Genomic DNA, 70386 nt, shown 5'->3' on the forward strand with positions numbered 1-70386 from the left:
ATCCAATGATTCTGTCTCAGGAACTCGTTAGTTTTAAACATAAATATCATTTCTAGAATACTGATTGTCCAATTCTATTTTCTAACATAATCTACATTGTAATTATTATATTGAGCCTAGACCATTATCTGCACGGGTTGATAGAATTAATATATTGTAATATAATTTTTTGACGGATCTTGTTCCAGATTATCTGTTTATTAATATGGGTTGCTTGGCAACTAAGCTTGAAATTTGATGCACCTCGCCCACACTCAATGCATTGTTCTCAATGCAGCGCTGAAATGTCTTCGTCAATATTGCAATACCATATGTGATGATTTTAAAAGCAGGTGGTGAGACACCATGAATTAATGTGTTTATTTATAGAATTCTTACTTTAAGAAGATACCATCAGAATAGTGTTTTGACTTTTCTTATTCAATATATAAGGCTATGTGCTATCAGCCACTGGACAGCACCCCTTTCATGGCATGTTGCAACCCCAGGTATCAGACAATGGCAAAATCAACCAACAAGAGAGATTGTAGAGAGGCACATCAAAATAAATATAACAGGAAAGGAAATTGTGGTCCAGCACCCCAGGGTTTATCCCTTTATAAAGAACAAAAACAAACTTGGGAGTAGCTCCAGACTCTCTCCCAATGGGTGCTGAAGCATATGGGGTCCGGTGCAAAGATCCACTAAGTACAAAAGGTCACAGGTCGCCAGCTGACACCAAGGAATAGAGAGGAAGCACCCATTGTAAAATGTATCAAAATTTATTCAAGTCCATAGACCATAAAATCAAAACAAGGGGTACATAGACAGGCATAGAATGGAAACACAGGCTAGACGCTTAACTCGTTTCGCACAAGGAAGTGCTTAATCATTCACGTAAAATCATCCACCAGGACATTAGAATGGTTGCAGGATTGATATGGACAGGATTAGCTATAACATAAAGAAATGTTACTTTATTGAGAGGATAGTAGATAAGCGGAATAGCCTCCCAGCAAAAGTGGTAAGGTTAACACAGTAAGGAAATGGAAACATGCATGGGATAAGCATATGGCTATCCTCTGGTTAAGATGAGACCAAGGACTGATTAAGGTTTGACTCTTTAAAACAAGAATAAAAAAGCAGCAAATGCTTCTTCGATCGATGTTTCGATCAACAGTGCCGTGAATCATAACCATACCTGGGAACTCTCCAGGTTTGACCGGAGATTGCCCGGTGAAGCACCGCTTGACATGTGTCGCTCCCCGCACATTTTCCCTTTAAATGGGAGTGTTTCCCGCTGACGTCAGCGGGCAGTCCTGGCCGCGTCCCGCAAGGGAGGGCTCCGGGTAGCCAGAGTCCAGAATTTCCCAGGTATGGTAATAACAGCACAGAAACTGCTTTATCCAATGCCAAAGTGTTTACATTATTTAGTGGTACAGTAGATTGTGATTCTTTTTATTTGTTATTGCCCTTTCAAGAATTATCATAGAAGCTACAAATGAAAATTTAAAATTATTAAAAGAGGGTTTTTTCATAAAATAATTTATGAGTAGAAACCATGCTACATAACAAATTATAAAACTTAAAATTGCCCTTTCAAGAATTATCATAGAAGCTAAAACTACTACAAATTCAAATGTAAATTTTTATAAAATAATTTAAGATAAGTAGAAACCATGCTAAATAACAAATTATAGAAAATGTTAAAATTAGGCAAATGCCCCCCAGGGAGGGATTATGTAATATGTATGTTCTGAATGCATATATATATATATATAAATATATATATATATATATATATATATATATATTTTTTTTTATTTTTTTTATGAATCTGTAAGTGGATGTGAGCATGTATTTGTAAGTGCTTTATACAATGCCTAAGTGTTAACATCTTACTCAGCGGGAGAGTGGATTGTGTAGCCATGTGATTCTTTTTAGTTGTTATTGCCCTTTCAAGGATTATCATAGAAGTCAAAACCTACAAACGTTCTGCAAAACATCTAAATTTCACAGGTATTGGAAGTTCATGGCTATGGAAATTTCAGATAACCCATAAGAAAAGAAGTAGAATATTATGTGGATTATTTTCTGCCTTTGTAGCCATCACACACACACACACACACACACACACACACACACGCTTCATAGTTAATGGCACAGATTAATGGTGCAGCTGAGAGCTATTCAAATGGATTCTCTTGCTTTATAATGCTCCTCATATTGTGCTTGTAGCTCTTACTTCTTCTTTTAGTAATGCTGTTATTTCTGTGGATAGAAATAACAAATTGTAAAATGCCCAAATGAAATTTTTGCATGAAGAAATAGCTTGGCCATGGACATTTTTCCTATTTACAGCCCTACATTAGTGCTCGGTGACTAATTTACTTTACAGAGGCTAATCGGCAATCCTATACATTTTTAAGTTAGACATTTTTGCAAAAGGTTAACTTTAAAAAAAAAAAATATTCCTGCCTTCTCCACCTAATATAGCATATGTCTCTTCCATTTTCCTCCCACCCAAATGTCCTGATTTTCTGGCACTGCCCCACTCCTGGTGCTTTTTCCCTCTTCCAAGTCCTATTCCTGGTGCTTTTGTTCTGATGATTGTACTAACCTTGGGGTTCAGGTATATTTCATTTGCGGTAAGAACTTTTCAGTTCAAGAAAAGCTTGTGTATATTTGTTAAAAACAAACAGAATGCTATGCATAATAAAATGTTAGTTATGATAGTAAATAGACGGATATAGAAAGCCAAAGCAAAATAGATTTGGCGATGTATGGCTGTGTGAACCTGGGTGGTACCCACAACAGAATGCTAAACAAATGCTTATCAAAGTTATAGCAATTATGGGTTGTGATCAGTAGCGCATATCAAGGTGGTGCAGTAGACATTGCGTATCTGGATTTCAGTAAGGCTTTTGACACTGTCCCACATAGAAGACTTATAAATAAACTGCAATCTCTGGGTTTAGATCCCAATGTTGTTGAATGGATTAGGGAGTGGCTGAGTGACAGACAACAGAGGGTTGTAGTGAATGGCGTATATTCAGAACAAGGTCTTGTTACCAGTGGGATACCTCAGGGATCTGTACTTGGACCCATTCTCTTTAATATTTTCATTAGTGATATTGCAGATGGTGTTGATGGAAAGGTATGTTTATTTGCTGACGACACAAAAATTTGCAACAGGGTTGATGTTCCTGGAGGAAGAAGCCAAATGGCAAACGATCTAGGTAAACTGGAAAAACGGTTAGAGCTGTGGCAACTGGCACTTAATGTGTATAAATGCAAACTAATGCACCTGGGGCATAAAAACCCAAGGGCAGAGTATAGACTATTTGGTACTGTCCTAATCTTAACGTGTGAGGAAAGGGATTTAGGGGTAATTATTTCTGAGGATTTAAAGGTAAGTAGACAATGCAGTAGAGCAGCGGGTAATGCTAGCAGAATGCTTGGTTGTATAGCGAGAGGTATTAGCAGTAGAAAGAGGGAAGTGCTCATGCCGCTGTACAGATCACTGGTGAGACCTCACTTGGAGTATCGTGTCCAGTACTGGAGACCGTATCTCCAGAAGGATATAGAAATGTTGGAGAAAGTGCAGAGAAGGGCTACTAAAATGGTTTATGGATTATAAAATAAACCTTACCAGGACAGGTTAAAGGATCTTAACCTATATAGCCTGGAAAAAAGACGGGACAGGGGGGATATGATAGAAACATTTAAATACTTAAAGGGAATCAACAAGGTAAAGGAAGATAGTTTATTTAAAAGGAGAAATACTACCACAACAAGAGGACACAAGCATAAACTAGAGGGGCAAAGGTTTAATGGTAACATCAGAAATTATTACTTTACAGAAAGGGTAGTGGACGCATGGAATAGCCTCCCAGCAGAAGTGGTAGATGTTAATAAGTCATTTAAGCAAGCATGGGATAGGCATAAGGCCAAGCTAGATATAGGATAAGGGCAAGTACTAAAGGAAAGTACTCAGAGGTTGGGCAGACAGGATGGGCCTACTGGTTCTTATCTGCCATCACTTTCTATGTTTCTATGTTTCTATCACTGCTAAAAGGCAAAGGGTGACTCTGATAACCACTGCTAAGAATAACAGCAGTAGTAAATCCAGTATACAAGTGGAAAAAAACAAGCAATATCCAGTAACAAAAGTTTAGTATGGAAACAGCAGTCTTCTCACATGAATAGCAGCTACATCAGTTTTGATAAGCCACACTTTATCTGTAGGGAAAATACATTGAACTCATTTGAATTCATGTAAACTTGTAATTGACGAGGCAGCATGTGAACAAAGGTCTCCAATGTTTCAGGTAAATTCATTTCTATTATGTGCCCTCAGCATCTTTGTTCCATGCTTTTCAGTAAACCAACTGTAGATTTCCTGGAGCTTGATGTGTTGTGGAATTTTATGAGACCATATACTTCTACTGGGTTGACTTGAATCAGTGAATCGATGCACTGTCCCATCAAATAGAAGAGCACCCAGGGTAAAAGTTGGATGGAGATGTACCGTAATAGTCGTCTGTTTATTCAGAAATTGTTATCAATGAAGTGTAGTCGGGCAGCCAACAATATAAGGAAAGTTAGGGCCAAGTAAGTCATTCAAGTAACAGATGACGCAAAGGAATGGCCGCATACAGCCAAGAAGCTTGTGTTCTGAATGGGCCACATTTATATAATAATTTGTGTCTACCATGATCAAAAATGACATTTATCCCTTGCAAATACCGTAGCATTTTTAATACTGTAGCGGTTTTAAAAATAACTAAAAATGATTTTCTGTATAACTCGTCTGATGATTCTAGAAATCTGATGTTATCGTAATTGATTTTCTTTTATGTAAGGACATGGAGAATTGATTATATTTGCAAAATCTGAGAAAAAAAAGACATTGACAATTATTAGAAATTATTAAAAGAGGCTTTTTATAAAATAATTTGTGAGGACTTGGTTGTATATTAGGCATGCAGGAATCCGGGAAACCATGCACATAACAAATTATACAATTTATCACTTTTATAACCTTTTTCCTAGAAGGTTAAAAAAACTCTTTAGCTTCAATAAATGAAATGATCATTAAAAAGCTGCATTTTTGTGTTTACCCACATTTTTCTTTGTCTTATATCAAAATCAGTTTCGATGATCTGAAACATCTAAATATGACAAATAATCAGAAAATAGAAGAAATTGAGAAGGTGCAAATACTTTTTCATAGCGCTGTACATTGAGGCAATACGAGTTCTTTAGCATGAAGATATTTTTTATTATTGCCTATATAATACTAGGTTATGATTTTTTGGCTGACTGCAAATTGCTACTGGTTAGGTTAAATTCTGGAAAACGCCATCATTTAACCATAAAAAGTTCTTCGGAAACTTTGGTAAACCAGGTTAAATTCCAACGAATTGCAATGAACACTTCATCCTAACGGAATGTATTAGAACTCTACGCATCACAGTATAATTCATTACACGGTACAATGGGAGTTATGTACAAAAGCGATCTTATCCTCATAACAACCATCACTTGCAACATTCTTTTAGTTGCTATGGGGATAAGACCACTTTTGATTATATACATAATCCAAAAGGGGCTATGGTAGAGTGAACGACGCACTATATCATATAGTGTCTATATTCAATTATGCAAGAAAATAAACCTCCAAGGAGTGAAGGACTCGGGTCAGTGAGCTGCTTCTGTAGTAACACCGGTAGGAGAGGGTAGTTCGAGGCTGGAAGTGAAAGTGAAGCTAATTCTCAGCCCGCGGCTTGCTCTTATGCGGGAAGCCAGCATTTTAATATTTTATTAGTAGGTGTGTCTGAGGGAGGGGGAGATAGATCGGGTGCACCCTAGAAAGAGGAGGAGATTGAGGAAACCGGAGCCTTAGTGCCCCGATCGTGTGTGCGAGCTCCGAGCAGCCTAACCCTGCTGTGAACTGCCTGCCGTACACGTACAGAGAGATCGCTCTTCATACATCGCTCATCATCTCAAAGGAAGGAAACATGGCGTACGTGGGCAACGGCACTGGAAACGAAGCTGCCGATGAGGTACATGTTGCATGTACATATATTATATATATATGTATATATATATATATATATATATACACATGGGGGGGTCATGCTCATATCGTAGCAGGGAGCTGTCAAACCAAGCCATGCACCGTGCAGGGAGCTGGGGGCGGTGTGATACACAGAGGATGCATATGCTGTCAGTGTCTTATGGGGGCGAAGACGCTGAACACCGTTTCGATTTTTTTTTTTTTTTGGTGGATTCATGGCGGCTAAGGGGTTACGGTGGGGACTTGACGGTGTTGGGTTTCAGTGGATAGTGGATAGGGGAGCGGGGAAGACGGCTGGTTAAGGCTCCTCCATAAGAGCACCTGACCTTTCCTTCCACACCTCTGTGCCTTAGGCAGAGGCAGTAGTAAAGCAGTGCACTCGCCGCTCCTATACATAGGAAGTTGTCTGGGTAACAGGTGGGGAAATAGAAACAAAAGTTCATGGTGTGGGTTATTCAAGTGCATGGAAAATAATGTGTCCTCCCACCACTGATTAGTCACCCTGGGGCATTGTACAGCGCTACGGAATATGGTGGCGCTCTATCAAACAATACATTTAAAAAAAATCATTTACTAGAAGCCCTCTCAGGTCTTACAAGGAAGGTGTGTACTGATGTCCTGGTATTACAATAAGCTTATGATGTCATGCGTTATATATTCACAGAGTAGTGACGGGCACATGATTGTAAACCTCCCTTGGGGTTAATGTGTAATCTTGCAAGTGACAAGTTGGATCTATAATAAAAAGTGTCTTTATCTCACACACTGATACATTTTATTTTACAAACATAGGAAAACTCAACTCATCTTGCAAAAGCAATCACAGTACCTTTACTAACACAAGGGACAACTTTGTAGGTATTAGTAATTATATATGGTTATAATTATAATATATAATTATTATATAATTATTATAATATATAATAATTATATAATTTATATATATATATATATATATATATATATAATTATAATGAATTTCAGGGATAGACGGAATGGATAGGCGACACGTTTTGCTCATGTGAGCGATCGGACTGATATATCAACAGTATAATTGATCCTAAATTGCATAAGACCATTAAAGAACTCGGATCTGGTCAGGGGTCTTGGGGCAATTGTAGAAGCCAAATCCACCCATACGACAGCAGTATAAATAGACTTGTATGCAAAATACCCTTGTAAATATGTTTGGGGTTAGGTGACTGGTTAAAAAAAAAAAAAAAAAAAGGAGGTGAATCACTTTGTTTATTTAACTTAAATTCAAATGTTCGCCTTCGCTATGTATAGTACATGGCACTAACATGGCTCAGGTGTTCTGTCACTTGGGAAGCTGACAAAAGCTCTTGAGAACGTTCCAGAAATGTTATTTCAAGCGGCATTAAAAAAAACAACGTAAGAGACAATTTCTGAATCCGGTAATATGGTCGTGATCGCGCTGTGGTCAGAACCTGTACTACAGAATCTTGTTGTCAGGGTGACAGGAGGCTCATTACGAGAACAGCAGGACCTGCTGGAAGCCATCAATGATGCCAATCTGCTGCTGCTCGTTGTCCTGATCTGCGACCACTTCCTCAAGCTTTAACGTTTTATACAAAAAAAAACCAAGGCGGACACCACCCCTTAATTCTTACACACCGAAAATATATATTTTTTAATGTTATGCGTGTAGGTAAAGGTGACATGCCCTTATAAAGCAGGGGAAAAAAAGGTAAATCAGACATGTTCTGCTGCATTTCCGTTTTATGGCAATCCAAGTGATAATGGCCTTGCTTTTACTATCTTTATTGATGTGTGAAGCTGTCTGTGCTTGAACTAGCAGAAAACATAAAATACGTTCATTAGTGTAATACAAATGTATTTAAGTATATTAATATCAGCATATACCATTTAACATGTTCCATAGTACAGTTTTTTTTTTTTTTTTAACTCTTCAAGAGTGCAAACGTTTAACACTCTGATGTAAGCATATAGTGAAATGCGTCGGCATGCTCTTGGAGGGTCTCGATCATGGAAGGACCCTAATATTACAATGCTGCAAGGATTGAGGTCTGGAAGCTGGGTCACAGGAACATTTAAACAAGGAGAACGCTCCAAAACAGTACCAGATCCCAAAAATCCAGTGCCCTACATATGCCTATTTTAGAGAGTGATGTTTATTCTCCTACAATAGAGACCTAAATGTTATAAATTAAACAAATAAGAAGAGGAGACTATCATAAATTATGAAAACATAGCCTTTTCTTGGTTCTGCGCTGCACTTTTCTTGTTTTGACACATTTTCAGTTTATGAATTGAAACAGTGCTTAAGCAGAATGGTTCTGGAAAGCATTTAATGTTGAAATGGTTTACGCTCTGTCCTTTTAACCATGCTTTTGCCTGTTGGACTGTGTTTTTCAAACACGTAAGTTTACGAGGTTTATAGAGACAATATATATATGTGCTTGTATGTATGTATGTATGTGTGTGACATATACGGTAATTATTATTATATCCCAGCTCTGCCGAGTGTTTCTTTGTGAGATAGATCGCAGAGCTGCATTTGATGTTAGTCTTCATCATGAGTGATGCCTCTAGAGGAGAATTCGGAGCATGCTGTAGACCTGGTGTTTTTGCCTGCATTAAATGTAATATTTGGACATTTCCATTTAGGGGTGTACTCCATTTAGGGGTGTACTCTCTTTTGTTGCCAAGGTTTAGACATTAATGGCTGTGTGTTGAGTTATTTTGAGGGGAAAACCAAATGTACACTGTTATTCAGGTTGTACACTCACTACTTTACATTATAGCAGAGTTTCATTTCTTCAGTGCTGTCGGTGTACTCACTTTTGTGTGTGTGTGTATATATGTATGTGTATGTGTGTCTATGGTTGCATGTACATAAAGTGACTTGCACTTGAGTCACTTTATGTACATGCAACCATAGTTCCTCCATATGCTCTGATTAGTTTCCTAAAGACCTCTGTTGTCTAAATTATGAAATATTGGATGTGTTTTTATATATTTCTTTGTACAATAAAATTATATACTTTTTAGAATATAAGGGCTTGTGCAGAACTCTTTTCTTATATGGTATAATATATATATATATATATATATATATATATATATATATATATATATATGTGTATGTGTATTTTAGTATTTAAAATGCATCACTGACCTTGTTTTCTGATAAGTGCCTTCTTTACATTATTTGGAGCAGAAGGATTGACCTCCCCATCGGTGCCCTGTATTGCCTCCCCTAGTGGCTGGGTTCTGGATTAATTTGCTAGTTTGGATTGCCGTGGTGGGTCAAAGGGAAGCGGCCGAGCAGCTCTGCAAATACATGACACAGGAAATAAGAGCGTTAATGTAAACATAATGCGAGTATACAGAAATATTTAAATTACATGTTGCGAGGAGCAGATGAGTGTGTAACCATTTTAATAATTGGCACCACATAAGGTTATTCTGATAGCTGGATATAGTGCACAGTTTAAAGTGATTAGGTATAAATAGTATGAACGCGTTTCCTTTTTAATTTATAGGGTAAACGTGTCTCCATAACCGTTAAATACAAAATGTTCAGTATTGTAACGCTTGAGTGTTACATTGAGAAGTCCTGTTAATCCTCATCCTGCAGTGCATCAAAAAAGTCTGGCATTTTTAGGATCTCTCTTACTAACTAATCAAACTGTGTCATTTGGTTGAATAATGGCACCGCTTTCACGGCTTTGCACCAGATTGCAAGCTTCACCCTTTACCTCTAATATATATATCCATGAGCACTGCAAACCTCATTACGTTTATTCCTATGTCAATGCTGCTCTCTTGGACTCAGCAGCACACCTACATTTTAACCCTTTGAGTGCTATGGGATCCTGAACCAATTTTTATAAATAGCTGTCCATGAGTGGTGATCTGGCTACTGCACCTCTTACCCGGGTTTTGTCTAAAGGCTGTCTTGTACAGCGGGCAATTTCTTTCAAGGGATCCATGTATAAAGTGGATATAGAGGCAAAAAGTGATCATTGTTGACCTTATTTGCTTTCACCTACCCAGAATTCATTGTGGCTGTGGCAGCACCATTGGATTTGTGGTGACAAAACAAGCCTTCTGGCTTGTCTGGTAGATGTGGATGAGCATTTAATAATGCTTCTACTCCTATATCTATCTAATTTTTTTTTTAATTATTTATTTCAGCATTTATGATATAATTTGGTAAAAGGTTATTCATATTATTTTGCTTGCTGCTGATTTACAGTTTCAGTGTTTGTGAACATGCTGACCTTGCATTTGTAAATGATTCTTGTATGTTCTTCTCATTTAAAACAAATATTGCCCCTGGCTAAAAGTACTTGAGATTGAGAACTTTAATAGGAACATTCACAGTTTCTTCAAACCCTATTATTTCAACTAGATGCTTGTTAAATACGTGCTAACATGTATTTGCTTGAAGTGATTTATAGTGGATTCACCTGCGTTTAGCATCATGACATTTATTGTATTAAAACTACCTATTGCTTGTGCTTCCGGTCCTGGGCAGACTTAACTTTGTGTAACTTGTAAAGCTAATCAACAACTACATGGAGTAGTTAATTTCAAGTTAGCATGATGGTTCTCACTGGTAAATACAAGGGAATTGTATTTTTGGGATGTTAAATGCATACCTCTCAACAGCCCCACATAGCTGCCCCCTGATTGGGTCAAAACAATCAACCTGATCTACCATGATGTAGCTCCTCAGGTACTGTGGGCCACGCTTCTGAGCATGTCCTCCTTGCCACACACCCCAACACAGATGTTTTGGACATCTGAAATGTTGGAGGGTCTTTGGCTCCATCTCTCTGTAGACAAGACTTGACAAATCCAAGGAGCCAGGTAGCCATGGCATCTTGAATTTTAGATCTGGCTCCTAACATTTTGTGATGATTTCTATGGGTACCCCTCTTTCAGGTTCCTCAAACACCATAAATCTGTCTGTTTCCATGTTCTAACCTTCTACACAAACATGTCCAGCAATGTCTATATAAATAAGATGAGCTAATGTTTTCACTGCACCACTATATATCCATAAATATAATGTAATCTGCACGTTCAAAGAGTGTCTTGCTATGGCAGCTTCTTATACACTTTTTTTTCTTTTAATATTAAAAAGGGCCAGGACAGAAGAAACATACAATAGGTCTCTGATATTAACTAACAAAGTATAACCTGGGGGTATTCCATCAAAATTAAAATTAGAAAAATGAACTGTGAATGCAACAAGTAACGGCTTGCTTGCCTGTGAGATGCACAGCGATTCCTCATGGCCACAAAGGAATTAGTCATTTCCAGCTATGATGAGGGTTAACTTTAACAGTTTTTAATGTGTGTAAAGATGTATCAATAGCATCGGTAGATTTTCAGGTAAAAAGTAGGATTTCTACTTACAAACATTTTCTATTTTTATTTTATTGCATTTATTTCACAATAAAGTCATGTGCCATTTTCCAAGTCTGTTTTTATTGGTAAATCGTATGGCGCTATTTTAAATATATAATATTTGCAGGAAGTTATGGTTTCATAAGTGGTCATGTGTGGTGTGTTTTTTTTTTTTTTTTTTTTTTTTTTTAGTGTGAATTCATTATAATTATGTAGGCATAGCTGAAATACACAGAGGGGTTTTAAGTTTACCCCATTGCCAAAAAGCTGCATTTAATTTCATGATCTACTAATTTGATGGTCATTCTTCTGTTTAACATCAATGCAAGTGTTACGCCATGCTCTTTCATATAGGATCAACTACAGTACAACCCGCAGATAAAATCCATTGTGAATTGTTTGAAATGCCCTGCCTCAGTACAGCTTAAAGTCCTAATATTAATCAGGGCTTAAGAAGCACATGACCATAATCATAGATAATGTGCTGCTAGCCTAAAGCCTCAAATTCCTTCATAAAGTTATGCTGTTGACATGCTTAAAATCATGTGCTGAATGTATGCTGATCAATATTATTGATAAGCATATCACCAATGTATACAAGCATCAAATCAATCAATTAGATAGTGGGGGAAGAAAAGAACAAGATCCTGATTTAAAAAAAAAACAAAAAAAAACTAATGGCTTCAATTTAAAGGTAGCTTAGCAGAAGAAAGCCAAGTATTGTCTCAATTTTATGTACAAATATTAAATATTTTCACTTATTTTTGTTTTTCTTCCTAAATCAAAAAAATATACACTTCTCCTATTACTGAAAAGCAAATGCTGCACATGTGAACCCGACTAGGTTAGTTATTGAGGGGGGGAAAAAAAAGCAATGTTTTCTAATGCAAGAGCACTGTTCTCTGCGAGAAGGTGACTGGTCATAATTACTTTTGTCATTCTGTACCACTGACTGATCAGCTAGGAGTCTCTGTAAAAGGTTACATTTTATTCCAGAACACCTCTGTGGAATTTCCTGTCTGGAAATACTAGTCAATTTTCTCAAGGGTGGCCGTTCTGCCAAAATCTGGTTTTATATGTTTTAATGGAAAAAGGGAAAAATTTGCGTTTAAAAGTGTTAAGTAGCCTCGTTTCATAGTAGAAAGTTTCTAGTTGAGATCTCTTGATCTGGTTTCAAAGAAAGCAATTCATTGCAGGCCTAGTAATTAAATATTGCTGTTGTCACACATTAATGATGGGTCAGAGAAAGGGGCTTGTGACCTCAAACATTAAAAGCAATTTTTTTTTAGCCCCGCCCCCTCTCCCCGGCTTTCAGATTTGCCGGAGGCATGCGTATCCTTTTGGCATCTATAGGACTTTTAATCCAATTTGTTGGCTATTAAACATTGCTAATACATCGTGACAGCAAAATCATATTATTTAGTTTCACATACATGAACACAGTTATTCAATGGATGGCATTCATCTACCATTATGGCCCTTCTTTGTTGAAACACTAAACGGTTGTAAGGAGAATATCTAAACTGTAAATTCTGCTCATTCAATAAACAAATAAAAATGTAGTAACTTTTACCTCGTTGCATTCGGATATTAATCTATTAATAAAATGTTCAAATATTCATTCCATATATGGCATTTAACAGATCAGGTTTTATTATTTCTAGCGTTTTTATATACATTTCTAGCAGGGAGACCTGGATAGGCACATGGCATATTGCCATGATTGAATCATAACAATAAGCACGACTGATTGCATTTGTTGAAATTTTTTTAACTAGAGTGGGGTCCTTTTTTAAATTAGATTTTGTCCATGTTTCATAATTTTTTTTTCCCGAGACTTTGAATTGCACTGACGTGTTCCCTGCCCTTGGGACAACCCTGACATACTTTGTACTCTTTGGTTGAATTATTTTATTATTTTATCTGTAAGCAACTCTGCAAATTTCCTCCTTCCATAAAGATATGTTTCATTAATGTTTAATTGTTAAAAAGTTTCTTTTAACTAAAAATTTCCTCATGGCATTTGATAAACAATATTTTATAGAACTGGTTAAATAATTTAAAACTGTTCCTAAACTGATATGTATGTTCCTGGAATTACTTTAGTAAGTTGCAGTTCATATCTCCATAACTCGGGACAATAACTCTTATCGGTCTCACCCTACTGAGTTATAAACCAATCAAAGCATCTGATAAAAAGTGAGCTAATTATGTTGCTAAAGACATCCTACAGTGATCGCTGCACGCAAATATTTGACTTTACACCCTCAACTTCGAGATTGAAAGGCATATCTTTATGCCGAAAATAAAAATAATAAACCAATTACTGATAGAGATTGGGTAAATGGTCACCTTGACATGTAACAGATCAGTGCCCTAATGTCCTCCATAAGGCGGATGCAGGGCTGCCTGCCTCCTCCTCCTCCTATGGTGGAAATCATCTAATTGAGTGCTGAGAAACCAATTGGAGCAACTGTTGTTGCTTCTTATTGGCAGGTCCTCATTCTCTAGCCAAGCAGGGCAGATTCCCTCGCACCTGATTGGCGGCTTTACCCCTCGTGCCCTATTCCATTCCTGTGTCATATGATGATACAGAAATACTTTAAATTTCCCTTTTTAGGCACCCAAACAAGGAGACACTTTTGCTGTAACTCTGGGTGCACCTTGTATATGACCCTTGTTACGTTTACAGACTACCCTTTTCTCCACTGCTACTATGATTTTGACCCAGGCTATCTTTGACTTCGAGTTGTCTTGAACCCGCACAGGCAGTGAAGTTTTGGTGCTAGCGGAGTACTCAGAGGTTCAACTGAATGGGAAAGGGGACTCTCATAGGTGAATACCTTACCATTAGCAACAGATTGGAGACCTTGACTGTGTACACCTTGAGGCTTAACCTACAAACTTTACATCAATGCATTAGTGAATGATTTCCTATTGAAATCCTCTTGGTAAAGTCAGATTTTTATATTTTCTGTGGAGCCCAAATTTAACCTGCATAACACTGTAACCTATGCCGATTGGGGCAAGGTAACTAAGCTTCCTAATAGTTTTAGGAAATCACCACTGGTTTCAACAATGCCTCCGCTGTTGTGAGGGACCAGGGCACTTGTGGGCACCTTGGGGAACTTTGAAGTCTATGTGGGTTGACTGAACAAACACCATATTAACATTCATTTGCTTGGCTATTTGATTACAATCTAAAACAATTACTTAATGTGAAAGTTTCCAGTTTGAAATCAAACATTAAAACCTTCCTAAGGAATGCTCCATGCATGTAGCAGCTAATGTACAATCCTGATAGGTAGTGATTGATGTTTCCACCTGATGATGAACATGCTGTAACACAAGATCCCTTGTTGTTCCATTCTAAAACGTGTTAGGGTAGAACTTTGAAAGTAGTCTTATTACCATTACAACTGGTGGAAAGTTCCTGGTGACTGGACCATACCACTGGCTGCATTGAAAATAAGACCTCTTTTCAAACCAAATGAATGTTAATATGGTGTTTGTTCAGTCAACCCACATAGACTTCAAAGTTCCCCAAGGTGCCCTGGTCCCTCACAACAGCGGAGGCATTGCTGAAACCATTGGTGATTTCCTGAAACTATTAGAATTGCTTTTTATAACAACCCCATTTACATAACATAGCATTTTATAACATAACACAATATATTCCTTAACTTGCCATAAGTTAATGGAACCTAAACTTGTTTCTACTGTATATGGCAGCATAAGCGCTAGGAGCCTGTGAAAGGCTGCTCATTATGGAAAAAAAAAGACATACTAGGTTGCAAGTAGTCTGTCAATCTTAAATGTTGAAATATACGGTACATTTGAAAACGGTGCTGTATACATTTTTGCATCTTGACTGGATTTTACTAGTTCCCTAAAGTAACCAGCATGGAAAGAAGTTTAGATTTCAATCTAGTCCCTAGAACAATATAGTAGTTGTAACTAAAGATCTACATCCTCTTAATCATCTTGTATTAGCAAGCAATGGGTTTCTGTGTTCTGCGTTTTATGGGAATAGGACACAGGATGTTGCGTCAGATGCTTAGTTTAGATTAACATTCTTTTGCATATTCTGAGGATTTGTGCAGAATGAGGATATATATGAAAAAAAGAATAATATGAAATGCTATAATGAAATATTTCTTACAATTCGAGGTTGTGAGGTAGGGTTAATCATGATTTTGTGAGAGACTACATCAGAACGTTATTTCAGAATGCCTTTTCGGAGTGGAAATTCCCATGGAGGGACACGTTATTTCCATTCGAGGATGGGCTGTGTGTTGTTGCATATAGGTATCCAAGTCTTGTTTCCTCTTGTAAGACGCCAAGATGTGACTGATTGCCAAACTTATTTGTATGCCAGCTGCATTAAAATTTATGGGAGCCAAATTATTTGCAATAATATCTATTGAGGAAGACATTGTGCCCAGCCCAGAACAAGAACAATAATGGAATTATAAGAAAAAAAACTATAAATGTCCTTTTTATCTGCAGACCTGCATTCAGTTGTTTCTGTCAGTCGGGGTATTTTGGGTGACTTTCGTTGCTCAAACACCACACTAGACTGAGTGACTTTTCATAACGCATTTGGGATTATCTAAAGTTTTCCAGCTTTTGAGGAAAAGTTAACCTGTTCCATTTATCTTCCTTTTTACTTCTCAATATTCGGAAAAGTGATAAAAAATTTCTCAGGTCTAAGGGTACGGTCTAAGGGTACTTTGCAGTTCATACCGACTCATTGGGTAGAAAAGTATATTGATTTTTGTTTTTTGCTTTGTAGCACAGGTAGCCCGAAGGAAATAATTCAGTATCCAAACAGTGTTTCTACATCACTACGCAATAACATGATTTCCATTCTCCACTGATCATGGCCAAGTCTCGGAGGAATGTTCTGGGCTGTGTTGAACATGCTGTGTTAGGTTAGAATGCTAGGGCAAACACAAATGTTTCAGTGCTGGAAATGTGCCTACAGCTCTTAAATACCGATCCAAAATAAACTGAACTGCACCACTGAGGAGTTATGCGGTAATGAAACACCAGTCACTATGGTTAAAATATATAATTACCATATGATGTTTTTAACTAAGGCACTGCATAGAGCATCTTTTCAAATGTGGTCTCATTAAATTTTGTCTAAAAATAGTTAGGGGTTTGATCATCCCAATCTTGCATATGGGTTCTTGACTTTCAGTGCAGATGTAAATGACATCTGGGAATATTTCTTTTGATTATTCTCGCCATATTACAGGATGTGTGTATATAACAGTTTTAGAGTAATATTTTAGGCTTGTGTCTAACTAGATGCCGTGCTGTATGCTCATTTGTGGACTCCTTTGTGTACATTGTATACTGTCATGGCATAAAGTGACTACACCATCACAGGTTGGAGTGGTCCATTATCTGCCTGGTTATAGTACCTGGCTTTGGACCTCACCTGTCTGAGAGGATGATTGAGGCCTAGTTGTAATGAGCTGTAGATCTGTTATGGTGACACTAAGCCTTCCATGGGGCATGCATGGATGTGATCCAGGTTTTTTACATTACATGTGTTATTGGGGGGGCCTGGCCCTCCTCCAAAGCTGCATCGACCGTGGTCCCCATGATGGAGGCCCAGGCCCTGTTGAGTAATTATTCAGTCGTGCTTCTGTAAATGTTAAGAGTATGCCATATGATTGATGAAAGTGTTAGGCAAAACAGAAGAAATTATTTTGTAGAATGTGTAATTTTTCTGCTGTTTCTTCAAATCCATATGTAAAATTGCAGACTAGCTTTAATATGACTTGAGTGTTTGTCCCATTCAAATTATGCTGTTATGATTTACTAATGAAAGCATCAGTCATATCATATTTTCCGTTCAGATCTTTGAAAGTATGTTCTTTGGTAATAAACTAAGACGTATAGACTAAAGAGAATATAGAATGATTACCCTTTGACAATCTGGTTTGCTCTTTGTAACGTTTTCTACCGCTCAGACACTTGTAAATATGAATATTGTGTTTTTTATTTATTACAGGAAAATTTTGAAGATGCTTTTGAAAATATCCCAGTGTGAGTATAACTTGACATCCTTACGCTTTATATTGTGTAAACGTGTTTTTATTTTTTTCAGCTTTTTAATCTGTTTCAAATATCTTTTAGTTATTTTTTTTTTACTTAACCTTAGTTGGTTTTCACATGCAGAAGGATAATTCAGTTTATAATCTAATGGATCACAGTTGCTGCAGTAAATCCATGCAGGTGCCATGTGTCCTAGCAGCATATCTATTCTTATTGTTTGAGACACAGAAGAGTGTATTCACCAATACCAGACTTCAACATGAGCCAAGCTAGTAAAACCTCACTTTAAACTCACGGGAAGGGAGGAATGTTTGGCAAGTATGGATATCAACTCGGCTGTAAAATGCTTGGAGTACAGTTATGGTTAACGTTACTGTCACCCTTCAATATTTTGTATGTCATGTAAAAAATCTTCAGAAGTAATTGGAAATACACATACTTTGTATTACGAGAAGCTAAACTGGGGGAAAACTCACTTTAAACTCCTGGAAAGGGATGTATGCTTGGCAAGTATTGATATAAGCTCAGTTGTGCTATTAAACTGTTGCCTCTGGCCTGCACTGCTAAACAGCTCTACTCGTATTTCAATTGTCCATAAAATATTTCCCAGAACCTTTGTCTTTCCACTAGGTAAGTTTTATCAAAGATCAGTTATGCCTTCTTATGGAGTGGGTCCTCCTTGGCTTTCGACCATAAAGCTCTTGTTGGTTTAGCGTGTAACATATGGCATGTGTTGTTGCAGGTCAGCCTGTGTGTGGATGTCTTCCGTTTTGTTTCTTCCATAGAGCACCAAGCTTAGACTTCACTGATCAATTTTCTTTTGCTGTTATGCTCCAAGAGGTTCTTTAGAGTTTAATAAGCAAACTTTTTTTTTCTTCCCAAATTAATTTTAATTCTTCAAGAGTGTGCCAATAATCATGCCATGACAATGTTTACATTTTTATACTTTTTTTTTTTAATTTTTATTTTCCTTTCATTTCCCTTTAGTTGGTTTATACTGTGCTGTTTTATATCAATTGTATGAATGCATATAGAACAAAGCTGTTTCATTACACACTTTTTTTTGTAAAATACAAAATATGAGGGTCCAATAATGCCTTGAGTTTGCCTTAAGGATAGATTATACAATGGTAACACAGCACAATAAAACCTTTTTTAGCTACAGAAACATATTCTATATATGAACTGTAGGCCTCCAGTTTCCAAGCACTGGGATTAACCAAAATTTGTAGATTTTTATTTACTGTATTGGCCTGATTATAGGCTGTACTCCCCCCCCCCACACACTTTAAAAACTGAGGGCCTATTATCGGGGTTTAGCGCAGGGATTTTTTATTTTTTTTCTGTATCATTTAGCCCTGCTGCAAGCTCCTCTCTGGCAGCTAGTGGATGTCCGCACGATACAGACATATCCCTGCTGCTGCCGACACTTCCGCCGGGGCTTCTATGAAGGAGCACCGGCGTTGCATGACCTTCCGGTGCTCCACCATTGAAGCCCCGCGGAAGTATCGGACAGCAGTAGCGGAGGCTGTCTGAGTGCATCGCGCAGACGTTCACCGCCTGCCAGAGAGGAGGATTCCCTGCAGCGCTGCAGGAAACCTGTATCCTCCTCTGGTAGCCGGTGAACGTCTGTGCGATGCATGCAGAAAACTTCCGCTGCTTCCGGCACTTCTGCCCGTGGCAGAGAGAGGTTGTCTACGCGTATCGCGGGGGGCATATGTGTAAGTAAGGTGCATTATGAGCAGGTGCTCTGCAAGTAAAATGGATTGAATTGTATTACGTAAAAATTCAAAGCATGTCATTTTTTTCACTCCTTACCGACTGTTACATTGTTTCCCTCATCTGCTGCTTTGTATAAAGCTGGGAGCATAGCGTATGGTAGGACATGCATGAGCCACATACAGCTATTTTCTTATCCAGGGATAGACAAAATGACCGTGTAAAGACACCAGTGTCTGTGGCAAGGTTTGTGATGGTCCATTCAACATCATTAAACCTACTTCCACAGACCCCATTAAATGTCGACCATGACCAATGTTCACAACATCCATAATAGGTACTGGTGAAATAGTTGTAATTTAAGGGTGTTGTTCCATGTAGATATTTCCTTGACATCACAGAAGGGGCTCTTGTAAGAACGCTCATCCCTATCACACAGAACACCCCACGTAATCACCCTCACTGGCTATCACTGTACAAATGTTAATATATAAAGCTTTGTTTAACATGCAGGTAAATTAACTGGCAGGTGGGAGTTGCTGTAGTCAGTCAGACTGCTGTGATATAATACATATGGGAGGGCTTTGGGGGAATGACAGGGCTCTGTTTCTAGGCAACTGTAGTATTTGAATAAACTTTTAAACAATTTTTAATTAGAAAAACAAAATACCACCTATCTTACGTAACTATCATATGTAAACATACACCCACAGTCAAAAATGAGACGGCTATGTGGCAGAAATGCAGGTAATGGTTATTCAAATGGAGAAATGTATGGATGTATCCAAATGAATGGGAGCATACAGGGAGTTTAAAATGCCAATCCACACATACAGAATCTACGTTTCAGACATCTAAGGGTCATGTGTATATAAAATCTATATATATATCATACTGAGAAAAACAAAGGCATGATAATAAATATTCTTTTTAGGTCTTTCATATTCATGCCTTTGCTTTTCTCAGCATTGTATGTATATATATATATATATATATATATATATATATATATATTATATGATATTTCTGTCCTATAGCCTTCACCTTTTTGGCTGTGGGTGTATATTTATGTGAGTTTTCAACTAGTTAACAGCCTGTTTGCAGAACTTATCTGGGGATGTTTTAAGACCCCCCCCCATGTGGACCAGCTCCTTTAAGTCAGTATGTAATTTAAAAAGAAATGAACTTTGTACATTGCTAATTCCTCTACAGAGACCACCACTTATTTTAGCTCTTGCTAATCTCAGTCCTGTGAATACTCTAGTGGCTGTAAATTTGGGCATTGATCTGTATTAATTCACCTAACTATTTATAACCACGTGATTCACTGTACAACTGGCATTTACGTCAAAAAGAAAATCTTAAAATAGAAATTCTCAAAATTACATTTATACTTTTCAGAGAATTATTTCCAAATACTTCCGGTTTACCTTGAAAATGACATGTACATCTTAGTTTAAGATTACGCTGCATTTAATTTCTCATTTTTCTTGTCACATTGTGTGGCCAATTGTGTTCTGCTCTCTAGTGGCAAAATGTTGAAAGTACAATTGAGGAAAGGTTACCACATTGCAGTCCAGCTTTGACGAAATTCAGTTGAGGTTCATATCTTAATCTATTTTATAGTCCTCGGAAATTGTTGCAGACTAAATTGTAAAGATAAAATTATGAAATAATGTGTTTTGGCAACAATGAGGTATTCACCGATAACCACATTGGCACGTCGACGGTGTTTCAACATTGACCAGAATAGGCAAAGTTTGAATGTCACGATACAAGAACTGTATATTGAGAGGGATTTCACGATGTTAACCTATTTCATTACAATCAATAAGCTCTCAGATCTCCAGTTAACACATAATCTTATTAACACACTTGTATCGGCTTCGTTACGTTTTGAAAATGGAGCCTATTTAATGAATTTTCTGTACTTTTTATATTTTATCTTGTAAAATATTTCCGCCTTTTGTTAAAGTAGCTGGTCCACCCATGGTATCATCGGTATGATGCTGAAATTGGGGACATCTCTAAAATTGTGTAACTATAGCTGCAGTGGTCTTTCATGTAAACACAGTAAGTGTTGCGCATCTGAACCATTTTTAGTGGGCATGTACTGTACTGTGTAGCAGTATTAACATTATTGTATATAGTGCCATCATATTCCATAGTGATCTATAATCGGTAGACGGGACATAAGTAGTATATAGCATAACAATTTGACTTACAAAAACAGGTGAGGAGGGCCCTGCTCAAATGAGCTTACAATCTATACGGAGTTAGGGTGTGTTACACAAGAGGTAAAAGTGCCAGTTGGGGATGGACCAGCCACACATTCAAGAGGATAGGGGTAGCCCTTGAGAAACCTTGCAAGAGTACGTGAGAGCCAGAAATCTGAGGAGAGGACAGAAGGGGATGATTGCATGAGTGGAGGGACTGATTAGGAGGGTATTTAGAGATGAGTAGTGAGATGTAAGTAGGAGAACTGCCATGAAGGGCTTTTACAACGGATCCTGAAGTGCATAGGCAGCCGGTGGAGAGACTGACAGAGGGGAGAGGTGTTAGTAAATCGATGGGAGAGGAAGCTAAGTCGGGCAGCAGGATTCATGGTGGATTGTAGAGGGGCAAGATGGGCAGGAGGGAGGGAAGCTAAGTCGGGGTTACAGATAATGAGGGCATGGACAAGAGCCCTGCCGGCATCTTGTGTTAGGAAGGGACAGATGCAGTCAATGTTTTTAAGATGGAGATAGCAGGGGAGAGAAGGTAGAGCTGTGTGTCATCAGCATACAGGTGCATAATCTAGTGTCCGGATTGCTTGGCTTCTAATATTCACTGTAGTCTCTAATATTAAGAAACACACATAGAGGGCAATATTATGGATGGAGAGAAAAGGTGGGGAAGTGCAGTAGGGTTAGTTTTAGGGCTAGGAGTAAGTGGGTCTCTGGCCTGGAGAGTGAGAGAGGTTTGGACCTATGAATAACTTTTTATATAGTGTATAGAAATATAAAATATAGGGTATGGGACACATGGTAGATCTGCTTTAAATCTTCATGTTTTGCGAGGAAATCTGGTTAGAAGTTAGAATACTGACGAATATAGGTAACAAATCCATTGAATAATTAGAAGATACTTTTATTTAGGGAAAAGGAGCATCAGTGTTTTTCTTATTAGTATATGACAGCATTGCCTACTCTAGTACATGTGACTGACATTCTGATGAATAATGGTTAAAATAAAAAATTATTAAAACCATTTCGTACCACAATTAGCCAATTGCTATAATAGTCTTTGAGATCGACTATTCAGTGTGTTATATGCAAAGAAGCTAAGAATGAGGCTTGCAGAAAAATTCTCTGGTATGATTATGACTATGTACTATATTGCATAATTGCCTCCATAATACTGCTCACGTTGTACCAAACAGAAAGTCTGGTGGCAATAAAGATAAAATGTATTAACCACCAATTAAGAAATGTACTGTCTGCACAGGAGGGGGGTTTCATGCGTGGCTCACTAAAAAAAGAGCATAGGACAGGGTGCTAGGGCAAAGAGCCACGACTTGGAAATGTGGGACATTTGGCGGGGATGATTAGATGAATGAGCCTTGCGTTACAGACTAGTATTCAAAGGGTTAATGAGTGCGTTGCTGCAAGGAGAAGAATGGCAGCGCTCGAACTGTAACCCAAGCCGTCTGCTCTAATATTGGAATCATTATGATGCTCATTAATGCGTACCTCGGGAAGGGATTCCATTTTAATGGCACCCTCAGTCTTTTCATTGTGTGATTGTTAATACGCAGGACCGTTCTTTCCATAATAGCCATTGGTCAGCATCTCTGCATGTGTTCCAAAGTGAAACCTTCTCTCCACTGCATTGCTGTGTTTTCATTGTGTTGAGATGCAATACAGTGTGTGTGTCAGCTTGCAGTGTAATTGATGGGATTTTCACTGCATCCCAGATTAGTTACAAATCTCCCAGCATCCTCCTGAAGCAGAGACTAGAAACCCATCTAGAGGACCAGCATCGACCTGCTGCTAATGTAGTTGACATTTCCTTTAAATGGGGAGCCCCTGCCAAGCCAGCTGTCACCCTGCGAACTTTGCGTCTTGCTCTTCTTTCTTGATGATTAATTAATAGCAGCCTGATGGGTCACCAGACAAAACGGTACCCTGATGCAATATACCGTCTGTAAATATACAAATCCCGTTGTCTCTGACTCCCTGTTAGCCTTTCGCAAAGTGAGAAGGTGAGCAGACAGGATTCGTCTGCGTTGTGGAAAAACATTTCTCGTCTAAAGAAGTCATCTGCCTTTCCATCCTGTGAGTATACCGCATCATCCTCGATTCCTTACCTAGCCTGCTGCTAAAAGTCAGCACTGTATACATTGATAGAAGCCAAGATCTGCAACCTCTCCATTTACCTTTCAAGCCCCTGACATAGCTCAATGCAGGGTTAAAATTCTTGTTTCAGCGTTTCTCTGCATTATTATGTAAGTTTAGCTTATTTTATCTATTTTTAAGAATTTTTTTTTGTAAATTTGTATTTTTTTTTTTTTTTTAGCTAATACCTGTTCTACATTTCTCTCCCATGTCGCATATATATTCTGGTTTATTGTGAGCACTGGGGTCTGCATTATAAAAGAAGCCCTGTCCGATATTGACTTGCGTACTGTGTCGTACTTCTAATACAGAGATGCAGGAAGCTTTATCCTTTTCCTTGCTGCAGGCACTTTTATAAAGAATAGGTAATCCGAATGAGCTGCAGTGCCACAGTATCCATCACATCTGCTAGCAATCGCTCACCAGGGACCTTGATTATCCTACAAGCATCAACGTGCATAGGCTTGCTTGCTGGGGGAAGGGTTGATGAATTTGCCTTCAATGTCGGGCGCTAAAAATATAAACCGAAGAGATGCAGCATTTAACGGTGTGAGCCACCTGCTTAGTTTTAGATGATGTGGGAGTAAAAATTTCATGTCGATCAACATCGGACTATATGGGATTTTCTGTACATTTTAACATGCTTTCCTTTCTGTATGTGGAAAAAGATTCTAAATGTGAATGTCCTTGTAATGTCTGCAACATAGCTTGTGACGCAGTGCTTGTAAGAGAAAAACGTAGTGTACATCCGTGTCCAGAACAAGCATCTGCCTCTTAAGCATGAGCTGCCCTTAGCACAATAGGAGATGCCGCATGAATATTCAATGCAGATTGCATAGATATTATTATTTCCACTCTCCCTCGTACATTTACTAAATAGGTGACTTTATAGGTAATGGTATAATGAGGATATTTGATGCACTTTTTCCATTGTGGATGGCCTCTTATACACAAAGAGATTAGATCTGTTATGTCATTGAATGTAAGGGATGCTTTTCTCCCTTTTGTTATCTGCTGTTTGCATCAGGGAGTTTGACATTAATCTGCTTTACTTTGAGTGCTGCATATGTTTTGCATCTGTGTTTTCATTACATCAAGAAAAACAAGACGGGGTTCACGTCTTCCCTGGCGTTTCACTTATGCATTGAGGTGTTATAGAGGAAAAAATAGTATTCTTGCCAAAAATCTTAAATTCTTTACACAAATGTGTGTGGTCGTTTGTTCCATTATTCCATGGTATTAAAATTGATGTAAAGGAAAGGAGTAGGCTGTCTTCTGTGTTGGGTCTGCTCTCCATGCTTTTATTTTGTGTGTGTGTTTGTGTGTTTTTGGTGGAAAACTGAATTTGTACACTTGCTCCACTTCAGGTTTCCCAAACATGTTCTCTCCTAATCAGTACTCTTATATAATGCCATCAAAACCTCCATATCTGTTCCTTCTTTTTCACATACCTTTCAATTTAATCTTCTAGTCCTCTATATTGAATATTATCTGCCACTGATATCTTCCACCCTACTCCATTTTTCCTCTTTATCTCAATTTCTTCTCAGTTCTCCCCTACCCCTTCACATTTGCTGTTCTTCCCCTGCCTCCTCTTCTTACGTATGGGTTACACAGGAGGTGGTGGTCAAGAACACAACTGGTCAAGGGCAGTGGGGGTTAGGCTGGGCAACACTGTCAGTACTAACTGTAGTTGAGTTATAAAATCTCTTCTCCATTTCGGGCAGAGGTTATGACAGACTCCTGAGAAACTGGGGTTCAAATAATTTGTATACACCGCTGCTGATTAAGCCTTTGTATGTGTTCTCCTAGGCCAGTTTACTATATAAGTAAACCAAACAATGGCTCAGTTTTAAATCACCCAGCCGGGCACTCTGACTAATGAAAGTCTATCGAGGAATGAGCTTCATCAACATTGCTGTAAAGCTTCGGTTCAGTGTGGTGTTTTTGAGCAGGAAAAGTTACTCAAAATACAACTGACTGTGAACAATGAAAGTCTCTGATAAAGGAAGTTTATTGGAGAAAAATGAAATAAAAACAAGTTTTTATTGTTAACCCTCATTACCGTATGCAGCACTTTTCATCCGAAAAATGCAGAAATGGTTAACTGATATTACCAAGAAGAAAACTTCCAATGTAATTTTATAATAACATGTGTATTTACATAAAACTAAGTCTAACCTTAATATTCGTTGGCTGATTAAACTTGTGTCTATTTTAGCTCTGCCTGTGTAGCCTTGTATTGAAAGGGACCCTTATTAACTTTAGATGAACATGTTTATGTAAATCTAGAAAAACCCTTAATTCTCATTCCAGATTTACATAGTGTATGTGTGTATATAACATTGAAATTGCTCTACATAACACATCTGACTTTACTGTTCATTATTTCTGTTTGAAACAGATGCTGGATTAATTGCTGGTAACTGGAGTGTCCTGTATTTGCCCAAGCAGCTAATGCACTTTTCACTCTTAAACCGCAAATCATGAAGTGCTAATCTGCTGAAACTTTCATTAATAAAGGAGAATTTACTCTGTCCAGCAGTTCAAATTAGAGACTTAGTTCATTAACCTTCATATGAGTTCAATTGCTATTTTTGTTTTAAAGAACACCCCAGTGCTTCAGGCAGTCCCTTATACAAAGAATGCACAATTAAGTACTTTCTACAAAAAAATCTATTACTTACGTGGCAGATCCCCAACCTTCTGTTGGGCAGCTTGCTTCGCTGATTGGTTGTTTGAATATATATGGAGTATTCTTCGGAATAAACCTGATGCATTCACAAGGGGGCACTGGTTAATGATGGCTGGAGAATCCCTTTAAATATGTTCCCCTTAGTTGGAAGCCTTAAACCCTCTTTAAAAAAGGAATATTCTCTGGTTATTGATATTGTATTGTATTGTATAATCTCAGAAATATCAGGTGATATGGTTGGAGGTGTGCAATTTGCATCATTCATAACTTTAGCTGGGAAAACTGAATTGACTCAAGTTGTTCTTTGATGCAACTAAACCTTTATCACAAATAATAAAATGACTGATGTGCTACAGTTTTTATTTGCTTAACAGATGAGATGATTTTATGGAAGAACCATGGTAGTGTAGGATGCCCTAGTGCTGGACCAAAGCCCATACGTGAATCTTACAGATAGGAGTGTAGTGGAATAGCAAAACTATAGCTTTTCATTTCTGGATACCATTTCTATGGTCCTTTTTAATTGCATGCTTATACTCCATGTAGTCTTTTAAACGCTTATTGACATCATCATAGAATATATATATATTTTTTTTTAAATGTATTTTAGGGCGTCCAAAATGAATCTCAGGAATTCTTTGGAGGAATGTACCATGGCCCTAAATCTATTCCTAAACAACAAGTTTTCTGAAGCACTGGAGTTACTCCGTCCATGGTAAGGATTTCACACACCACTTGTGCCTTTTATTAAATAATGTAATATATATATATATATATATATATATATATATATATATAATCTATCTATATATATATCGGCACCACTTTCAAAATGTGACTGTATTTGGGGGGACCGGTGATCTGAAGAACATAAGAAGATGTGGTGTGAGGAGAGGAAACGAAGGAAATTGAGTTTCCTTTCTTCATTTTAAAGTATGCAGTTTATCCAGATGATTCCTTACTTGCATACTATGTTGTGGGGGTAATTATTTGTACTGTTTGATTTTTGTTTTTCTTCAATGTTAAATTGGCTAATGTAATTCCGTCTTTATCTAGGGCTAAGGACAGTATGTATCATGCACTCGGATACAGTACCATCTTAGTTATGCAGGCAGCAATGACATTTGAGCCACAGGATATCCAAATGGGAATTGGCACAATGAAGGAGGCATTACAGACATGTCAAAGGTGAGTGCCAATTATGATCTATTTTGGCTCATACTGTTTAGTTAATTTAGCTGATACATCCAACCAACTACAAAGGGAGTAGATGTGAACAAAAACAATGTGCAATTGCGATGTGGTTTGAGTCTACACCATTGGATAAAATGATTAGTTGGGAAAAAGTACCTACTTACTATTTACTAATATACTTCTGTCTGCAGATCAAATCTAAAAGTAGTTTTCTGTCCAATGGGATGACATTATGTTTACTTCCTATGAGATTTGTCTTAACCTAATAAAACATTTTAAATGCCATTTTCAGTCAATGTGCATGTTTGTTTTCAAGTTAGATGAAGATTTAATTAATTTTGTTTTGCAGATTTAGGAAAAGAAACACGGTCGTTGAATCTCTATCCAATCTTGTGTCCAAGCAGTCAGGAGAGCACCTTTCGGAAGGTAATGAGATTAATTGTGAAGGCATGATTCACAGGCGAAATAGAAGGTTATCTATTTCCATTGTAACCCTCTATTAGGGGGTTTTGTCCCAAAATTACTCATTACCATACCTGTGAACTCCTCTCGGTTTGACCCGGAGATTGCTGGGTGAGCGCTGCTGTCTTTAACAAACATGCAGAAATGCCTCAATACACCAGTTTGTTATACGTTTTTAGACATTTGAAGAGTGTTGCTTGTATTGGAACATGAAAATATTAACTAGGTATCCCACAGGCTAAAAGTTTTTGAAATATCCAGTATTATAATCGTGCAGATTAGTATAAAATCAAATCACAAAACTTCTAGGAAACTTCTTGATAATCTGAAAGTCAAATCTGGTTTAATTTCCCAGGTATATATTTTAATCAGAACAGTAATCCATTTAATCCTCAATTTAAATTCTTCACTTGATCCGCGGCCTCCAGCATGCTGTAGAGAATCAAGATATATATTGTAGCAGATGTTTTGTCCTGCTTGGATTTTATGTCTTCTTGGATTTGCACCTAACCATGTCCTTTTTTTTTTTCTCTCTTCTTTGTGTCCTTTTAGAGGAGATGCATGCTGAAATCTGTTATGCCGAGTGTCTATTACAGAAGGCTGCCCTGACATTTGTACAGGTAACAAACCTTTTAAAATACGCTCTTTGTGAACAAACCGTTCGGAGGCGCGGTTCTACTGAGATGATTGAAATGTGCGTCTGTCTACTCAATTAATACTGACCTAGAATCCTCTTTGCCCCCTTCCATCATTAAACAGCAGCACCTCTTGAGTCCAGAACATCAGAAGTTCAAATAATACAAAATAACAGCAATACGCCCTTTGTAGATATTATTTAGTCATTAAATTGCCACTGCAATACTGCATGCTTTTTTAATAATTATTTATTTTTTTAGTGGGTGCTAGCGCGCACCATTTTTGTTACTGTATTAGCGTTTTTGCTTTTGATATGCAGATATCATTGTAATTACACAAAGTGCAGCACAAAATCTTAAAAGAAACCTGGTGGTCCTATATATCAGCTGTCTACTTAACATAGAAGAGGAGCAGTGGAACTTTATTGCCATAATCCTATCACTGTCAGTACTGTAGTATAGAATGCAGGAATGATATCATTCACTTAGTGTTATGCCGTATACAGTGCTGTAAAAAAGTATTTGCCCCTTCCTGAATTTTTTTGTGTTTTTGCATATTTGTCCCACTTAAATGTTTCAGATCATCCAACAAATTTGAAAATTAGACAAAGATAACCTGTGTAAAAAATAAAAATAAATAAATAAATAAATGCAATTTGTAAATGATTTCACATATAGAAGAAAAAAGCTATCTTACCCTACCTGGCCATATGTGAGAAAGTAATTATGATTAATACTACCCCTTAGCTACTAAATCAACCAGTTAACAAAATGAATTAATAATTGCATTCAATTTCAATAGACAAACCCAGGCATGATTACTGCCAGCCCTGTTGAATCCAAACATCAATTTGAATAGAAATTGTCTTGCAAGGTGACGTAGGCTAAACAGTCTCAAAAAGCAGCAAGTGATTCTGCAATCGAAAGAAATTCAAGGACGATGAGAGAGACATTGACATCTATCAGTCAGGAGAGGGTTACAAAGTAGTTTCTAAGGCTCTGAGACTCCAGCGAACCACAAAGAGGCGTTCTCTACAAATAGAAAACAGTACAGTAGTGGACCTTCCCAGAAGTGGCTGCGCCACCAAGATTCCTCCAAGAGCACATTGCCGACTTATTAAGGAGGTCACAAAAGAACCCTGACTAACATGTAAGAACTGCAGGCCTCACTTGTTGCAAGGCAAAAAACACTCCTGACCAAAAAGAACACATTCTGATCTATAAGGTCACACCAACAGTCAGACATGGTGGGGTAGTGTAATGGTCTGGGGCTGCTTCGCTGCATCAGAACCGGGAAGACTTGCCGTAATTGATGGAACCATGAATTCTACCAGAGAGCTCAAGTGCAGTTGGGTTATGCAGCAGGGCAATAATCCGAAACACACAAGCAAGTCTACCTCTGGGGGGGTTTTCATACCCTAACTACTGGAGCTATTTTAGTATTGGTTTAAACCTTTTTCCCATTTTTTGTGAATAGTATACCCATGTAAGTGATATATTGTGTTTTTAAAGAGAGAGAGCTTTATTTTGATACTATATTTACATGTTTAGTCAAACATTTAGTAAGTAATTTTGTAAAAACTAGAGAAAAATAGAAGAAAAAATCTAATCACATGTCAATCCTCTGTAAGTTATTTTGAACAAGGAAACCAAACAAATACCCCAATAAAACTATATTTTCTGTAAATCGGACAACCCAAGGTGTGTCGCAAGGAGTTTGTGGAGACTCGTCATGCAGCTGTCATGTCATGTGGCCGCGGTCACTGCCACATTAGTCGTAGCAATAGTTTCCTGGGATTTTTTCTCCACCAAACCATCTACGTTGTAAAGGGTTTTTAGAGAAAACCAGCCAAAATTGCTCGACTGTTTCTCTGGATTACGGAAATATCCCACGTGCATAGTTTTTGGAGGTTTTGTTTTCTGGACTTTTGTTATGCAGCTGTTTGGCTACCAATCACTGCAAAACCCTACCTGTAGCATTAATTTCATTCACTTTGTTTCACCAACATTTCTTTGTTGCTTATGATTTTTTGCACGGGTTAAATGTTATGGCAGAGCAATTCAGGCAAATTTTTTCAGATGCATCTACAGATTAAGGAATTACCCCATATGCTTTTTTTTTCTTTTAAATTTGCACGGAAAAAACCCTCCTAATACCTTTTTGTAACAGACTGCATCATTTTCTGAGCCTTTTGTTTGGCAACAGTGGGTGGGATTTAGCAAGGAAAATGCCTACCAGTTAGATATGGGACATTTTCATCTTGCAGATTTGGAGTGGACTCAAATTTTGAGTCACCTTCAGGGGGGATGTTGGGGATTATCGTTGAAATGCAGGACTCTTAGCAAGTCCAAATATCTGGTACTGGTCATATGTGAAAAAGGAAGGTTGATAAAACCGGGTCTGTGCTCCAACAGTAGTGTATGGTGTTCTTACAATACTCATCACTAGGGTCAAGGCCCCAAACTTTCCAATTTCAAACATCTGTTCCCTTGGTCAGCGGTCAGACACGGCTAAAAAAAAAAAAAAAAAAAAAAAGAATGGGGGGAAAAACATTTAAAAATTGGCTTACTAGAATCAATATCACGTGATTTCAGGGGTCGCAATAAAAAGTGGGATTTCAGGCTCCAACATATTGGGGGGTTCACAACAATGATTTCACAACATAATTTTGTTGGAACCTGGGCATCACCCTCATCTGATATAATACTAGACAAGTCTTCTTAGAAGCGTTCCATTTAAACACCACCAAATACCGGGGAGACGGTTTACACAGAGATCCGTGGGGATTTTAAAGCAAGACACTTAGTGCTGCAAGTTGCTCTAGATGTCAATTGCTTTTTTTTTTATTTGCTACTTTTCAAAGATAGCGTTATTACAGAGTTCATAATCTCCAATATGTCAGTATTATCCAAAGCTTAACGGACACACAGGCTCAAATTGGTGTATGGCTTTCAGTGAAAGGCCTACAGAATGAGGTCAGGGAACAGTCCTTAGGCTCCCTGGGAATCTGAGCGAATATGGTCTATGACAGTATTCAGGCTGGCATAATGTTATGAAACTGCCTACTTTCACAACTTAAAAAATATATTATACAAAATCTCTCATGCAATATAATTTGTGTGAATAAAAATTATATTAATAAATGCTATATGCTGTCTCTCATGATGGAGTATATCTGAGTTTTCTCATTCCAAAACGTAGCAGCAATGTACTGGGACACTACCTGTATATATGGTATATTTTTTTATGAATATAAAAAAAACAACCATATGCACTTACCTGCTTTACAGTTTAGCGTACAATATATGACCAAAAGCATGTGGATACCCCTCCTAATTATTGAGTTTGGGTATTCCAACCACATCAATGACTAACAGGAGAGGGTGCGCTAAGAAAGCACTTTGAGTCCCACTGGGAGAAAGGTGCTATATTAATACTAGTTCTGTTATTTTAAAACCTTGTGGAAAGACTTCAAGGAAGAGTGGACGCTGTTATAGCCGCAAAGGGTGGTGGGCAACCTCGGTTTTGGAATAGGATGTCCACAAGCTCATATAGGTGTGATGGTCAGCTGTCAATATTTATGGTCATATAGTGTATAATGAGTTAAGTAATTATACAGCCATATATAGGGGTACATTAAATATATATACATCAGGATAGATGCTTCATACAGTTTACCATCTGGTTAATGTAAATGCATAAATGATTTCCTTCTCCAACAAAATGGGTTCTGTCAGCATCCGTACTCGCTGTCGGATCCTTTCTTCCGGCAGAACCTCAGACGCTGTCAAAGCCCGTACTGTCGGAAGAAGAAAGCGGACAGCATTAAGCAATTTTCAGTTTGGAAAATCTAGTTTTTACTGAAATGCTCAAGATATCAATTGAGCATACGTTTACTTTTCATATAAGTATGGCTTGCTTAACTGTTTTCTTAAATTTAAAAATGGTTTGCTGTTTAATTGAAAAATAACCCCATCTGTCTATTTTACTTCATTGTTTCTAGTTTCCAAATTTGTTGATTACACACAGCTGATCTTTCATGCCAGGAGGACACCAAATGACGTCACACAGAGCATTAGTGATATATATATGTAAGATGGAGCTATGGCAGGCAGGCTTAATGCAACATAGGGGAGGGCAGTTTCTCAGATGTTGTATGTAAAATGAATTAAAGACATGGAAGCCAAGGATGGAGGGTCATTTGTTTCTGAGCTAGTTTTGGATGACTGAACAATTTTTGGTTACATTTCAAACCTGAAGCATCTCGCTGAGCTCATTTTGTGTTAATGAATTCTTTACACAAGTCAGATTTGTTTACATCAAAGCAATATGATGACAAACTTAAGATGTCTGTGCTCTAGCTGGGATATTTAAAAGTCATGGCCACAAGGACTAGAGCAGCACTGTAGTTTGGGCAAACAGGTATTGTATTTTCTTGTTGGTGAAACAGAACAGTTTACGGAGTTGATTTAAGGGGTTAAATTAGTATTAAAAATAAAAAGTATAACACAGGCTCAAATTGGCCCTTCTAGGAGAATAAACATGCTAGGATGGTTAAGGGATTTCAGTTTCTGGTCTAGATAAAAAAAAAAAATATCATGCAGGCAGTGGTACTTTCACCTGAGAGATCATAATGCACAGCCCTTTAGTCATTCAGTGTGGAACCATTGCCCTCCACTAGCATCATTCTGCTTTTCCCAATAGATTGCCTTTATAGTAACATTTCAGGATTGTTTTGGAGTAGGGGGGATTTTCTTCAAAATGTAGGCACCCCCCCCTCATTTCTCTTTTATTCACGTGAAAACAAAATCTGGGCAACTTTTACAGATAACCCTGAGAATTGCAACACACTCTTAGTTAGACATATACAGTATGTTCAGAATTCACTTTTCCCACATTGAATTTTAATTAGATTTCGTCACAACTTATTATAGAAAGGTGCGTTTTTAAGTAGGTCTATTGAATGAACTGTACTAAAATCAGCAGACCAAGTACAGGTACCCTGCGTTTCTTATAGAGAAGGAGACACGTCATTTAGATTTGTTGGCAAAATCAAGATGAAATTAAAATTTACTTTTTTTGGTTTAACCCCAATGAACAAAATGGATTGGGTTTCTTCCAGGATGAAAACATGATCAACTTTATCAAAGGTGGGCTCAAAATCAGGACAAGTTACCAAATATACAAGTATGTTTGTTTTTGTTTTTGTGGTTTTTTTTTGTTTTTTTTTAGTAATTTTTTTTGTTTGTTTCAGTTAAATGTTTTGATATTGTGTAATTTTTAAATAGTCAAGTGTTCTTACTTGGTACATAAAAAATATGAATTGTATTTCATTTGTATTTGTTCTTAAAGAGAATGCCATCAGCTCTTGCTGTCAGGATTGACCGCGGACAAAAACTCTAGTGAAACTCACCATCAGTTTGAAGGAGGTGTAAAGCTTGGTATTGGAGCCTTTAACTTGGTGAGATTTTTTTTTTCTTTTATATGCTGACAGAGGACCGTATAAGGAAATTAAGTGTCATTCTTCACATTGGGACTCCTAACTAGTGCAGGCTAAACATTATGAGTGGATGTGTGTGTGTGCGGTTTAGCAGTTCATATGGTAATAAATACAATACAAATCATAGTACAGATAATATAAAAAACATTACATTACATTTATTTATATAGCACCAGTAGAATGTGTAGAGCTGTTACAACAGTAAAATAAATTAAAATCACAAACAATAATAAACTGGTACAAAAGGAAAAGAGCGCCCTGCTCTTGGTGGTTGAGGGGGGGGGGTGTAACAGTAGAAGAGGAATGCTGGCATGGGTTGATAGTCTGGATGATCTGTAGAGGTTGTTGGTCTTTCAGATGGCTTGATTAGTATGTTGGCAGAGAGTGTTAGTAAGAAATGTTGTACACTTCTTGGAAAAAAAAGTGGGTTTTCAGGGAGATATAAACCTAATAACAATCACCTTCATTATTTTTGAGCATATTAACAACTTTTGCATTTACTATTACAATAACGAAGAATGATAAAGCTGGCATGTTAAATCATGGAAGCGATCGGATAAATACCACAGCATTAACATTGCAAGAATCCTAAATATTGAATTTGATGGTAGATAACAACCCAGCTAGTCTAACAATGTTTCCAGCTGTCAAATCCTCAAACTTGGTGTGTCTCATAGCCGTATGTCTATCCCAAGAAGGTTTAGATCCCATCGCCGTAATGTCCTCTACAAGGGAAATGGGCTAGGCATAAGGACACAATGGCTTGTGAGGAACATAGTGAAGACACATGTGAACTCGTACAGTTGCATATTTAAAATATGTTTTTATAAAGAAAAGAAGAGTTTATTTTTTTATTGTTTTTATCCTCCTTTTTCTTTGTGGTAAGTTAACAGCTTTGCTTTGTGTTTTGTCCATAGATGCTTTCTCTTTTGCCTTCAAGGATTCTGAGACTCTTGGAATTCATTGGCTTTTCCGGCAACAGGGTGACTTGCCTTCTTTTAAAGTTATTCTCTATAGAAGTGACTTAGCATATTTCATTGTACTCATTTATATTATTAGTTTTATTTGTAGCCCATAAGTTTGACCCCTTAACTATTAAACATGCTTACTGATGTGAGATCTAAGCTAATGGTTTTTATAAACTATACTCTCGAATTGGAATTTTTCTAATTTCAGTGGATATGTAGTGTTATCTTAAATAGCGATGTGTTCCTTACTAGCTAAAAGCTACTAAGAAAGGTAGTCCAATGACACTATGAAGCATATGAAAATGAGTGTTGACTTCAAGTGCCAAATATCATTATAGCACTAGCTAAAGCTGTCTTTTGAAGCTGTGTGCATAAAATAACCCTGTGTTCATCCTCTAGATAAAACAGATAGACATGTAAAAACAAAATGTATTCACATATATTTCGATCATATGTATGTCAAACTGGAAAATGAATAAAAGGCTAACGTCCCAGCTTCAGATCTTCCAATTTATAGTTATCTTGGTATTTTGCAAGTCACTGTCTAGATTTACATAGTTTTTTATTATGTGGCTAAACTTTAGTTAAAAAAAATCCCATCCATACATACAAAAAAAAAACCTAAATATTTGAACTAGAAATCAGCACCGGGATATTTTAAATGTCTACAGTTTCTACATAAACTATGATGATCTGTATTTGGAATTAAAGGAAACTTACTGGGTACTGGATGTTTTTATAAGATGGTTTTAATTTTCTTGGGTTTTTCAGGATCTGGGACTTCTCCAGCTGCGAGAGGGAGCCTCAGGAACCAGTTTGAGAGCAATTTTATGTGTCCTCACTCTTCTGTTCTACCATACCTATGTTTCTCTAATTCTTGGTAAGATGCCTCTTTGCAACATGGGTTGTTCACCAAATTTTATTTGTTTTAAGTAACAGAATTAAGACAAATGCAACAAACTCTATTTCAGGAACCGGGGAAGGTAATCTAGAAGAAGCAGATGCCCTCCTGGAGCCATATCTTGATAAATTCCCAAATGTATGTATGTTTTTTTTCTGTGTACAAAAAAATATTTTCTTAAAAAGCAATAGCTGATATTTTTTTTTTTTCGGTATGTAATTTTTAAGATTTAAATTTTTATTATTCTTTATCCACATCCAGGGCTCAATCATTCTATTTTATGCTGCTAGGATTGATATCCTTAAAGGAAACTTTGAACAGGTAATACTTTTAGAACGGTTTGCTTTCACCATAGCTGTGGAATGTATGTTTTAGTTATGTATGAGTTGTTTACGTTCATTGAACCAGATATTTGTATTATGTGTATGTTGTTAAACTTGAGAAAGTATTTCTATAAACACCAAAACCTAATGCAACCTAATGCGATCACGCCCCCTGACGAAGCTCATTGCAGCGAAACGTATGTTGGGGTTGGTACGTTTGGACTTGGCACCATTCATCACCAGGTTTTTTTGCTGGTTTCAGCCTTGTTTCTTGCAGTATGTTATTTCATTTGTTCCTTTTTACTTTATTGCTGTGGTCATCCTTGTGTTTCTTATTTGTGCCTTTATATATATACGTATTTCCATCCTAGTTCCTGTAGTCCTGTGCCCTTGTTCATATGTACCTTCCTATATGTGTCTTGGTGCCGAGATGCTTTTATATTATATATATTTTTTTATATATATTTAAATCATATTGTCTAATGAAGATTTACTTTGTATATACCTTTTTTCCTTACGTGCTCTCCTTGCATTAGGTTTTGGTGTTTATATATGTACAGTATCTCTGCCATTATTGGTAGTTTGTTTGTTTTTGGTGATTAAAGTATTTCTATGCAGATTTCTAATATAAGTTTTGAACAAGTCTGCTTTTGATTTACAAAATGAAATTCTCACAGCAGATTAGGAAGCTCATTATCTAATCATTGTTTTCAGATATTTTTAGTCATTACCTCACAATTGAGTCTTAATCCATCTTTTAACGGTTTATGTATCCAAGTATTTTTTTTTTTTTTCTTTCATATAATGTGCACCTGTCCAATCATGGCCCCGTGTCTCCATTTGTACATTTTTCAGGCACAAATGACCTTCCAGAAATGTATAGTCTCACAGCAAGAATGGAAACAGATCCACCATCTCTGCTATTGGGAGCTGATGTGGTGCTTTTCTTTCCAGCAAGACTGGCTCCAAGCATATCGCTATGCTGACTTACTGTGCAAGGAAAGCAAGTGGTCAAAGGTAGCTTTTGGATAACTGCTTGAAAATACATGAACCTTATTGCAAGATCCCTACATATTTTACAGAATCTGAATTCGATCCATATTTAGCAGATGCATGCTTTTAATGTTGAGCATGGGTTACTGCAGCCTAACCCATAATAAACTAGGTTTAAATGGTCATTTGGTCAGTTTGAATTACAAACACACTTGAAGTGTACATATACTTGTGTGATGTCATATAGATGACACAGCTAGATGTCATGATAGATGATCATAGTCCCATACTGGGGCCACGGTAATCCTGTTTTAAAAGCTAGCAGTTTTTTAAAGGAAAAATAAATGTTAAAAAAAATATATATATTGATAGCGACTGTGCAAAATGTAAATATATATCATGGTTTTTCTTTACTTTCCGTGCACGTCCTGAGCTTTAAGAAAAGTCTAAGCCAGGTCTCTTCTCAATCATATGCAATGGTAACAAATAAAGGAGTGCTTGTGAAGCTGAGAAGAATTTTCAGAACTTTATTTTACAATATAGGGGGTTTATGTGATTTATCATGGCTCTATAAAGCCAGCTATCCTACTTGTTACTCATATAATGGTAAATATTTAACCCGATAAAGCTGACATTTTTAGCTTCTCCAGTGGAGTTGAATTGCACTAACCACCTTGAAGCTATTGCACATAGTTCACTAGGTGAACAAGAGTAAAATGGTATCTGGGGCCAGTGCTACCATATAGCTCATCCTTATTGTGCTGGGTTGGTGGCAGGATCTCTTCTATGTTATAAAATAGAGGGTGCCAGAGACCTAGTTTTCCTAGGGTGCTGGAAACCATAGGGCCAGTATTGAAGGTGTGGACATATTGTTTTAGAAAAGTCTGTGAAATGTCACATCCAGTTATGGAAGAAATAGCTTGAGGAAGAGTATTCCACAATCAAAAAGGAGTGTGCAAAGGAGAATTCATTGTAATTCCCTAAAACAGAAATTATGCAATCTTACACTTTTTTTTTTTTAATAAGAACGCTGAAATGTAAACCTTTATATACAAATGGCCGATTTCTGAAATAAGCTAGGTTTCCTTTCCAAAGAGTAGAATCCCTGCAGCTTAATGGATGTTTTACACAATAACTTGCAATGACCAAGGGCATTTTAGTTATCCTTTGGCATTTAATGTTCTCCAACAGAGCTCTCTGTCTTTTGCTGACTTAATGGCCTTTTAAGCTAGCCAGTTTGTATCCTTTTCCTGTTAGGTCATTGTATGCTTAATCTGTTCATTGGCGCTCTGTCTATGCTCTTTTTCTTTTTGCTGCACTCCCCAATAAATGAATTCTACGTATTTAGGCAATATATGTCTTTCAAAAAGCCGCCATCCTGAGCATGCTTCCTGAAGATGTTGCAAAGTCGACAGGAGAAGATATAGTTGCCTTGTTCAGGTATGAACTTAACCGTTAACTTACAACACAGTCCCCTGTAACCCATAATCCATGCGGTGTCTTCCACAAAGTCTGTTCTTCTAGTTCTGTACCACTGGGCATGCAGCCAATCTGAAGTGCTCAATTACATCTGATATATGTAGCAAAGCACAATTAAAATGTTTATTCCTAGTATAGGACAAGCGCTAAAGAAATATCCATTGCATGCTTGAACCTCCTTTAATGAGATGTGATCTAAACACATCAGAAGTAAACAAAAATTAAGACGCTATGTGTCTGCCTTGAACATTGAGAGGTGAGAGCAATTATATATGACTTTTGGATGTAATAAGATATACAAAGCTGATGAAACTAATTCTATGTTGGCCAATTGTGTTCTCGCTGTCACAAGTATCTAGCTGCAATAGCGCAAATTGGCTTACCTAGATCACAATGCAGCAACGCTCTTTGGTATTGTGATGTGTGTATATAATATCAGTTTTATTCAATGTGGACTTTATTATGTCTGTTGCAGGCAAGTGGAGAGTTTAAAGCAAAGAATTGCCGGAAAGTCCATCCCCACGGAAAAGTTTGCCGTCAGAAAATCCCGCCGTTATGCCTCGTCTAACCCGGTCAAACTGATTTTGCCAGCTCTGGTAAATTAACTTGTCTAGGAATTGAGGTGATATTATTTATGTTGTACGCCAGTGAAATTAATACTCTTTTGGCTAGGCTTGCTGTTTATGACTGCGACAGCGCAAGTATTATAAAACCCAGCATGGACACCGCTAGGTAGACTTTGTGAATCAATCTACATACATTAAAATGTACCATGCTTTAAAAACAAAAATCTCTGACTTTATATTATTACATTTGGGGGGAACACTACAGATGGTTTGCATTTTTTGCAAACAGTTTTTCCTGGAATCAGTGTTGCTTGAACAAATATTAAAATAATAGAGGCCTTTTGGAAAAGCCATTATTGCTAATAAACCAACATGGCTGCTGTTTGTGGTCTTATCTTGGAAGTCTTAGTAGCATGTGAATTATGGGAATGTATGCACGGTGCGAGTTTAAAGTGACATTTTAAGATTAGCTTTCATTGAGCCTTAACTTACTCTGTCCCTTTGCAGGAAATGATGTACGTATGGAATGGTTTTACAATTGTGGGTAAAAGATCTGATCTCACAGAAAGTTTGCTCGTTACCGTTGAAAATGCAGAAACTGCTTTGCAGAACGAAAAAGGTAAGTACACCCCGTTCGGAACCAAAGCGTCACTAAATGTCACAAAGTAATAGGCAGACTTTATTTTCATTAAAAGTCAACTATTTACACCCATGGTAGTTATACATTTCTAACTCTTCAAATGTAATGTGAGCTTAACAGTTGGACTCCATTAAATCGTTGCCGTGGTAACTTTGCTGGGGTCGACAAGTTGGACAGCGGTGTTCTAGATTAGCACTGTCCGGCCCTTTCTTGTGTATTAGGATACATTTTCAAACATTTTAAACATTATGCTACATACCCCACACAGACAGGGGCCAGAAAACAAAGTAAGGCTTGCCCTGACTTTGGAATTAATCTCGGAACCTAATAGTTCATGGGTTTAAATATTAGGGAACACCGATCTAGATCCCTCAGAATACTAAGGGCGATACATCATGAAATGTGTGAGATGCAAATGACTGTCTGAAGATGCACAAACCATAATCTTTACATCCTGAGCTAAATGCACTGAAAGGAAGGCATGTGTTCCTGATAGATGTGTTTTTAATCTTCCAGACCAGACAGAGTACTTTACTGACGACCAGTGCCTAGTTCAGCTGCTCAAAGGCCTTTGTTTGAAACACCTGGGTCGATTACTGCAGGCAGAACTTTGCTTCAATCAGGTCATACAAAGGTACAAACACGAAATAAAGATTAAACCGGGAATCTATTGCTTGAACGTTCTTTTGAACGCAATGTGAATATGTGTAACCATATACATATATGTACAAATCGTAGGCATGATCCCAAACGCCACACATCACGGATCAATATTGCTTTGTTTTGCAGTGAAAAGAGGGTGAAATATGACCACTATTTACTTCCATTTACCTATTACGAGTTGGGACTACTATACAAACAGCAAGGAGACAAAGATAAAGCTATTAAGTTTATTGAAACTGCTAAGTAAGTTACCTCATTTCTTTCATTTCATTTCCTTTTGTTCGCTATTTCTTTTTGTTTTCCTCTTGTATTGCATGTTTAGAAAGAGGATACATGTACTGATTTAACCGTTTTGCAGGATGCCGCATATTTTATTCTGCAGTTTTTATTGTACAGACACCAACCTTTGATCAGTCCTTGGTTTTGTCATAGATTCAGGATAGCTTTATGCCTATCCCACGCACACTTAAATTCCCTCACTGCCTTAGCCCCTACCATTTCTGCTGGGAGGCTGTTCCATTCATCTATCACCCTCTCTAAAGTAAAAAATGCAGTCATGCCAAGAAATGCAATTTTGTGAATGAAAGTGCACATAATTGTATTATGTGATCTGATGCATCAGATGTATACATATTAGTATGCTTTTGCACCAATAATTCAAGTGGTGGAATTGCATCACCAACAGTGTTGGTATGTATAAAGTCTTTGTATACATACCGTGATGCCTCAAATGCCTGTTTGTGCTTGTGAGCCCTTTTTTATGTGTTTTCTTCCTCTATACTTACTTTATAAAGTGACTTGAGAAGTTGCAATGTTAGTACTTTTTCACCTTTCATGTGTAAACCTCTGAAAACTTTACTGTTTTGTGTTCTTGTTCAGTGTACGTTCAGGGTGAATTTGCATCTTACAATGCTAGGTGTGCTGGTGTCATCTCCATTATATGAGACCAGGGTTTGGTTCTTTGAAAACATTACACAGTGTTTTACGCTACAGGAAGTGTCGTCGTGGGAACTACCGAAGAATATTTTCCCCAACGGACATTGTGTTTGGAGACACGAGCAGCAATAAACTGCTGGGACAGAAATGCTAGAAAGGTCTTTTGCGTGTGTTGGCGCGTGATCATGCTTAAGAGCGCATGATAAGCAGTCATCATCTGTCTTCTTAAGGGTTTGAATGCGTTCTTGTGAGTTCTTGTCTGCAGTCTATTATCTTGTAGTTTTCATTAGTGCTACGTTCCATTTGTCATTGGATTCCTGAAATCTTGTGCCCTCCTTGGGATGGTCTGTAATGAAATTAATCTTATGAAATGGCAGTTAAGGCTACAATGAATGGTTTGAGCGTGATTTCCTCTGCTCAAGAATGTTAATGGTAATGTGACAGCCATTTAGAGGGGATTACAATAACAGTTTGGCAATTCAATGGAAATGGGTTTTTTTGTAAATGAAACTCAGAGAAGGTATGCCAACCAACCTAACAAATAGGAGAAGCCAAATAATGTGGCTAGTTGGATTTTCCAGTTTTTAGCCAACAACGCCTCTTCTCTCAAGCTTCGGATCACCTTGTTTCTTCTCGTTGGATTCTTAACTCCCGTATTATAATGAATGAGAGAATGTTTATCTTATATGCGCTACACGGTTTCCTTTTTTTTTAACCAGAAGATTAATTTCAATCAGTAAATGTTCATGGGTAGCAATTACCTAAATATCAAAACTTCACTATAATTTATAAGGATGGAGAAAAAAGGCTCACACCGTGCAAGCTGTGTTTAGCCATCAGCCATTCTAAATAGGATAAGCCCGCATCTACAACTGGCTTTGAACTTGGATACGTGTACCTTCTTGAACTTATCATGCGAACAATTTGCTTGTTTTAATACTATTTTTAATCGCCTTTTTTGGTGAATTGGAAACAAATATGTGCACTGATTCAATTTTTTTTTTACGATTCTGCTTTTAACTCTTTTTCACCTTGATTTCTTTGTAATTTCGTAAACCATGGACTAAATGGAATAGGAAGATATGAAATATTTTCTTCACGATCCTGATAGGCTGTGGATGCTATTGTTAGCTGGGCAAGTACACAACAGCTGACTATGCAACACTTCCATTAGCGCCATCCGCTAACTCTTGTGTTTACACACTCCTTATAAATGGCTAACTGAGAATTAGGATAATTGTACTTGTGGCAAGATGGAAAATATACCTCCTCTGTGGAATAGATATTCTACATTAGAACATAATCAAATTTGTGTTCATTGTATGTGTGTGTCTTTCATTTTTGTAAGTGCTTACTTTTCTAGTGGCACCCACTTTGGGCATGTCTTCTTTTTTTTGTCTTGTCTGACTCTTCTGTCTCACAAGCACCTGTATTTATTTGTTTCTTACAACGCACTTACAGAACCACTGAATTACCTACAAAAATGTGGGTCAGAAGGTTGTCAAACATCTGATTATATACTCTTTACTCCACAAACTCTCTGGAACTTTTGTTTTTCTCCCGGAATCCCGGCTCTTTGAATCTTCCTCTCTGTCCTTGCTATCCTGTGGTTTAACAGCCAACGGCACAATATTCTGGCAGAAGGATATGAGGCTAATAAGTTACTATGTCATTACAGAAAAAACTACAAAGACTACTCTTTGGAGTCCAGACTGCACTTCAGGATCCATGCAGCACTGATCAATCTAAAAGGTTCCACAGCCTCAACATCTCCTTGGTAATTTAGAAGTGCCCACTAAAAAAGGGCTTTGCACTTGCTCACTGCTAGTCAAACGATTTACACAACTTTTGGAAGTTACTGCACTCAAGTTGCTAGTTTCATTTGGTTTAAGATGAATTGCAATCTGATCACTGTATATACCCTACTAGTATTATATCCAGCCAGCCATATTGTTTCTTTTAGAATGTGATGTGAACCCTATCGTGAGTCCCCCCCCCCAAGTCTATCATCCTTAAGGGAGTTTCAACAAAAGAAAAAACAGTCGAAGGAAGGAAGGAAACCAAGGGATGTAGACTAATACAAGAAGAATGAAATCTGTTGAGCAAGTAACTTGGTGACCACTTTAAGCAGACTTGTTTATGCATTTTCACAGTATTTGTAAAGAGTGATTTTGATGCAAAGTGCTGGCCTGTTCCAAAGTATATTTCCTTTCACTAAACCTCAAATTTTACTACCAACACCTTTTAGTAAAATCTACCAGGGATGTAAACTGCATCATATTTGTTAATCCTCAAGGTTAATAGCTGGTTATTGACTTTATCATTAGTAGTTTTTGATTACAGGGTACATTTCAGGACTGGACCTTTGAAACCTCTCATGATTTGCTCTTGTGTTGAGTATTTCACATAAAAAAAATTGCGTTCTCTTTTATCTGATTCTTGGAATCTTTTGGGAAACGTCTATATATTTATCCGAATACCATATGTTTGTTATTATTACAGATACAATTACAAAGACTATTCAATGGAGTCCAGATTGCATTTCAGGATACATGCAGCACTCAGCAGCCTGAAGGATTCACCAGTATCAACACCTCAATGACCTGTTGAGTGAAGGCTACTGGATATATGGACATTTCAACTACTGGAACCTAGAGTGACCTGCCGAAAAGATGAAATAACATACATTTTAATTATGACTGTTAACCTTTGTGACCTGACCTGATCTGTTGTCCCATGTAGCAATTATTTTCTATGGTAATTGTACTATATCTATATATAGAGAGAACTATATACATATTATATGTTCTATACTTTGAAAGAAAACACACCACAAGGAAAAAAAAGTTGATATATATTTTGTTGAGAGATAATTTATGTCTGCCTTGACTTGAAAGAGAATGTTGGGGGGAAAATACTGCTGATACAGTAAATTACATTACAAAGGACCTTATTCTGTGTGATGGTTGTCTTAATTATAAGAAACATCGCTTATGTATTCAAAAACATTACTGAACATTAGAAGACGGGAACAATAATAAATAATTTAGTATTTGTACGGTTTTTTGAAATATTGTTAAGTGAATAGTTTTTGGTGTAGTGCAGGTGTGCTATGCTCCAATTCAGATCATAGGACTTAAATGCAGTTAACGTGTGAAACATTCAGTTACCTTATAAAAATGCTACAGTCTTTACCATCTTCAGTGACGTGAATGTACTATCTGATACTTTCTATCAGCTGGCAGGATTCAATTATGTGTACACTATCAAACCATAAGGTGTAAAGCTTGCATTGCTTTTTGATGTACAAAGACAAAACATAGGTACTTGCCAATGTAGGTTGCATGAGTTTGGACTGTTAACCCTAAGACCCTACCACGTAAAGAGAGCCAAGTGTTCAGTTAGTTGCCGTGCCTCCATCTTTAGACAAAGAAGGACAAACTGCAGGATAAAGACTGTAAAAAAAAAATAAGATAATAATAATAATAAAAATTAAAAAAAAATATGGAATACATCGCTTATGCAGGTGAGGAAGTATTGTGGAGGCGTTTAGGGATACACTGGCTAGTGTCTCCTGGAAGAAGGGCTAAGTTGACCCAGAATATTAGGTAGACAGAACTTCCATGAAAGACAAAATTAAATTGACAGAATTAAATTGGGTATTTAGAGTACATTAGCATGTACATTAGGAGCAATGTATCGTATCTCGGTTAAGCATGTACAATAATTGTTTAGGTGTCTGTAGACAAACTAATGCCCTGGACACTTAAGCCACTACAAGATTATATCTGTATTTATCTGTTAAAGTAAAAGAGCAACACCAAAAGGTAAAAGATAAACACCAGGTAGTGAATCAAAAATTTAAGTGAAGAAATGAGTTAAAAATACTTCCCACAATAGTGCAGCGGCCCAAACAACACTCCTCTCAGTGTTCAACAGACAATAACACGAATATAGGGGCGCATGTACATGTGGGAAAAAAATAAAGAATAATAGTGCAATAATGTTAGATAAAAAATATATAGTGTGACTGTGTAGTGGGTGCACTCACAAAGATACAGATGGTATACAGGCTCTTCGGAATAAAATGTTCTTTATTTCTTCTTTTTCTAAAAATCAATATAAAAGAGAAAAGGCCAATAGTGCAGTATTTTCCTGTGATATTATAGGAAAGTCAGAATGCACTTACAAGATAGTAGATTTTGCCAGGCACTTCAACTCAAAAAGTCCGGAGATAAAAGTAGAAAATCCAAAAAACGAACTGCTAAAATTAGTAGTCCTCAGGTAAGTCTCAACACGTTTCGCCAAAACCTTCACTGCGGATAAAAAGCTGAACTTATTTTCTCCTGAGGAAGCCGAGAGGCGAAACGCGTTGAGAATTACCTGAGGACTACTTATTTTAGCAGTTAGTTTTTTGGATTTTCTACTTTTATCTCCGGACTTTTTGAGTTGAAGTCCGGAGATAAAAGTAGTTACCATCTTGTAAGTGCATTCTGACTTTCCTATAATATCACAGGAAAATACTGCACCATTGGCCTTTTCTCTTTTATATTGATTTTTAGAAATAGAAGAAATAAAGAACATTTTATTCCGAAGAGCCTGTATACCATCTGTATCTTTGTGAGTGCACCCACTACACATTCACACTATATTTTTTATCTAACATTATTGCACTATTATTCTTTATTTTTTTCCCACATGTACATGCGCCCCTATATTCGTGTTAAAGTAAAAGAGCATCCTAGCAAAAGCCCACATAGTTACAAAATTAAGCATTCCATGCATTGTATAATATTTTAGCAATGACAGGATTTTTTTAAATCGCATTCTATCACACACTCGATAGTAACTTTCTCATGCGTTTTATCTACTCTGGCACTGTCAGGGTGAACACTTTAGCAATAGGACTTGATAGGTTAAATGTGAAGCAAACACCTCAAACAGCTTATCTGTGCCATCGATTGCCCCCCCCCACTGTAATATACACTCACATGTAAACACACACAAATTTACACATGCTTACACACATACTTATACATTCATGCTCTCACACACTTATACATTCATGCTCTCACACACTTATACATTCATGCTCACATGATTTAAAGCTCAGCGGTGCAACAGCAACAAAGGTGCTTCTGTGACAAGACCCGGAGTCACCATGAGGTCCAGCAGATCTACATACCATGTAAACTCTGGATGAGGTGTTTTATCTATGCGCTCTAGTTGTCTTAAGTATATTCTGTATTGTATTTTGATATATTTCATCCATTTGGTCACCATTACCTTCCTTACCAAATCATTTGTTTGATGGAAATACGCAATCGGGTGTTTAACAGCTGTTAACATGATGCATACTATGTTTCGGCCTCAAGATGGCAGATGTGTTATTTTAACGGTAAATGGTATAACAAGAAAATCCAGCTTTGAAATGAGCAGCGAAAACAAAAAAAAGATATAGTTGAAAAGATATTAAAGTTAGAAAACATCCCTAAAACGTTTGACCAGTTAATATTTAAAATAAAATGAAAAACTCTATGTTCAAAACTATTAAAACAAGCATTTTATCCTCTGCTTTATAAGTGGTTGGTGGGAATATGATTGCATGAAAGTGGTAGAGCGTAGGTAATCTCCAATTCAGGAACATACACTCGTCTAGGGCAGTTTTGGAATCTGTGAGAGATGCAACCCCAACATACCAAATTTTAAAATATTATAGTTTATAAAAAGTGATGCACCTTTCAATACCAGTGAATACATATAAAGAATCGCTTAAAACCACGGGAGTATGAGGTGATTCCAAACTCAATGTACGGGCTCAAAATGCATAGTTTTCAATGGGTTTAGGGACCGCCCATTGTCCTTAAGGGGTTAAAAAATATATTTGCTTTAGCTGTGATTAAACAATGTCTAAATATGTCTGTTTCACCTCCAGTTTTACATTTTAACCCCTTAAGGACAATGGGTGGTCCCTAAACCCATTGATTAGGGCTTTGTCATTAAGGGGTTAATTTACTGTGTATAGAAAATTAGTAGATGTCTTACTGTCCGTGACACAGTGGACAAATACGGTATATAGTGTCCTTATGGGGTTAAGTCAAGTGGTATCCAGAAAGTAAACCCGCCACAAATCAGTGATTGGAACCACCTGCCCTGGAACTTTGGCATCAAAAATCAACAACTTGGTTACTGTGAGTTACTACAGGATTTGAGAGCTGGAAAATGTATGCATTTCTATTTTAGTATGTCACTGTGTCACATAGTCACGTATTTTTGCCAATAAATCTATGTTTCAAGGAGTATTTTCACAGAAATGCATCTGTTGAATTAATAGGACTTTATATTACATTTGTTTCTCTTATACTCATTATCTATTTTGTCTAGGCTTTGAGAACTTTTGAAGTCATGCTTCACAGCACAACCAGAATTTAAAACAAAAATAAAGTAATTGATTGAAGGGCTGCCAGTGCTCTGCAGTTGGGAGATGATGTACCGTATTTGCTCGATTATAAGACGACCCCGATTATAAGACGACCCCCCAAAATCAAAATATTAATTTAGGAAAAAAAACAAAAAGCCTGAATATAAGACGACCCTATAGGAAAAAAAGTTTTACCAGTAAATATTAATTCATGTAAATATATTTTTTAAATTTCCTTTTATTTGCCAACCTGCCCCCCCCAGTTATGCCACTCTGCCCCCAGAAATGCTTTATACCCCCCCTATTTGCCACTCTGCCCCATGATATGCCTTATACCCCTATATGCCACTCTGGCATATAGGGGGTTAAAAGGCATATCATGGGGCTGAGTGGCATATAGGGGGTTAAAATGCATTTCTGGAGGTATATATGCATATCATGGGGCTGAGTGGCATATAGGGGGTTAAAATGCATTTCTGGAGGTCCAGAAATGCATTTTAACCCCCTATATGCCACTCAGCCCCATGATATGCCTTTTAACCCAGCATGTACTGGCTGCCTTGGCTTGATAGGAGTGTGATTGCTGCTAACAGCAATCACACTCCTATCAAGCCAAGGCAGCCAGTACATGCTGGAACCTGGGGATGATAGTAGTGGGATTACAGCCTCCCTATGCCATGCTACAACCCCCACCCCCCTTACACATCCATGCTATCACACACAAACACACATTCACAAACATTTAAATACTCATTCATTCCATTAATCACACATACACACACATTAATCACACATACTTACCCAAAAACCCTCCCCCACCCCCTTACCTGAACTGCAGATCTCTCACTCGAAGACTTCTGCAGGGGACCGGCTGTACCAGCAACTTCTCTGGCCCCGCCCCCAGAGGAGGGAGGGGGAGATAGAGTTCTGTGAGGAAGCTACAAGCTTCCTGTCCTCCTGCTTCTAACGGAAGAGACGCTGCTCGCGACCGGTAAGCAGCATGGCCCCAGCCATTTTTTTGGGGTCTGATTAGAAGACGACCCCGATTATAAGACGAGGGGTATTTTTCAGAGCATTTGCTCTGGAAAAAACCTCGTCTTATAATCGAGCAAATACGGTATTTACTATTTAGCCATTTTAATGGTGGTTTCAGTTCCAACTACATGAGACTTAGGAAGCTGGCAAAATGATCCTAAAATGTCAGCCATGTGAACATCATTTCAATGGCTTTTTGTAGAATCCTGCTATAAAAAAAAAAAACAGTACACCAACGTCAAAGCTTATAAGAATCACATATATATATACCGTATTTGCTTGATTATAAGACGACCCCCAAAATCTAAATATTAATTTAGGAAAAAAACAAAAAGCCTGAATATAAGACTACCCTATAGGACAGGGGCGTCCAACATGCGGCCCGCGGGACCTGGAGGTGCGGCCCGCAAAAGATCGGCAGCCAGGGCAACCGATCTTACGCGGGCCGCACCTCGAGTGCAAGTAAGGGGGTGGGGAGGGTGTTTGAATGAGTATGCGTGATTGAGGGAATGAATCTTTGAATGAATGAGTATGTGAATAAATGAGTGTGTGTGTGATAGCATGGGTGTGTAAGTGCTGGAACCTAGGCATGATTGCTGTTAGCAATCACACTCCTATCATGCCAAGTCAGCCAGTACATGCTGAAACCTAGCTAGCTGCCCCCCTTGTGTATTGATGCTGCCAGCAGTATGGGGTCTGCACATCACTTACAGCCACTCTGTATCAGCATGTACTGGCTGACTTGGCATGATAGGAGTGTGATTGCTAACAGCAATCACAGTCCCATCATGCCTAGGTTCCAGGATTTACTGGTTGGATGTGTAAGTGCTGGAACCTAGGCATGATGGGACTGTGATTGCTGTTAGCAATCACACTCTTATCATGCCAAGTCAGCCAGTACATGCTGAAACCTAGCTAGCTGTCCCCCTTGTGTATTGATGCTGCCAGCAGTATGGGGTCTGCACATCACTTACAGACTTGGCATGATAGGAGTGTGATTGCTAACAGCAAGCACAGTTCTATCATGCCAAGTCATATTGCTATTTTTTTTGTTTTTATTATTATTTTATTGTTATTTTTAAAGGTGGGGGGTCATTTTCGGTTTTGGCTAAGTGAACCGTGAACGTTTTGGTCCAGAATTTTCATTTTGGTGGATCCCTAGAATAAATAGAACTATTTCATTTTTAATTATCCTGAATCCTGAATTTGTAGTCACAAAACTTTCTAGGCCCAGAAATCAGTGAGAGGAAAAGTAAAGGTTTTGTGTTATTTACTTTATTTTAATCTGCATATTTTATTAAAGGCCATATTTTCTCACAGTGAAAAATGAGTGCGGCCCGTGCATGTATACAATTCTGATGAAGTGGCCCACTGCAAAAAAAAACTTGGATGCCCCTGCTATAGGAAAAAAGTTTTACTAGTAAATATTAATTCATGTAAACAATTTTTTCATATTTAATAAAAGCCATGATTGAGCAAAATATGTATATTTTTTTATTTGCCAACCTGCCCCCCCAGTTATGCACATCTGCCCCCAGGGTTGCCACTCTGCCCCCAGAAATGCCTTATACCCCCTATTTGCCACTCTGCCCCATGATGTGCCTTTTAACCCTCTATATGCCACTCTGCCTCCAGAAATGTCTTATACCCTCCTATATGCCACTCTGCCCCATGATATGCCTTTTAACCCCTTATATGCCAGAGATGTGTAGGAGACAGTGTTCAGGCCATATCCAAACAACATGTTGACACTTCCTCTAAAGATTCAACAGTTCGCGGATAAGAAGACCAAGATTCTGCAAAAGTCTAGAATAAGAGTATACTAGGTATACTACTAATATCTATCTAGTTCAGAGTGTGAGACACTTAATGAAACAGGACTAGGTCCATTCATGTATTTTCCTGTCTTAGGATAATTGCGAGTCTATGTCGAGGAGTAGCTATTATATATAATGTTCGTACTAAATATTTGCACTTTGTAGACATTCTTTTTTTTTTATTATTCCACAGTATGCTTTTACTTGGCACCCTCCTACATTAAGTCTAAATAGTTCTTTGACAGCTTCCTTTGATTTAAACTATATGTTGTAACCCTCTACCAGATTTGTTATTTAAAAGGCATCCAAACAAATGTGTGCATTTCTTTAATTAGTGGTTAGAAGAGACATGTGGTTTATGTTTATTGCACAGCTAAATTCCTCAATTTGGATGAAATTTAAGAGAAGTGTAAGTACTGGGAAATGTGCCAGTTTAAAATTATGGTAGAGCAGTTGATTTGGCCAAATCATTTTCCTTTTATTCTGTTTACAGGCCATCATTTTAAATACGTCCTGTCCTTTTTGGTTATTTATTTTTCTATGACCACAGATAATTAGACACACCAAATTTGTCAAGTGATTTATGGGAAATAGTTAGTGATCGGGAACTTTGGCCATAGAGTTCACATAGTGGTTGGAATTGTTTTGAAACTTGCCTTATGGGCATATAAACAAGGGAAGTATAGCCAGAAACAACCTAAACAGCTTTTGTCTACCCAAATGGCACGGTGTTGAAAAAAAAAAACATGGATAATTTAGAAAAACTGTAAGGTAAAATGAACCTTGAACCCAGCTGTGGTATATATATATATATGACATATAGCATACACGCCAACAGTCCCGAATTTCCTGGTTCAGTCATGTTGGAGCTGTGATCAGTAGGATAGTCAGGTGAAATCAAAGGATCTCTCCAAACGGACAATGCCTGAAAATGCTCAGTTTTGCAGGTATTGAACATCGCACTATGTTTTAAAAGAGTTTGGTTATCCGTATCAAATGCCAAAGATTATCCATTTACCTTTACCCCTAAATGACTCATGAAATGCTATCTGTTATTCATCACGATATGCTAGTTTAAAATCTATTCTTCGCTATGAATACACAGGGGAATACAAAATGTATAAACACCTATTTTATTTCTCATGAAGGGTGGTAAGTTCATTCTTGTATTTGGAAATTAAAGGAATTTTGCTATGGAATTTATACTAGCTCATTACCAGAGTACAAAGCTGTTTGATATTCTGAAACTGCCATTTAGGGTACCTGGTATATAATTAACAGGCTACTCATAACACAAAACCTTTTCCAGAAGAACCAAATTAACACAGTTAATGTACATTTATGTCGCTGTCTGAAAACCTTTTTATGTTCTTTTAGACATTTTAACAGTGAATTAGTTGTGCTATCTAACACTGTCTTAGTCTCTTCTTTTTTTCTGCAGCTGTTGAACAAAGCTTTTATTGTATATTCAATAACTACCAACATGACTGTTTTATTTGGAGTAAAAATAAACCAAACCATAGATAAAGTGATTAGATAAAGAAATATTTTAAAAAGCCCAGGTCAGCACAAAAGGCCATAGCAACAGACTTCTTCTAAATCCTACATTTTGCAGTTCAGTAAACTATATGTATATAATGGTGTCTGCAGATTTAAATGAGAAATTATTAATGGACGCTGCATATCTTAAAGTATGAGCATTGTTTTTCACACATTGAATAACTGTGATGTCACAATTATTCCTCTGCATTAAAATAGTTTGTCTCCTTTAATACAATTAAAAAAAACTTTAAAGCTCTGTAGGAGTTCCTGTTTAATTGTAAGCACTGAGTGCACCAAAATCTTTTATCCAGTATGGCCACACAATCAGGGCAATACGAATACACAGTTTTCCGGGAGTTTGCTAATGAGCGTTTCAGAAACTATTTACACAAATGTGTTACTTTTTACCTGGATGACATCCTGATACATTCTCCTGATCTTCCACATCACCATGAACATGCTAAAAAGGTCTTGCAATACCTTAGAGAGAAAAGACTGTACACTAAATTGGAGAAATGTGAATTTGAAATGGACCCTAAAAAGTTAAAATACATTTTACATAATTACCAATGCTTTATCTGAAACTTTTCTTAAGTGGTCGCTCCACTTACAGCCATGACCAAGAAGGGAGCAGACACCCATAATTGGATTACAGAAGCAAAACTGAAAGAATTGTTTGAGAGCACATTGTACCGTATTTTCATTACATCCCTGCACTTACTTTTCCAAAACATTTTCTACCACAGACCGAAAGTACAGGTAGTCATGCAAGCCAGTTATGATGCAGAGGTAGGAAAATCAGACACAGAATAACTAGGTGGAATAGTAGTCAGGCAAGCAAATACATAAGTCCAACACAGCAAACACAATAAGCAGGACCACACTAGGGTGTTCATCATCTGAGGACTTTTAAATCCAGCATCTAATCTGCCCCCCTCCAGTCTTGCATCACAGCCGTGCCTACAGCAGAATCTACCCGACTGGACTGCCACTTCAGTTTGCTGCCAGCTGGATCTGCAACTGGTCCAATCTCCATTTCAGAGTTCAGTATTCTGCAGACCTGTTACAAGCATACTTTAGAACTCTCAAGATGTGCCCTATAGTTTCCTGGTGAAGCCATGCTTTCCTGAATCTCTGGGTCAGCTTCTTATTTTTCTCAGTGTAGAGGAGCAATGTTTGCCCATGCCCACTTCCTGCATACTACCTGCTTACTACTTTACTATTAAACATTATGTTTTTACTTTACTGTATGTTTATTGTTAATGAACTCTGCAAAGAAATCAGATTGAAGAGGGTCAAGTTAGGAGTTTGAATTAAGAAACTTAGTTAAATGGGTATAAGCAATTCTGTCAAAAAGCTTGGAGGCGAGAGAAAGTAGAGATATGAGGCAGTAATTGGACAGATCAGTTGTGCACAGGGAGGGGTATATCAGCATAGGAGTTATAGCAGCATGCTTAAAGGAGGATGAGACAGATTCAGTGGAGAGGGAGAGGTTGAAGTTTTGAGCTAGGGTAGAAAAAGAGTAGATGAAAGAGACTGGGTAAGAAAAGTAGGGATCGGGTCAAGGAGACACGTGAAGGATAAAAGAAGAAGAGCATGAGCCTCCTGATCGGTGACAGTTTTATGTAGAGAAGGAGAGTTCAGTAGATGGAAGGATGCAAAGTCAAAGGGAGGGCAAGGGCAGGGGTAGGACTGTGCAGCTATTTCATATCTGATAGTTTCACTAGTTATGTGGCAAAGTCAGAGGCATTAAGGTTAGTGGAAGGTGAAGTTGTGGTAGGTCAAAGAAGGGAGTCAAAGGTACTGAAGAGGCGTTTAGTGTTATGATATAAGGAGGAGATGATGGAGGTGAAGTAGATTTCCTTAGCAAGGTTAAGAGCAGAGTAGTAGGAACGTAGCATGAATTTATAGTGCAGAAAGTCAAACATGGAATGAGACTTTCACCAACTATGTTCAGCAGTGTGGGAAGAGCGAGTAGTAGCTGGGACTACATCCTCAAGAGCAGATTTGGGAGTGGAGTTATAGAGAGAGGTAGCCTTGTTAAAGTACAACATGTTTGAGACTATATCAATTGAGGTTAATTGAAGGTTAATAGAGCTAAGGTCTCTGGTTAGGCAGAGTTTTGGGGGGCTAGGCAAGAAGTAGGAAGCAAGGTGAGAAAGCAGGATAGGAAGTGGTGGTCAGAGAGGGAGAAGGAGGAATTATAGCAGTTAATGAGAGAGCACATGCTACAAAAATAAGGTCCAGGGTGTGACCATCAAAAGAATGAGACAAAATGTATTATGTAATAATTAGCAGCATAATCATGCGTATAATTGGATGTTGTTTTCAATGTATCTTTGAAAGCCAAACTTCTACAAAACACTTTTTAAGTTAACATAAGATCACCTCCTCCACATTCCCTGATGTTGAGATTGGTAAATGGAGTGAAACAAAGCAGTTATAGAAGAATGCAGATAGCTAAATACCAACACAGGAGAAAGGTATCTCTGTCCTATGACATGATATAAATCGCACCAATGTTTAAGTGCAAAGAATGTTGGTTCCTGTCTGTTCACTGTTACTTGGCAAAAAATAAAAAAAACTAACACAGAGAAACATTTTTTAGATCTTTAGGATAAATTATTAACATTAATGTCATAACAAGTTAATCCTAGATTAAGTTATCTGGCAAGTGAATGATTTTGTTTTTTAACCTTTGTTAGGGCAGGCCAGGATCTTTGCCCACAGACAGCAACAGTGCTCCTTCAGTTTGAAGTGGTGTGTATATATATATATATATTTATATATATATATATATATATATATATATATATATATATATATATATATATATATATAGTCCTCTAAGGTGCAACATCTGAATCTCTAAGTGTGGCTTTTTTTGCATAGCTTGTTTGGATATTCCCCCCCCACACACACACACAGGGTCATGTGTTAAGAGAACCGAAAAAATGTTTGATCAAATTCACTGCTGATTTTGGTAAAGTTAACTTAGTACAGCTGAAGAAATTGAGGACCTTAATTTAGATGGTCATTTGTTATTATGTTAATAGATCCCACATAAAGAACAGGTGTTAATCACTTTTCTATTTCATTGGCATGCATGTAACAACAAAAGGAAGCACATCACATTTTTGATGTTATCAATATAATAACATTTTCAGTCTTTGGCAGCATAAGTAATGGAACCCATCCAAAATAATTAAAAAAAAACACTATTTGAAGACGGCCTACTTGGCAGTAAAGAATGAAGTACTATACAACATTCCAAGGTCTGCACTGAAATTGATATGAAACTTTATGGAAGATTGGTCATGTTTTGGATTAACATTAAAACGATCTTTACCTGTTAGTCTGTTAGGAAGGTCCCTCAACAACATATACTCTACTGTGTTTATATCAGCAATTGTCCTCAAATATTAATTTAATGGCCTTATTGCACATTGTTTTCATTGATGTCAGCTTATTTAGTGTAATCTATGTTTTCAGTGTGGAAAAAAAGACAAAAACTTCATTTTCCTGTTTACCAATTTATAAGAATCCAGCATTTCAAGATGGCTTCCCTGGATGGGCCCACCTTACCTTACATAGGAAATGTTACAAATTATTAGGAACAATCCTCAGTCTCGGTACAAACGTACTGGACACATGTATTGGAAATGTCTCCAAGTAATATTTTTATTGTCTTTGGTTCTGTCCAGTAATCACAGATTACTGGATACAAATAATAATAATAATAATAATTTGCGATGTTTACAGTCATTTTCTCCCTGTGAGACTCAAAGCACTTTACAAATATATAAACAGACGTATAAATTAAGGGCTTCTGATGGTCAGATGAGATGTCTGAAGAGAGGGAGATGGAGGTTTTAGGTACTGTGGGCCTTGATTATTTTAGGCTTTCAAGGTCAGCAGACCAATTTTAAAGTATGTTTGACATTTAATTGGAAGTCAATGCAGGAAGTGGAGAACAGGTGTTTTTGCTAAACAATTTAATTTAACAATTTAATTTACATTTCGGTATATTGACAGCTGAACAAACCTTCTTTCCACTCTGACAGCAAGGACCAAAAAACTATTCTTTCTCAATGGATTTACCCCTAAGGACCCATACTAGATTTGACCACCTAGATATTCAAATTAGATTGGATAAAATCATCCTTTTTTCCACAGGTATACCCATAAAGCATTGTATAGATTGTATAGATGTTTCTTTTATTTACGAGCAGTATCATTTTTCAGAGGAAATTAATTTGCCCTGTTTTGTCTATTTTTAAGTACAAATGTGGAATCACATCAGTGTATCTTTTAAGAAAATACAAAAAATATAAAGAATTTGTTCAAATAGCCTAGAGGGGAAAAAAAAAGTACAAAACATATTTGTTTAAGAGAAGACTTTCATCCTCAGTGCTTCTCCCATATAGTCACTGTCTGCTCTGTCAACAGATAATTATGTCAGCAAGATAATTTTTCCTTTGGCAGGAAAGTTGAAACATACCACCAACTCAAATATCCTTCTTTCATTTCCTAGAGAATCAATGGTGGTTCTGTTTTGATGAAGTATGGTTTAGTCTATTAGCTAAACAACCAGTCACCCAAAATCAAATTTCAAGCCAGAAGACAATTAATTAGTTATATGGAGTGGGCAAATAAAACAAGTTTCTATAGGATAGATGCAAATCAACTTCAACTCAAGTGCAGTTGTGTAGGGAGAGAGTTACTCTTTGGGACCCGCAGTTCTCTGTCCTTCCCTCGTGGCTCTCTTTTCCAGTGGCTCAGAATGTTTGCTAGGCTAAAATACAGTCTTTGAGAAAGAATAGAAAGAGAAGAATGAAAGAAAAACCCTCATTTTACTCCATTACACAATAGATGCTGAAGTAGGCCCAGATACATATGAGTTTCTGGAATAAAATCTATACACAACAGATTATGTTGTATGTTTTTAGTTATAAAACATCATTATTATATGCTCAATAAATAAGTATTTTACATATTCACAAATCTATCCACTTCTAGAAGTCACCCCTGTATTTTGACACAACCTTCTTGATCCTTAAATAATTGTAAACAATGGTTTACCATGTGAAAGATCAAACAGATGCATCAAAGAACAGAGAGGCAAGAAAAAACATTTTCAAGGTAAGGGAGCACTGAAATTGCAGAAAACAATACAAAAAAATCTGAAAAAGACTTTAAAAAGATAAAGATAAACCTTATCAGTTTTATACTCACCGGATATAAACATGTCCTTTTGAAGTTCAAAGCACTGAAACCAATTGTAATGTCTGACACAATTTCCTAGTTTGTAAAAGCTATACAACTGTGACAAATAGGTAAAGGGTTCATACCTGTTATAAATCACATTTTGGCATACATCTTTTTTAGTTACTATAGTTTATTATTACGAAGGTGACTCAAACTTTTAATTTACTTTTATTTACTTTATATATTAGTCCAAAGGGTAGCAAGTCAACTAAGGACTAGCGGTTACATACAAAATAAGATTGTTCTCAATACAATTTTCTGAACAGCCTGTATTGGTGTAATGGGCTGGGGACCTCCAAGGCTTGTAGGGAGGAACCAAGCTGGAGTTTTCTGCACAGAGAAGAAACGCTAAACATAGGCGTGTGCAGAGAAAGGTGGCAGAACATGTTAGTGGGCAATATCAAATGCCACACACCTGGAAACGAAAAGCCAGAGCGTCAAAAAATTCTCATAGCATAGAAAAGACAGGTCTGTAGAGGTGCCAGAATGACCATCTCTGAATACACTGTGTCTTGGATAACTTCATAACTTGATTTAACAACCAAATCCATCTAGTACTAAATTGTAAGCATGTGAGAGTTGGAGCTGTGAAGGCTAAAGTCCATAGATCTTAAAACAATTTATTAAGGAATAAGCTCTATTTCAAATCTGCTGACATAAAATGGCGGGAGTACTTAGGAAGCCATACTGCATATTCTTTTCTAATCATGCTTATATTAACTAGTCAGTTGGCATCTACTAAAGTTGACCATTAAAATATTTTTTCCTCTTAATATCTTGATTGCAGATGTCAAAAATATCCAGTTTACTTCATTCTTTTTGCCTCCAGGCCACTACAATTTCTAACATTTGTGTGAAAGGGGTTGTAATTAGTGGAAATTCAAACAAGTCTTACTTCCTAATTAAAAGAAGAATCAAAAACATTTACATAGACGACTTAGAAACAATGCAAGATATGAAAAGGGGCCTCGAAGTAGTAGAGCACATGCTTGCTATAAATGTTATCCTAGTTTTTATAATAAAAGTGAAAAATATAATATATTCCTGCTGTGGGCTATAAGTCATATGAGCTGTCTGAGCTTTCTGGGTGGTTGTCTAAAGCTGCTCTAGTAAACATGGCATGGTAGTACTCAGGTTGCTTAGCATGTTATTATTCTGGAACTAATTTTGATTACTAGGGTTTCTAATTCATTGTTTTTAGGCACTTTGATCAGGGTGCACACAATCAGTTACATAAACAATATTTTAACTCCTACATGTCCTTCTTTACACTGCTTTGAACTCTATTTTTCAACATTGTGGTTTTACCTTCACAGATTCCCACATCAGATAATTTTGTGTTTTCTTGGAAATGACAGGGTCTGTTATTTTATTTCATTTTTTAAGTCTTGCTCAAGTTCACACAGAGAAAACATGTATAGCCAAGTATAAGATTTCATATTTTTTTTGTTCAGTGTTTTCAATGCTCAGAATCAAGACAACTATTTAAAACTTAAACATCATCTCCAGCTTTGGTCTTCTAGAGCTGATGGGAGAGTTCAAGCACAATAAGTAGATTTTCATTCTGTCAAGTATATTGGCTATCTTTTGGAGGAAGAAAGTAACCCCCCCTATACAAATATGGCTCAGTAAGGTACAATTTATTTCACATATGGAGGAGTTGGTTTGGGCGTCCCGAGGCAAGGAGTTTCAATATAATCGGCGCTGGTTCTGGTGGAAGGATCTCACTTCCTCCCAGAGATTCCCTGAGCTACTACATTGACTGTATTCCCTCCTGGTCTGCGTCCTCCGGTCCACCCTTTCTGGGTTCTGTCCCTACCTCATGTATGGGCCTGCACCTGCCTGATAATGACGTCCCGAGTATACCTTCACTTTGACAGCTGTTAACACCAATACACGCATCGCTTTTCGTCCCTTTATTTTCCCCGTTTTTTTTTTTTTTTTCTTTTCTTTGTTGTAATACTGGGTTCCTACAGTGTTATGTTTACCCAGCCATGGTTCTCCGATACTTCCGTACGACTTGATTGTTCTCTAGCTGTTTGGGATGCTCATTCTTCACAATTGGTAATTCCATCAAAGCCTGTGATCCATGAGGGAAGCTTTACTTGTTTATGTTTACTCCCTAGTCCGACGCTTGGGGCTACTCATGCACGTGTGACCTTCTCATTGGTACAAGTATGTTACATTTTAAAGTTATCATCTTTCCATTGGATTTTTATTGCCATATGAATGCTTTGTTTTCCACGGTCTTACTGTATGCCTTATATTGACTGTATTCATTATGTACCTCCCTGCAGCAATGTGTTACAATCTGTTGTCTTCTACCATAAATCTGTCAATAAACGGAGAATTTACAAAAAAAGTATATTGGCTAAACCCAGCCATGCAGGGGCGTAACTAGAAGCCTCAGGGCGCCGGTGCGAGAACCTCACAACCCCCTCACCCCAACCCCCCTAAAAACATGATTTTTTTTCTCATGCTATCTACCCCCTCTTCTCACACTATCTACCCCCTCTCACACTATCTACCCCCTCTTCTCACACTATCTTCCTCCTCTCCCCCTTCTCATACTATCTACTCCCTCTTCTCACACGATCTACCCCCTCTCACACTATCTACCCCTCTTCTCACACTATCTACCCCCTCTCCCCCTTCTCATACTATCTACCCCCTCTTCTCACTATCTACCCCCTCTCCCCCTTCTCACACTATCTACCCCCTCTTCTCACACTATCTACCCCCTCTCCCCCTTCTCACACTATCTACCCCTCCCCCCCTTCTTACACTATCTACCCCTCTTGACACACAAACACACACACCCATGCTATATGTTTTCATTGATATGCATTGAGTGTGAGGGAGAGAAGTCAATCTAGTGAGTGGAAGTATAATAGCAGGAACTCGAGAGTTTTAATTGGCTACCAAGACTTCTTACCTGGATCTATCTAGACTGGAAAAATGGCAGCAGTACAACTTTGTAAATCTCTTAGGCTCTGAGAAATAAAAATAAAAAACCCAACACATCAATAGTAAAACAACAACTGGGAACACTGGAGTGAATCTTACAGATTGCTGCTATACATATATAGGTAGATACGTATAGATGTTAAAAATTGAGTACTGTTCTAAATTACACATACACAACACTATATAAACCATATGTTTTATTCTACCCGAGGAAAATAGTGGGCTTTAACTCCTACCAGCATTGTATGTCATGTGACATGAGATAAAACAAAAAAAGTATCCTGTAAAAACACAATAATCCTGAGGCACCCCACTTGAAACATAATTGAACCGTCTGACCTGGTGATTCAAGAACCACACAGAGCTGACTCTTTATGGCAATGCTAATGAAGTCTGTTCCTCCATAGACTTTCACTTATCTCTTTACCAAATGGCTAATACACAGCTATTCAAAAACTTTACATAATGCAAAAACTAGACGTGTTATTTCAAGGAAAACTTTTAAACATTTTTTTTAAGAAATTCTTTTGAAAACCCTCTAGAAAACTGTATATTTAATTAAGTAGATCTTTCCTAAACTAAATGAATTCATTATGTTTTTTGTTTCCACTTCACTTATTTTTCCCCATCCCTTGTGGAGACTTCATAACACTTGTTTTTGAAAGAAGCCTCAGGGGTTAGCTTGTGATAACCTTGCTCCATTACTATGTGACAGTGACCTCCAGCTGCATGGGAACCTAGGACTTTTCACATGTAATCCCAAATAAACATGTGTGGGAGTGGGAGATCCAGCTGTGTCATGAACTGCACAAGCAGGACCCTATGAGCCCCCCGACCTCTGTGTGCAGACCCTTGCAGGAAGAGGCACGGATCGTGGCATGCTGCCAGAGAGTAAACACTTCTAAACATGCCCTAAGTGCTGATCGGAGGGGGGAGTCCGACAGCTTTGTCTTCTCTGGACTTTTTCAACTTTCACAACTTGAAGAGTCAGGGAGAGAGTCACTGCAGGCGTCAGGACTAAAGGAGAAGGATTTATATAGAAGCTTCCCAGAAGAAGAGATCTGTAAGTGTCTTCCACGAAGTTGTGTTTCTTATATTCAATGTGCATGTTTTAAAATATATATATATTTGTCTGTGTGTGTGCCCATGCACTTAATTCATGATGGTCAGTAAAAGTAAAAACAATGTTGATTATGCTTGTGTTTATGGGAAAACAAAGGATTGTTAAAAGCAAGTATATATATATATATATATATATATTGTACACACACCACAGTACACCACAAAACATAATAAAATAATAATACAATTTATAATTCTAAATGTAGATGCCATGATCATGTTATGTTATTATTATTATTATTATTTATCTATTTTATCTTCCACAGCTCTGTACAATGGTTCATTTTTTTTTAATAAGAACAGATTAGGGAGACTTTATTTATAGCGACTTTAACGTCCCTTCGCCCCGCTCGTGTGTCGAATGGGTGGCAGAAGTGTAGAAATTCTCATCCGCTTCGAGCATTTTATCTTATTTCAAATTATCGTTTTATGTGTACACCAAACTGTCTCAACTCTTTAAAGTTTTTATTTTTAAAAACAGATTTGTAAAAATAAAAGATTGGCACGATTTTGGTGTTTTATGTTGCATACACAGTTATTAGTAAAATTTGTAATTTAACATACAATCTAAAGTCTAGACTTTTGTTTAATGTGTCGCTTCAACTTGCAGGGCACAAATCTAACAATCAATTGGTAACTGCTAAAATGCACGTAATGCATCTAATGAGCGTATCTTATAATTGCAATCCTGCAGGTGTGGTTTCCACCATTGCCTCAAATAAGAGCAAAGGAAATGTTAGTGCATTGTGGGTTAGAGAAGCATCTATTTATGGTCTAAAATGTGTAATGTGAAATTGTATCCATTTAAAAGGATGAGCCAGTGTCCCAAACACTACAGTTAAAAACAAATGCATATTAAGGTACTTTAAGAGTACCTTAGTATGCTTTAGTTAAACCTGCAAACAAAAAACAGAAATGCCTTATACCCCCCTATATGCCACTCTGCCTCCCTGATATGCTATATACCCGCCTATATGCCACTCTGCCCCTTGATATGCCTTTTAACCCCCTCTATGCCACTCTGCCTCCAGAAATGCCTTATACCCCCTATATGCCACTCTGCCTCCAGAAATGCCTTATAACCCCCTATATGCCACTCTGCCTCCCTGATATGCCTTATACCCTCATATATGCCACTCTGCCCCATCATATGCCTTTTAACCCCCTAAATGCCACTCTGCCTCCAGAAATGCCTTATATCCCCTATATGCACTCTGCCTCCAGAAGTGCCTTATGGTTAAAAGGCATATCGTGGGACAGAGGGGCATATAGGGGGGTATAAGGCATTTATGGAGGCAGAGTGGCATATAGGGGGTTAAAAAGCATTTATGGAGGCAGAGTGGCATATAGGGGGTTAAAAGGCATATCATGGGGCACTCTGCCTTGAGAAAAGCCTTATTTCCCCTATATAACACTCCCCCCCCCCAACTTACCAGTGCGTCTGACTCCCTGGTGTCTAGTAGGGGCAGTGGGGGGAGGCTGGGTTAGTTCCGTTGGGGCTTCTATGACTGAGCACCGGAAGGTCATGTGACACTCGTGCTCCCGTCATAGAAGCCCCAGCGTAAGTGCCATACCAGTAATAGGTCGTGACAAAATATAATACCTGTGAAGACAAAAAAGGTATATTCTGTGAATACTAGGAGCCTGTTTGGGTTCTTTACATCTTTTATCTTCACACATACGGTAACTATTTTATTAGGGAGAATTACAGGATGAAGTGAGAACCCACACACACACAGTTTGTGGAGTTCACTAATTGCAGGGGATTATTTTGTGCGGACACCTGAAATGTTGGGGGAGGGGTAAACCTTAATATCATCACCACACATAACCTTAAAGTGGCCTTCCTCAACTATTGTGCCTTCTGCATCCCTGACTATTCAACCAATACCATAATATATAGCTGTTATTCCCAAGTGTTCCTTTTTATAAGGAACAGTTTCTTATTTCCTCTGATGTCCCTCTTCTCTCCGAGCTCAGAATGTTTGGTGGGTATGAATGAATCAGGCCCTAGAGGTCATGCGTAACATACCCACCCAATGTGTACAGAAACAACAACAAAAAATTCACTTAAATTCATTTGTGCAAGTAAAATAAATTTCACATATTTCAAGGTCAACTTAAATGGTCTAGATAAGTCCCCCTTCCCTAGTAATTCCACTATCCATGTCTCCTAAAAGAAATCCGCCCCTCTCTGGCCATTTGAATTATTTGGAGGTAAGAAATGCTAATCCTTATAATAATGCCCATAAATGTGTCCTTTCTTTAGAGTTTGGGATTTTAGTCGTTAGTTTAATGACGAAGCTGATTTTTTTTCTGGTTAGCGCAATCACTACCTTATAATTTTTAAAACTATGTACATATTATTACGTTGACTTCAAACAACATAAATGAAAAACAAGAACAGGAGTTTTCATGTTTTATTTTATGACACCTTTGATGTTCTCAGACACAGATGTACTAAAAGTTGTTTATCTGTAGAAACGGAACAAACAGTAGACACTAGCCCACACGCTATTGTTCCATGCTTTCTCCAGTCAAAGTCTGAATACTTCAGCACCTTGAAACCTGGGATCTGCACAAAAGAATTAAGATTTCCATTACACTGAGGAATGAACACATTCTAACTACTCACAAAGCTATAGCAAGAGGTTCAGGTCATTTTATCGATGGAAATTGCCTGCGCTGGGTGGACTCTACTGAAAACAAGGAGCACGCATTGGTATGGTTCTTGCACATGTTTAGCAGAAATCCAAGACTATATGAACAGTGATGTTTTGTTAGCGTACATGCAGTTGGCTGCTGATACTCCCTCTAATTTCAGTTCGAGCTCTATTGAACATGTGTAAAATGTGTACATAAAATGTTACACTGTAAACTTCAAAGATGGGTCCAAGAACCACTGCTTTACCTGAAGAGCCATCTCGCTCCCCTCAGCTACTGAGCGTTGCAAGGTGGCCACATAGGAGCTGTGATAGAGGTGTATGGTTCAGCAATAAAGACCTCAATTTATGTTACAGCTCCAAGGGCCGGTCAGGGCAGACGAAGTGTCCCATCAAAGTGAGACAGGCAGCTACCCGCGACAGTGACCGAAAATCATTATGGTGCTGTGAAAACTGCTACACTTAGGAGGTAGGTTCCATTTAAACAAACGTAGTTTTCAAACCCTTTTCATAGAAGTTTGTGAGCTGTATGAGAAAATTATTCCGTGGACTTAATATCCTTTCTTTGAATATTTGACCTATTGACGTTTCAAATGCTTGACTTAATCTGGTTATTTATTTGTGAAGATATTGTGCATATTATTCCAAGTTCACATCAGTGACAGACTTCAGCTGGGAATTACTATCTTTGCTGAAGGCTCAGGCTTCTGGCAGCGTAATTGAACAATGCTACTTGTGAATACTCCTTCTATTACATTGACCTAAGCATTTCCAAATGTATGTTGGTATTTTTGTAAGCGAGGAAGGTAGTAACAGTCTATCTGAAGACACAGTAATTAATGTATAACTTTAATTCCATTGTACAATAAAATGATCTCTTGTTACTTGTGTTACACTTAGAGTTAATAACATAAGCTTCTGTATCAGCAACAAAAGACATAATTGCAACCCAATGCCCACTCCTAATGCCTATTCATGCAGGTAGTTACCTGCTCATGAAAGACTCCAAAACACTGCTCAGATTGCTTGGAAACAGGGACAGTGAGGAAAATTCAGTACATATGTTCCCAGGGTCCTATTTTAATCGGGATACCCTTACTTTTGGGCACTTTACCTCTGAGCTGCCTCAGTGTTCTGCATTTATAGGTAGTGGGAATCATGGGTGTATGAAGGAGATCCTCTGATCTCCCCTGAGTGGCCTACCAATCTGTGAAATCAATTTTCCAGCACAGACCTCAATATCAGTTCCCACATGGCCACCATACTGAAGCAGGGCTGGTCCAAGTGATGCCATAATCAGGGAAGCGCCTGCCACTGGAGGAGCAGGACTGGTTTGGGAGATCATGAATCTCCGTCTAACCAGTTCAAAATGAAGGCGCTGCGAGGTCTGTTTATGCACATCTCTGTCACAGTGCTCCCCTGCACTATGTGCTGGCGATTGATGCCGAGTACCACGGAAAACAAGAAGACAGAAAAGAAGAGGGAGAAAGGTAAGAAATTATAAGAAAAGAGAGAGGGGATAGTGAGAAAGAAGTAAGATGAGGAGAAAAGGGGAGATAATGAGAAAGGGCAGTGCTAATGAGAAATAATAGAGATATTAGTGTTATAATAGTGTTAGAGGGTATGAGCTAGGAAGGTGGTGTGCATTAGATCTGTGCAAATTGACCAAACATTATTCCGACACATTTTCTGTTTCATTTTTGGTCCATTTTCGGACAATAAATTTAATTCCTGCCCTTTTGGTTTGGACGAAATTCAGAGGGCTTTTTCCATTCGCAATCATTGTCACTCACCCTCATTCACTCTCAGACACATAATTTGGTACTTTGTTCTCACTCATTATGTAGGCAAGTGGCAATTGCACCAACTTCCATGGCAATCCCAGCTACTAATCAAACAGTTGTGACCTGTGGTTCAGGGCATTTGAAGTAATTTCTTAATGCCCCATAATGTTCTAATTTCATAAATGTGCAAGTGCCCGATTTATGTATAATGTAGAAAGAATTGTGTGAGAAGGCTGTTGTAATTATAGAATAGACACAGGAGATATGCAGGTCGAATCTGGCTTGTAAATGGCCTAGGGATTTTGTGTTACCCACCAGCAGGAATGATGCACAAATAGAGGTTGAGTGCTTTATTTTGCTATGCAAAAAGCTACGTCCTGTGGTTTATTATTTCAAGATCATCTTTTTGCCAGCAAATGTCTGTATTCAGATTTATACGCTGTCTCTTCTTAATTAAGATGTGCACAGAGATGGGCAAACAAAATCCTCTCTTAAAAGCAGACGGTGGAAGGTTGTAAAACATGAATTTGTTTGTTTTGTCTGCTTTCTCTGTTATTGCCATGCCTTAAGCATTGGCTCAAGGAGCTCCGAATGCTGGCTGGGAAGATGGGGAATTATAGCTGTGTGATCTGTTTGATTTTTAGAGAAATGCAGCCGCCAGCTGTCTAAAGCAATTATGGTTATGTACCGAACACAATGTGGATATTCATGCTTCGTTTGCCATTGCAGATGTGTGTTTTTTAGTGTTTTATGGTTATTTCTGTGGATAAATTGAATTTTATCAGGTTACAACTAGGAAAGCATGGATTTCAAGATGGCTGTGCTAAGTAAAAGATTGGGTACATCGTCGGAAATATTATGATGCGCAAGAGACAAAAAGACGTATTTGGAAAAAGGTCATAGAAAACTTTGAATACTTAACCATTTTCCCCACGTGTGAAAATGAGAAAATGCATTGTTTAGTTTCTCTTGGCTAATGTGAGAAGAAGCACTAAGCCCTCTAGTAGTAAGAAAACAAAAGTGATTGTCTGTAAATTGTAAGTGCCTTTAATTTTGTATAAATCAGGTCTTGTCATACAGACCGATGGGATCAACCTGGAATGAGTCTTCTGGAATATTACAAATTCTACTGCTAAAATGACTCAGGCTTATCCAAGATGTACCGTGTGCTATTAATGAGTTCTCTACGGGTACCAAACCTAACCTGATTACTCTAACCTGATGATTTTTTTAGGAATATCTGAAAATATTTAAAGGAATAATGGTGCTCAACAATATCTATAAATTAGTTTGTAAACTAATGTATAATATAGTTAATAAAGCATTAAACATTTATTTTAGATTATATACAGTAACTGATTCAAATTATTTTTCTGATAACTTTTCCTAAAAAAATTATGTAAGTGTAAAGTGTAAAAAATATCGGTAAATACATTTTCTGCTAATCTAAGCATATTTAAGTATTATGATTGTGTGTTGTATTAATTGGTTCAATAGGGATAACTGCATTTGTCCTTAAATAACTCCATACAACTATAAGACATGTGCGTTAACATTGGTTTTATCCAAACCCACATCAATACTATGAAATGCAAAGATCAAAGATAATTATTTGCAAATGTTTGTTTAGTTTCTTGTTCCTCTCTGGGAAAATAGAATTATTTATTCAAAATATAAACGACGACAAAACCATCTTTCAATGGGCTCTTTCAATGTGGTCTAAGTACTTTAATGTGTGTTAAGCGTTACGGGGCACTAGACTGTCCGCTTAAGTCACTTAAGCCACTTTTGTGAAGATGTGGTATACATATCTTTTTTCTGACGGTATTACTTTAAATCATTGTTTAGAATATTATTACTTGTAGTTTAACACTTGGTTTCTGACATTGGAGAACATTACAATTTAAAATCTTGGGTGATCTAGAAAAATATATAAAGTTAAGATATTTAGCTTTTTTTCTCAAGTTCTTGGTAAGTTTATCCCTGTAGGATTAAATCCTTTATATTCCACGGTGCATTGATTAGTCATGGGAAAGAACTGTTGTGCTTATTGATGCTTCATGCTTCTGAAAGCAAATGCTCAAAATAATTTTTAAAGGTGCTATGCATGCTGAATGGAACGTTAAATGCAGCATAAGAAAAAAAAACACTCCCAGTACTGTATAATGTCCAAAGCCTTCTAAAAAATAAGCCCTCATTCACAGGACTTGGAAGGGACACTTAATTGATTTGCTTAACATATTAGTTAACCATTTTATTTCTAATTTCTGGCACCAATCATCAGGGGGTTTGCACACAGAGGTCCCAAGTCTTACAGAAATTCCCTCTCTCTCAATGTCTCCCTACGTTCTCTCCTGACCACTTCCATGTTCCTGTCTCTTTTGCTGCAGCTCTGCTTCTTCTTTTGGGGCTTCTTCTTCGTTCTTCTTTCTTCGTCCACTTCTCCATGGTATTAGCTCCTTTGACCAGGCTTCCCACAGCAGCTCCACAAAAGGGCAGGGCCATGGCACCCACCACATGGACAGCCTCTCTCTGTTCCTCCTATCGGGAAGAGGGTGTGCGAAGAGGCTCCACCCTTTTTCCAAAGTGCTCCATGAAGCCTGGTCAGTGGAGCTCATACCGGGGAGAAGCAGACAAAAAAGGGGGCAGAAGAAAGAAGAGTAGGCAAGAGAAGAAGCGGAGCTGTAGAAAAGGAGACAGGGACATGAAATCAGTCAGCAGAGAAGGTAGGGAGGCATTGAATGAGAGAGTGTGAGAGAGCATAACTAAGAGTGAGGGAGTATTTGAGAGAGTGTAAGAGTGCAGGTGTTTGTACACCTTAAAGTGTGGTGGGCCCGGGGGGGGGTTGTTAAATATAGGATCCTCCTATACTTTGCCTTACTTGCCACTGTCACTTGGGACTACATGCACGCTACCATATTCTTTTGTTTGGGCGTACACCAACGCATATGAAGCAGTTTGTGCCTTGACTAATAAGTGTAAAGGAAGGTGAAGAAGGAAGATGAATATGGTGTACCTGGGGAGTGTTTATGAGAATAGGCACAGGGTACATGAAAAGGAAATTAGATGTGAGGGTAGGGTTTGAGAGAGCAATTAACAAAGGAAAATAGAAGATGACAAAAGGAAAGACTGAAGGACAAATATGACACAGGCTGAAGGGTGAGGCAAAAGAAAATACCAGATAATCAGCTATATGTTTATATTCTTTTTGTTGTAGGTAGCTGGCCGACCATCATTGAAGTTGCTTTTTCGTAAAACCTGGACAGCTTTCTGTTAGCTACCTCTGGCGTTTCTTGTCTTTTTATCTGGTTTTATCAACCACATTATTTCATAAAACAAGGATTCTTTTGAAACATCAATGACTAGTATAGGTGATGCGCGTAGAGCGCAAAATTATACCTTTTGATAACAAAGTAATCGAGTAGTACTAAGATTGAATAAAATGTCATTATTACACCAATTAAAACATGGCCTGAGGTGTATAGGAAAGCTGAGTCTGTAAACCAGCCAGAAGTGTTTCTCACCTTAGCGCTGAATTTTCAAGATTAAAGGTAGTCTCTGCCTTATTTAGCAATTTTTATTATTTATATGGTGGAAACTGTTGTCAGGAAACCTGCTAACAACACAGGGAAGCATATATTTATCAAAGGTTTCATGTTTCCAGATACGTGTGCTCTGGTGCTGTTCTGTTGGGTTGTTCAGCAGTGTGAATTTTGAAGCCAAATAATTCATCCGGTTGTTGTATTTGTATAAATTGGCTTAAATAAAAAATATTTGCTAAACAAACATTTGTTGAGCCTAAAATAGCTGTTTTTTATCTACATCGCTTTTTGTATAAACATGAGAAATCACTCAAAGAGGAACCAGCCTTTTTTTGACGTTTGAAATGGTGGTAGGTATATTAATAAAAACAATACTTAATTTTACCAGTACCCTTTGTTTACCAAACCAGATTAAATGTTTTCAGGGTTTATTCATAAAGCATTGGTTCATAATTCTGCTGGACCATATCATTCTAATAAGAACGAAACTAATATTACTTTCCACTAGACCTGTGCATTCATATTCGGGCGAACATGAAAACAAACACGAAGGGCGCGTTTTCGTTGTTCAGCCCGAATACCGAAGAAACGAACATGGCGACGGCAAAACGTACACAAAGACACACAACCCGAAGAAT

The 70386-nt window shown here is 37.6% G+C and overlaps 1 protein-coding gene across 3 annotated transcripts; it reads left to right on the plus strand.

The window, feature by feature from the left end:
• Positions 1-5872: 5872 nt before the first annotated feature.
• TTC39B (tetratricopeptide repeat domain 39B) lies at positions 5873-44540 on the plus strand. 3 transcript variants are annotated; one of them, XM_053465930.1, is made up of 20 exons: positions 5873-6047; positions 17493-17527; positions 26937-27041; positions 27383-27514; positions 27870-27946; positions 28535-28602; positions 33741-33805; positions 33971-34079; positions 35036-35101; positions 35858-35966; positions 36058-36125; positions 36249-36308; positions 37166-37327; positions 38652-38743; positions 39258-39378; positions 39856-39967; positions 40505-40622; positions 40778-40894; positions 43266-43364; positions 44090-44540. In XM_053465930.1, coding segments are annotated over exons 1-20 (1761 nt in total). In that variant the 5' UTR covers positions 5873-6002; the 3' UTR covers positions 44091-44540. The 3 variants fall into 3 exon arrangements, with proteins under 3 accessions (XP_053321905.1, XP_053321904.1, XP_053321906.1); XM_053465929.1 differs by lacking the exon at positions 43266-43364; XM_053465931.1 differs by lacking the exons at positions 5873-6047; positions 17493-17527 and adding an exon at positions 23265-23571.
• Positions 44541-70386: the final 25846 nt, after the last annotated feature.

The sequence above is a fragment of the Spea bombifrons genome, chromosome 1 (assembly GCF_027358695.1).
Source record: "Spea bombifrons isolate aSpeBom1 chromosome 1, aSpeBom1.2.pri, whole genome shotgun sequence".
NCBI lineage: Eukaryota > Metazoa > Chordata > Amphibia > Anura > Pelobatidae > Spea > Spea bombifrons.

Excerpts from the sequence above, each read along its gene's own strand:
- TTC39B (XM_053465930.1), top strand. The coding sequence starts at position 6,003 with ATGGCGTACGTGGGCAACGGCACTGGAAACGAAGCTGCCGATGAG. Across the intron at positions 27,515-27,869 it reads GCATTACAGACATGTCAAAG|ATTTAGGAAAAGAAACACGG; the intron begins GTGAGTGCCAAT and ends TTTGTTTTGCAG. Across the intron at positions 33,806-33,970 it reads ACAAGTTACCAAATATACAA|AGAATGCCATCAGCTCTTGC; the intron begins GTATGTTTGTTT and ends TTGTTCTTAAAG.